We start from the raw sequence: 72,089 nt of genomic DNA, 5'->3' as shown, positions 1-72,089 counted from the left end.
TATAATCCATTCTCGTATTATCAATGATCCCTGTAAAGGGGAATGGTAGTTAACTTGCATGTATGACACTCCGTACAATCATGAAAAGGTATCTCAATGGTCTCTCATTAGAAACCTCAGTAGTTCTATTCATAGACCTTGGGTCCTTATTGGTGATTTGAACATCACTTTTTCTCCTAGTGACAGAATTTATAAAGCTAGTAATACTGCTTTTAGTGATGTCCTAGACCTTATCAAAGACTCTGATTTATCTGACTTGGGTTTTTGTGGAAACCCTTATACATGGACTATTAACAGACATGGTACTGGACATGTTAAGTTTAGGTTAGATAGAGCCCTAGGTAACAGTGAGTGGTACATAGCCTACCCAGACTCTATTCTTAGTCACCTCCATCAAAACGGTCTCATATATGTTAGATCTTACTAAACAGAATAAAGTATCTGGTAGAAGTTGGAAATTTTTTGAGCATTGGTTAAAACATGATAGTTACGCTGAACATATTAAATCTTCTTGGTCCTCTAACTATTCAGGTTCTAATGCTTTTATTCTATCCAATAAGTTATCTAATACTAGGCACATATTGTCACTATGGAGTAAAAATTCTTTTGGTGATATCAATAAACGCATATCTCAGCTTCAGACAGAACTAAATACTTTACAAGCTGCAGATATGAGTGGTTCTAATACAAAAGTTGTGGTTAATCTAGAAGGTGAGATCAGAATGCTCAATGAGATTCAAGCAAGTTCTAATATACAAAAAGCTAGAGATCATTTCTTTAATGATATAGATATGAATTCAAGATAATTTCACATCAGAATGAAGCGCAAGAGATCTCGAAATAGAATCGATTCATTGCTGGCGCCTGATGGTACATGGTGTAATGACAAAGACTCTCTTCCCGGACTTCTCAAAAAACACTTTCAAGATATCATGACTACCTCAGATCCTCCTAGCAATCAGTACTTTCTAAAGCATATACCACGGTGTATTTATATGAAACGCAATGAAGCCCTACAAGTCATTCCTACGGAGAATGAAATATACCAAGCTCTCATGACAATGGAGCCATGGACATCTCCAGGCCTGGATGGCTTCCCTCCTGGATTTTATCAGACTCAATGGTCTGTGGTAAAAGAAGACGTTTGTAACATGATCAGATCTTTCTTTCATTCTGGGTTCCTTCTCCAACAATTAAACAACACAAGAGTATCTCTGATACATAAAGTCCAGATATGCAATAAACCAGAAGATTTCCGTCCTATTGCCTTGTGTAATACGATATATAAAATTATTTCAAATCTCATTGCCTTGAGGATGAAGAAACATATAGGTAAAATCATATCTCATATGCAATTTGCATATGTAACAGGAAGATTAATCTCAGAAAATATATGCTTGGTTCGGGAAATTATTCAAGCAATGAAGAAAAAGAGGGAGTAAGTGGTCATATTACACTCCAGATGGATATGTCTAACGCGTTCAAACGATTAGAATAGAGTTTCTTGTTGGATATTATGAAACAATTTGGTTTTTCATAAAATTTTTGACAACTTATCTCGCAATGCATCTCTACAACTCATATTGAAATCAACTTAAACGGTTCTCCTACATCTGCATTCAAGCCCACGCGCGGTATTCGACAGGGTGATCCGTTATCACCTTACCTCTTCATTCTAGCTATGGAATCGTTTTCTAGATTTCTAGCTCATTGCGAAAAAACTGGTTAATTGACAGGTATGAAAACTTCACGCTCTGCAACGAAAATTAACCATCTTCTTTTTGTAGATGATTGCTTGTTTTGCAAAGCCAATGATACTCAAGTTCATAATCTACTTCAAGTGATTCATTAGTTCTCTCAATGCTCAGGACAACTGATTAACTTCAATAAATCAGCTGTTTATTTCAGTTCAAATCTAAATCCTGAGACTTGTCAAAATATCAGTGGATCCTTACAAGTCAGATCTCTCAAAATTTCAGATGAGAAGTACCTTGGTCTGCCATTCTTTTTGGGCAGGAAAAAGCGTATTCCCTTTTCTATTCTCTGCGAAAAATGGATCACAGATTCTCCAATTGGAATGGCAGTAATATGTCAGAAGCTACTAGATCAGTGATGATTAAGAATGTATCTAACGTAATTCCAATTCATCACATGACAAGTTTTAAACTGCCTGATGCTACTATCAAAAAGATGAGCTCTAAACAACAGTAATTATGGAGGAATAAAAAAACTTGCAAGGGAAACCATATTATCACATGGAGAAGAACTCAAAAGCCGAAAGAAGAAGGGAGGTTAGGTTTTCGGGATTTGTACATTTTTAATAAATCCATACTAGAGAAATCAGCTTGGAAGCTTTGTTCTGACACATATTCTATACTGATAAAATCTCTACAGTCAAAATATTTCGCAGATGGAGATCTCTTCAACCTTAAGAAGAAATCTAATTCCACTCGGTCACGGAGAAGCATGACTTCTGAGCTAGATTTTGTTCAAACAAATAGATTTTGGTGCCTAGGAAACGACAAGAAGATTCTAATATGGAAGCACAGATGGATACAGACTTTAATAAAACCTCTCATTCCAAAACAAGGTTGTATTGTGCATCTGCAATATAATTTCGTACGTCAACTCTTTAATCGGGATAATAATTCTTGGAATATCAATATTCTGCAGGAGTTATTTGATCCCAACACAGTCATAATTATTTCTGATATTCAGATACACTATACTCAAGAGGATAGGCTTGTCTGGCTACTTGAAAAAAATGGTGCTTTCTCCGTAAAATCAGCATATCGGAAGATGTATGAAGAGCAGAATACCTCAAAAATAGTGGGCCCAAGAATGATCAAAATTTACAAAATAATGTGGAAATTACCTTTACTTCCCAGGATCAAACATTTCTTATGGAAAGCAGTTTCAATCCTCCTGCCAACAAGAGACTTTCTGAGCACGAAAGTGCCTGGAGTTGTAGATGTCTGTCCTTTATGTGATCAAGAGACACCCAAGCTCATGTTCTAATGGAGTGTAATTTAGCAAGGGCAGTTTTGTTCTCTACCTTTGGTTGGTCTTCATCTGGATCTATCTCTTTCTCAGATTGGGTAAGAAGTTGGTTTGATGATCTACATGAAAGGAAGATTTCGATGGATGATATTTGTAAAAGATCTATCATTATGTGGTGTTTATGGACGAGAAGATGTGATAAATCCTTTCAAAATATTAACCCTTTCCCTGAAAGAATCATTCAATAATATCGTAGATTCATCAACGAACAATTAACTCAAAAAAAGAATGACTCATAATTCTTGTAGTAGAGTTAGTCGAAGTAACGTGCACTGGTCACCTCCACCTTTGGATACTGTTACTATCAATTTTGATGGTTCATTCTTAGATTCTAATAAGACTGGTGGTATTGGACTAATAATTCGAAATTTTGCAGGTGATCGACAAGCCGCAAGATGCATCTTCCTGACGGGAATAAGAGAGCTCAAGTGGAATATATGGGTCTGTGGGAAGCAGTTAATTGGGCTCAAAGCTTAAAGCTGGAGAGAGTGCATTTCGAACTTGACGCAAATACAGTTGTGGAAGCAGTAAATAACAATGCTTCAATTGATTGGAAACTTCTAAATATGATTAAGGATATTCAAGCTTTGATTCGTAGTTATAGCTCTTGGCAATGTTCTTATATTCCAAAAGAGGGTAATAAGGCAGCTGACATTCTCTCTAAGTTAGATAGTGAGAGTGCATTTTCTTTTTCTTGGTCTAGCTCTTCTCCAGTTGAGATTAGACCTCAGTTAAGTGAAGATAAAACTCATGTATTGGTTTAATTCTCTTCAATAAATTATTTCTTTTGCTTAAAAAAAAAACTACTTCAAAATACTAATTTTTCCTCTTTAAAAAGATAAAAATAAATTCCAAACTTTTTTTTTTTGCCTAAACTTAGATTTGTAATACCGCATTCTGATCGTTTTCAAATTATATGTGCATTTGATATCGTCTTGTATTTATATGATTGCCTACAGAGAACCGTTGCAACTGCAGTTGTCGTAAGTTATTATGTAGCAACAAGAAGTTATAACAATTGTTATAGGTTGACTGCAGGAGTTAGCATGTAAGCATGCTATCTCTAGACAAGGAGCCAAACTTGTGAGCATTTAAATGACTTTGCAATATGGTCTTAATTGTTGAAGTAACTGCTAGACTCAGCCGTATGAAAGGCTACAAAAAGGTTATATATAATTGAGCAGTTATAAGTTATTGTTTTTCCTTAAAGTGAGCTTTATCCCTTAGAGATGAATATCTGACTCAAATACTTCGTTTTTTTTGGATGATGTAAGTAAGTGAAACTAGGTGTTCAGTGTAGGATGTCAGTTAATGGTGTAAATGGTTAATTAAGTTAACTATTCTTTGGAACTATTTCTAGTCCATATTATAATCTCAGTAAAAGTATTTACTATTCTACGCAAGTTTCGTGTCGTCCCCTTTACTCTCATATATTGATATCGCTTTGACTTGTTTTGTTTTTTTTTTTTGGAGATGTTCAGGAAGATCATCTCAATTGGAGGATAAGCTTGTATACCCGTATATATGTTAAGGTTCATTAAAGAAACAATTCTTTACATTGAGAACATAATTTATTTGTTTTATTGGAAGGAAAAAACTATTTTTTGCATTGGGAAAAAAATTTGTTGTTTTTAATGCAAGAAAAACCAATTTCTAGTAGAATAAGACAAAAAAACACAATTTCCAATCAAATAAAATAATTTTTTATTGAACCTTAACATGTATACGGATATACAAGTTAGGAAAAGCCAAATAAAAGAGAGGATTACTAAAGCATTAAAGTTTTTGCAGTAAAATGATACAATATTTAGAGATCTAAAACCGGCTAACATTCTTCTTGGGGAAGGGTTGGAAGCTAGCAGATTTCGGCCTCGTGAAGTTTGGTTCTTCAATCGAGGGTTTTTAATATAATCCTAAACTCAGGGGAACGCCAGGTCATCTAGACATATGGTATTATGTTGTGTGCACTAAAGTTGATGTTTACCGTTTTAGGGTGCTCTTAATTTAGCTAATGATCAGGCATAAAGCACTTGCGACGACAATAAATATATTGTGAATTTGGTATTAATTTTCCATCGTAGATCCATCCTTACCATTTTTTTTCTTTAATTTCGAGTTAATATCGTGTTTTATTTGATATATCTCCCAAGTTTTTGCAGGTGAAACCATTAGTAGCAATCGTTATCGCGAGTTAGTTGACCCTCTTATCAGAGGAGCTCCAATTGGTGCAACAAAAAATGTTTTTTGTTTCGAACACAAATGTATATTTTTTCATGTCGATAGACCCTCTATCACATATTTCAATGTCTTTCTCGACGTTGTAAAGGGTGTAACATATTTCAATGTCTTTCGTGAAACTATCATGTTACTCAAACTTTATACAATGTGTCGACAGATTCGATACTAACTAGTAAATGATCATTGATTCTAGGTTTCATAGGCATACTCTTGGTGGTCTGGGTTTCATACCTACGCTTTAGATGTTTCCTAATTTTGAAAATATTGCACTAGTTAATGCTTATGATTTTCTTCCTCACGTTTATAATACATCTGATAATCTTTCAATCATTGTTAAGTATATTTGATGACTATCAAATATTATTATAAATATGCCTCAGGTACACTTTTTTGTTGTATGTTACTTTAGATTGCTGCTTGTGTTGGAAATAGTTCTAAAGGTGGTGTTGTGAGAATCGATCCATTTGAATAAACTTGATTGAGATTTATTACTAGATTAAATTTTTATTTTGATGGAAACTGTAGACCAGGTCATGAACAATATATTTAGGGCGTGTAAATTTGTTGTTTTAATGATAGAATGACAAATTATTAAGAAATTGTGGTGCTGGAGAGCATGTTACTAATCATGGTTAACATGAAAATACATGTTTAAAGGTTCGTAAAAATATCGGCCTTCTTGAGGTAACTCATGGTGCTAATCTGGTTAGCTCTTAAAACTAAAAAAAAAGAAGATTAGGAATATAGTTCTGCTAATTTTGAACAATGTTAAAATTATCGAAAAATGAGTCATTTGTCCAAATATTTTTAAAACGTGGTCCAAATGGACGAGTAAAAATTATTACGAGTGAAATGGACACCAAAAGAATAGTAAGGATGAAACTGGATTCATCCTGACTTAAACTTAAAAAATAATAAGGATGAAACTGGATGCATCCTGATGTAAATTAAAAATAAGAAAAAGTATTTGAAAATGGGTAGGATGAAACTGTTTACATCCTGATTATTTTTTCATTATGGTCCATTTAAACAGTATCAAAATTTAAGTATCCTTTTCACCAAGGAATTGTTGATTTTGGTCTTTTTAACCAATTTTGTGTAAAATTATTGGAAATGTGAAATGGAGAAATCTAGTTAGGTTTGAATTTTTAAAGTATTGAAGTATATGGCAAAAATGGTGTATCATTCTCAAGTCGTCGATGTGTCGATGGCAGTGGTACGTAGACAGCGAGGACTCGTATATGTACACCGTAAAAAATGGAGGATAAAGTGTAGCAATCAACACAAATACATGAGTTGTCAGATTCAGCCTCAATGAAAGTTCTATAAATTCTCATGACAACACTTACTGTGAAGTCGAAACTATTCTCAAAGTTTCAGAATTTTGTGTTCGCAAAAGAAATTTTGGCATCATGATTTTCACTGTCTGCGAATTTGATATTCGTCTAATTCAAATACAAATCCTGCAACTGGGAATGATCCTAAGAGTGTCCTTTCTAGCGCAACAAGAAGATAATTTCATCGAAATTTTAGATTCGGCCTCAATGGAGGTGCTGTAAATCCCCATGACGACACTTATTATGAAGTCGAAGCTATTCTCAAAGCTTCATAATTTTACGTCCGCAAAAGAATTTTTGGCATCATGATTTTCACTGACTGCAAGGTTGCTATTCGTATAATTTCAAATAAAATTCTTGCAACTGCCTTTTTAGAGCAACAAGAAGATAATTGCATCGACATTTTAGGTATGTTGGAGTTCGTTGGGTTGGTAGTGTAGCCTCTTCAAAGAATAACAAGTTTTTTATATCAAACATTATCCCCAAAAAGTAAATATCATAGTAGATCACTTGTCTAAAGTTATAAGGAATCCCGGACAAGAAGATTTTTTTTTGGTTTTATTGAGGCTCCAGATGGATTATCAACATTATCTCAAATATCTTTTCATTTTTCAGTGGAGAAGAGCGAATCATGGGATTGTGAATTAGGACGAAAGCAAAGATTTCTGATTTTTTAAGTATTGATTTATGAAACTATTTACTTTTATCAGATCAAAAAAACTATTTTCATTTGAATTAAATGCTAGGTTTTTCTTTATTTATGTAGTTCTTGTTAGCATACTTATTAGGTTTTTTTTCACCAATGAAATGCATTACGGTAGATTATCAGATTGTTTATTAGGTTATTTTTGTTTTTATATTAGTGTAATGCATAAAAAAAAAATTAAACTATCAACCATATGGTTGAGTTGTTTTGCTTGAGTTGATCTCTGGGTGGAAGGAAATTGGTACAAATCGAACTGGTTGTTAGGGAAATATGGTTCTATGGGTAATGTTTTTCTTTCTTTTGTCCATCGTTTATTTTGTTGTGTTAGAAAAAATGGCATAAGATAGCACAATCAATCAAGATATGAAATATAAATGAAGTCAAAGTAAATCAAGAACACACACAGGGATTTATAATAGTTCGATCTTAAGGAAGTAAGTTTATGAACTTGTTTCGTGAATCGAAAAGGAAATCGCCAGGCGTTATTGGTATTGTTATTCATTGCACATCTTTTGAACAACCAATATGTGTGACTAGTATAACCTCTCATGACTTGGTTGTGTTCTTGGTAGAACTATTCACAAAGGCCCGACTTATGTATTGGTATGACTTTTATTAGTGAAACTGATCTTAAGTAATCACCTGATGGTGTGATCGAGTTAGTGAGTTTGTAAGACCTACTCTGGGTAAAGGGGAACCGATCCTAGTAAGAGGTGCAACACATCACAAAGGGGAATCGATCCTTGTATGAGGTGCATCAAGGTTTATAGAAGAAAGGGGAACTGATCCTATGGACATGTGCAACACGTTTTTAGGCAAAGGGGAACCGATTCTATGGGAATGTGCAACACATATAAGTTAGATACCATATATATATGGGGAACCAATCCTAGTACCTAGTCAACTAATGTAGGAAAGATAGTGTGACTATGCACAATACTCACATGGAGGTAGAACCGAAACTTGTTTTGGTAGAACCGTTAAACCCATGATTTGTGATTGAGTGTTCTTGATAAATCACATAGTTCTTGAAAGTCGGATGAACCAATTCTAAACTTGTTTGGAAGTGTGGCAAATCGGTTTCAAGGTTTTAATTATGAAAGAGGACTTACAAAGTAAGGATGTTGACACACTTTTAACACATGCGGTAATGCTTATCTTTTATTGTTCAAAGTTATTCCTTAATAGCTAAAGAAATAAAATCCCAGGATTGAAATTAAATAAGTTAAGAATCTTTTATTTAAGGTTTTTGATTTTGGAAAATAAGAATTAATAATGTGCATTTACTAGTTAGAAATTTTCCAAAGAGATTTTCGATCAATATTTTGGATAGAGCATTTCCAGGAATTGTGAAAACCGAATTTGGACTTATTGCATATCTTGAGAATATTTTCGGTTTTGGAAATTCCTTTGTGTCCAAACTTCCTTGTCTATAAATACTTGAAGTTTGCATTTCTAGCAAACTAATCCTTCAAACTTCCTCAGTTGTGTTGTTACTGGTGAAGCCGCCTATTTGGAGGGGAGAGTAACCTAATTAGGCGAAATCTCTTAAGGACGCTCAGTTTAAAGTCTTCTTTGGGATTGAGAAGCTGTATTAGTATTGTTGGTGGGAAACTAGATAATTGTGATTTATCTTTTTTTTTCGATTGATTTGATTGACTAACGGTCGTTGAATCTTTGATTGCACCTAGTTTGTTTATTCTTGAGAACCTTCTCTTCTGATATAAGGTTCACTCAAACTAGATCAAAGATTTAACGTTTTTACGGATCTAAGTTTTTCTAGATCTGTAACATAGATTCATTAATTTTCCATTGTTAACAGACTCCATTTTGTGCGACAAATCAATAAGGAATCAAGTTTTTTTTTGCAGATTGTTACTTTGAAGATTAAATCGAAGATTGAAGATTTTGAAGATTTGAAGAAGAAGTTGTTGTGAACCATTAAGAAGATAAATTAGATCTAGTCCTAAAGAGAAGCATGTTCTTCTAGGACATATGGTATCAAATATCTATTGAGAACTTCGGTTCTGCTAGATATTATCAAATCAAGAATATTGCTGAAGCTGAGTAAATCGGACTTTAGTTTACTTAGTATTGTCTACACGAAGTTACAGGTTTACTTTTTGTAACATCTTAATTCAATTGAGTATTTAATACTTTACTAGCTCCCGGGATTTTTCTGCATTTGCAGTTTCCTCGTTAACAAAATTCTGGTATGTGTGCTTTACTTTATTTTCGCATTATAATTGTTTTTATATTATAATTAAAGTAAATACACTTGCACGTTAATTAGGCACTTGATATTTATCTTATAAGATTTCGGTTATCAAGTGAATAGTTTGTTGTTGTATTGTCTCGATTTCATATCCATAGACGATCACACAAAGTGTATTGGATTTCTCAACTTGACTTTGATATTATCACTTTGTTAGACCAGTCCGGACTAACCCTATTTCAAGTGGACACCGTGTTGAAATATTCCTTGAGTGATTGTTGCTCCAAGAGGTTTATACACAGTATAAATTGAACGGGTTGTTATCAAACAAAAAGATTATGGTGTATCTGGGTACCCTCCTCTTTTCAAAAACAGGTTTACATGAATAATCAGTCGAACTCTACTTAAGAACCCTATCCCATCTGTGATTCACACTCTCTCAAGAACAACATAAATCTATTTGTTACGAAGAAATTTTAATATCCTTTTCTCCTTATGCCTTTAGGTTACAAGTTAACTAAATGGATTGTTGGTCCAAAAAAAAAGGGAAAGACCAAATAGTACACAAGAATATATTCAAGGAATATTATAAAAAATCTTCACCTTAGACTTGATATTATCACCATTCACCACTTTCCATCATCGTCTTAGACTTGATTACAGTCACCATTTTCCCTTAAGATCTCTTAACACTTTCTATTTGCGTAAGGAACTCGAAATATGTACTTTTCCTCGTCTTCATTTTGAGGTGATAATTGCAAGAAGTCTAAAGTGTTCTTCCAAAGGAATACTTACAGGTTTTGCATATTTCATACCAAACATCTCCAAAAACCATCTCAACATAATCTTTCTAAGATAAGGACATCTTTTATCTCAAGCTTACTACTTAGCTGCAATTTGAACTTTTGTATATAACTTTGTAAGCTATCAACATATCATCATACAAGATTAAATACACAAATGTAGCGTCTTGGAATATCCTCTGATATACATTGTTAGAGCACTGCTCGGTCGAACTCGCAAGTGTTGTTATCTCAAGATTGTTTGTCAAGTTTAGTTGCCAAAACTATAAGTCTTGATTTCTAGTCTACTTATAGCTAAGTCTCGGATTAGGATAGTAAGTGTAGTTGAGCTTTAGACTCCATGATGTTTATCAAATGAAGACGAAGAACTACTCAAGGGAACTTGTGGAACTTCATCAACAAAAGGTATGTGAAGACTTGAACTTATCTATCACTCAAAAGTCTATCTACTCTATCTCCTATTTGAGACAAAAGTCGTATTGCTATAGACTTCAATTATACACTTTTTCTATTTCGAGCCGAGTTTAACTCGCTTATATATTTCTTGAAATATGTGTTGAAAAGCTTTTTCTTTAACCAAGTTCATCTTTAACTATTGACGAAAGTCATATTGATTATTTCAATAACTTGAAAATCGCTTTGATGCTAATAGTTTGCGGATAACAACGATTGTCATCTTATAAGAAAGTTTCAATGATTGAAATGAGAGTTTAGAACAAGTAACCATGTTTGGATATAAACATAGTGTGTATTCACACTTGTGTAAGATCCAAAACCGGGAACCTAAGTATGCGTACCCGTACGTATACTGGTTGGTTGTTGGAAGTCAGGAACCTAAGTATGTGTACCCGTACGTGTACTGGCGGAAGTTTGGGTTCCGTGAATTTCTGCTGGAGTTTGGAAGTGTAATGGTATGCGTACCAGTACGCGTACTGGAAAAACCAAACTCAGTCTGGCTACTTAGGTATGCGTACCCGTTTGGATACTTAAGTAGGTTATGTTCTAAAATCGGTTGTTCATAAACTGATACATTTATATATTAAGGAATGCAATCTTTGGCAAACCGTGGATATGATGTTCGTGAATTGATTCGATTGAATCAAAATCGATTTTTCTTAAATTGTGTCTTGTATACTTCTGTGAGATCTAAATAATTGAACAACTCTCTAACTAGTTTCATTTGAGTCATTTGAACTAGTTATGGTAAATAGGAATAAGGTTGGTATGTAAGTGCTCATATGGCTAACCATTGGTTAACTATTGTTGAACCGACTAAGTGTACACGTTTAGGTACGGTTACTCAAACCTAAATGAAGGTACATTTCATTTGTGTATAATAAGCTAAGTTCGATCTAACGGTTGAAAGATATTAGCTTGAATTTAATCAGGTTTTCATCTAAAGGTGAATATTGAATGCTTTGTTACCAAGGTAACTTAGATTGCAAACCCTGATTTGAAATATATATAAAGGACTAAATGAGAACTCTAGCAACTGGGAAACCTAATACCTACACCTCATGTATGATAGAAGTTGCGAGTAGAGTCGATTCTCCTTTAACCTTAGGTTTTTCACGAAACCCTGTAGGTTAAGCACTTAAAGACTTCATTGGGATTGTGAAGCCAGACCGAACTATTTTCTCTATAGTTGCATGTTCTGATCTTGTTTTTTTCTATTGTGATTGAGTGCTATCTTCTTTAAGATTTTCTCGAGATTTTATTTCCGATAGGCAAGATTGAAAAGTAGTCACAAACACCTTCGTCTCATCATTTGTGGTTCCACAATATCTTATTTCTTTAATAGATTAAGACTATTACGAGGTAATTGATAATACTAGGATGTTCTTTGGGAAAATAAGTCCGGTTTATCAGTTGGTTCATGTTCACCTTGATTTATCAAAATACGAAACAAAAACTCGTAGACATTTCTGTGGGAGACAGATTCATCTATTTAATAGACTTTTATGTGTGATACAAATTTGTTTATCAAGTCTTCTACTTTAGGTCGTAGCAACTCTTAATTGTGGGTGAGATCAGCTAAGGAAATCAAGTGCGCAGAATCCGGCGTGGTTCTTGAGGCGTAAGGAACGCGACCGTACCTTGATCAGTGTGAGATTGATTAGGGATCAACAACATTCCAGTCCGAAGTTGAATTGGAGTAGGCTAGTGTCTGTAGCGGCTTAATACAGTGTGGTGCTCAAATATGGACTAGGTCCCGGGGGTTTTCTGCATTTGCGGTTTCCTCGTTAACAAAACTTCTGGTGTCTGTGTTATTTCTTTCCCGCGTTATATTTTGTTATATAATTGAAATATCATGGGTTGTGCGTTGAATCGATCAATTGGTAAATCCAACCTTTGGTTGTTGATTGAAATTGATTGATCCTTGAACATTGGTCTTTTGTACTATTCAAGTTATATCTCTTATATTCAATCGGGCTCGCATATTTGTAAAATTATCAGAAACCACCTATTTGACAACAGAATGAGGATAATAATGATTCTTTGCATATTCCTCTGCATAATGTTACAATACGTTACGATAATATTAAAGAGGATAGTAATGATTCTCTGCATACTTTAGTTACAATACGTGTATTGTTTTTTCTCCGGGATGGCCATCACGGTCAGTGAATTGTTGTCTTTATCTAATTTCCTTCTCTTGGCGTACCTTCTCCCAGCGTGCAAATTGTGCTTCCGATCTGGATCGCTGGAAAATAAAAAAGTAGGCAACTTGCTTTACATAAACTAATGATCCTCTGCATAATGTTAACAATGATTCCATGTAAAGCTAATCTGTTGATATCTTTACTAATGATCCTCTTCATAGGGTTTTCCTATGAAGCACTCATATATGTATGTATCATGTCTTTCATCTTCTCATGATACATACACGTTTTGTAAAGTCAAAAGTTCTACTGAATTTTTGTGGTGTGCACAATGGATGGATGCAACAAGGAAGACAAAGTTGAGAAAGGAAAGGTTATGGAGTTTCACGAGAACCCTGTTTTCATAACTTGCTACCATGTTGTTCATCATGAATAGAAACTTCCAGTTCAGATGTCATCTCAACTGGTAGGAAATTTTCTTCGAGATTTTAATGTCATACGTGAACAACTTGGAATTGCAATAAAGAATCTTGAATTTCTGAAAAACGAACTAAAGAAAGCAACTGATGAGCTTGTCTATGTTCGATGTCTGGTTGCTGGTCATGTCTGATGATCTTCGGTTGCGTCTTTTCTAAGAGTTATTTTTATTTTTGTCTAGGAAACTTCTTATGAGAATTTATTCTTTTGTTTTAAGAAGGATAACTAGGTTTTGGAATAGAAATTATTGTGAGTATGAAAAAGCGGCGGTCTAACAGCCTCACCCAATATTTCGCTTAGCAATCTGTATGGACTAACTCCAATATACTTTCAAGAGAATCAACTAGACAGTTAGACTCAATCTTAAGAAACGTATATCAAAGAGTTAATATCTCTATCTCTCAATTCAATATGCAATCAGCAAATATAAATCTGCGAGCCCGATTGAATATAAGAGAAGAAGGACTTTGATTACAAATGATTATAAATAGAGTTATGGACACCAAAACCCTAGAAGAACTTTGAAAAAGTCTCTCAAGGTTTATTATCCATAATCTAAATTATTAGATGAATATTTTGTTAACAAAAAAGAGAAAAATGGAAAAATACACAACTTGAGCCACCTTGATGCAAACCTCATTTTCTCAAGTTAAAGATGAGGATGCGGACGTCACTGGTATTAGACAGTGACGGGGTGAGCTGAATGCTCACATCCTTTACCACATAGTGGATTATCAAGGTTTGTTGTATAAACAATTTTCTTACCTCGTCTGAGTCTGGAATTACTGGATTTTATAGGAAAACCTTGTTCATTATCCAAATCCAGATTCATCATTTGCATGTTCTCTTGAAGTTTGACAATTCTTTTTTTGTTCCTCTTGAATCTCCAACACGTACTTTGAACATGATTTTCATTTCCAAAAAACGAACAAATCAATAAGAATTTTTTGTTCTGTTGAAATGCCTCATGTTTATCACAACAATCAACACTCATTGTTCAACTCATTGTTCCACGATCAATCGGAACCATGGAGTTGTTTGTGCTTACAGTTTTTCTTTTAAACTCTAAACCAATAGAGTTCCCAAAGGACTTCTGACCGAATAACATTGCTGAGATTTTGTCAGAACTTCTAGATAACCTTTGAAGATCATCCTTGAGAGTATTAATCTCTTTTTCCTTTAGAGACATGGTTCTGGTGAATTCATCATTAAGACAATCTATCTCAAGATTCTTCACCTGGAGCGATGATTCAAGTTTCTTCAACGAAGCCTTTAGTTGAAGATTTTCTTGGAGAACCTCTTTATTCACGAATTCAAAAATCTTTATGTCAGACCCAAGTTCTTAATCAGAAATTGAGTAGGTAGAGGATTCTGCTGCAAGAGCTGCAAGTTCATTGCACCCATCAGAAGCATCCAAGGTGTTGACACCCAGATAAGATTTTTCTTGTATTGAATCATCTTAAGCATTAACTAGAGAGAGACGTTTATCGCATATATTGCTTCTTTTTTTACAAATTCATTGATCTTTTATGCTATCAGTGATTTTTCAAAATCAACATGATTGGAACAACATTCATCAGCCCAAGACAAGTTTGAGTATTTACTTGAGTTGGTCACAACAATCAACACTCATTGTTCCACGATCAATCGGAACCATGGATTTGTTTGTGTTTACAGTTTTGCTTTTAAACTCTAAACCATTTGTGTTCCCAAAGGACTTCTGACCGAATAACATTGCTGAGATTTTGTCAGAACTTCTAGATAACCTTTGCAGGTCATCCTTGAGAGTATTAATCTCTTTTTCCTTTAGAGACATGGTTCTGGTGAATTCATCATTAAGACAATCTATCTCAAGATTCTTCACCTGGAGCGATGATTCAAGTTTCTTCAACGAAGCCTTTAGTTGAAGATTTTCTTGGAGAACCTCTCTATTCACGAATTCAAAAATCTCTATGTCAGATCCAAGTTCTTAATCAGAAATTGAGTAGGTAGAGGATTCTGCTGCAAGAGCTGCAAGTTCATTGCACCCATCAGAAGCATCCAAGGTGTTGACACCCAGATAAGATTTTTCTTGTATCGAATCATCTTAAGCATTAACTAGAGAGAGACGTTTATCGCATATATTGCTTCTTTTTTTACAAATTCATTGATCTTTTATGATATCAGTGATTTTTCAAAATCAACATGATTGGAACAACATTCATTAGCCCAAGACAAGTTTGAGTATTTACTTGAGTTGGTCACAGAAATCAACACTCATTGTTCCACGATCAATCGGAACCATGGAGTTGTTTGTGTTTACAGTTTTGCTTTTAAACTCTAAACCATTTGTGTTCCCAAAGGACTTCTGACCGAATAACATTGCTGAGATTTTGTCAGAACTTCTAGATAACCTTTGCAGGTCATCCTTGAGAGTATTAATATCTTTTTCCTTTAGAGACATGGTCCTGGTAAATTCATCATTAAGACAATCTATCTCAAGATTCTTCACCTTGAGCGATGATTCAAGTTTCTTCAACGAAGCCTTTAGTTGAAGATTTTATTGGAGAACCTCTCTATTCACGAATTCAAAAATCTCTATGTCAGACCCAAGTTCTTAATCAGAAATTGAGTAGGTAGAGGATTCTGCTGCAAGAGCTGCAAGTTCATTGCACCCATCAGAAGCATCCAAGGTGTTGACACCCAGATAAGATTTTTCTTGTATTTAATCATCTTAAGCATTAACTAGAGAGAGACGTTTATCACATATATTTCTTCTTTTTTACAAATTCATTGTATGCTATCAGTGACTTTTCAAAATCAACATGATTGGAACAGCATTCATCAGCCCAAGACAAGTTTGAGGATTTACTTGAATTGGTCACAGCATTGAACGCAGATGTTCTGACTTTGTTCTGATCAAGATCAAGAATTTTTAACTTTCCAATTAGAATATTTCTGGAAAGCGTATCAAGGTTATTTCCTTCAAATATGGCATGCTACTTAGAATCGTATCTAGATGGTAGAGATTTGAGAATCTTCATCACAATATCCTTTTCAGGAATAGTCTTACCCAATGCAAAAGATGCATTAACAATTTCAGACACTGTGTGATTAAACTCATCAAATGAATCTTCATCTGCCATACGAAGGTTTTCCCAATCAGAATTTATGTTTTGAAGCCTAGCTTCTTTTTTACAGGTATTCACTTCAAATATGGTTTCTAAGATATCACATGCTTCTTTAGACTTTGTGCAAGTCGACATAAGATGCTGAAGATCTTGGGTAATGGCATGTATGAAAGAATTCAAACTGTCAGAATTTTGCTTCACATCAAGAATCTCGTCAGGTTCATATCTACCAATATCCCTTGGAACAGTTACATCGCCTTCTGTAACAAGCAAAGAATCATAGCTACTAACAACACGAACCCATGTTTGAAAATCACGAGCTTGTATAAAAGCACGCATAAAAATTTTCACCATGAGTAATTCGATCCATTGAAGACTGGCGGTACATTTATAGAGATAACACTTCTGTCCATAGAGTAAGATTGCTACAAACACAGACTTATGAGGTCTTAAAGGTGTTTGCCTACTATGATACCAATTGAAAAACCGGGGTCTAACAACCACACCCATATTTTGTTTAGTAAATCTGTATGGATAAAATCCAATATATTTCCAAGAGAATCAACTAGACATTCAGACTCAATCAAGGAAAATACATCCAAGAGTTATATCTCAATTTCTCAAATCAATCTGCAATCGAACAGATATAAATTTGTGAGCCGGATTAATATGAGAAATCACTTGGATGGTACCAAAGACCAATATCCAAGTATCAATCAATTTATATCAACAACCAAAGGTTGGATTATCTAACTGATTGAATTACGCACAACCTGTGATATTTCAATTATATAAAAATATTATGCGGAAAAGAAATAACACAGACACCAGAAATTTTGTTAACGACGATACCGCAAATGCAGAAGAACCCTGGGACCTAGTCCAGATTTGAACACCACGTTGTATTATGACGCTACAGACTCTATCCTACTACCAATTAACTTCAGACTGGATTGTAGTTGATCCCTAACCAATTCACAATGATTAAGGTACAGTCGCGTTATTTAATCCTCTTAAACCACGCCGGACTCTGCGCACTTGATTCCCTTAGTTGATCTCACCCGCAACTAAGAGTTTCTACGACCCAAAGTCGAAGACTTGATAAAAAAATCTGTCTCAGACAGATTCTATTAAATAGATAAATCCGTCTCCCCAAAAATACTTACGAGTTTTGTTCCGTATTTTGATAAATCAAGGTGAACAAGAACCAATCGATAACCGGACTTATATTCCCGAAGAACAGCCTAGTAGTATCAAACACCTCACAATAATCTTCATCGTATGGAAGCAAAACAAGATATTGTGGAATCACAAACGATGAGACAAAAATGTTTGTGACCACTTTTTATCTTACTTATGATTAAATCTCGAGCAAATGTTAGAGAAGATAGTACTCAACATGATAGAACAAAGTAAGATCAGAATACACAACTACATAGAAAATAGTTGGGTATGGCTTCAGAATCCCAATGAAGTCTTTAAGTCGTTAACCTATAATGGTTTTAGGAAAAACCTAGGTTAAAGGAGAATCGACTCTAGTCGCAACTATTATCACACAGGAGGAGTGGGGATTAGGTTTCCCAGTTGCTAGAGTTCTCCCTTATATAGTCTTCAAATCAGGGTCTGCAATCAATGATACCTTGGTCACAAAGCATTCAATATTCACGTTAGATGAAAACCTGATTAGAGTCAAGCTAATACATTTCAACCGTTATATCGAACTTAGATTGTTATATACAAATGAAATGTGACTTCATTTAGGTATGAGTAACCGCACCCAAACTTGCGCACATGGTTGAATCAACAATAGTTATAGAAGTTAGCCATATGAACAATTTCATATCAACCTTGTTCATCTTAATCACAACTAGTTCAAATAACTCAAATGAAACTACTTATGGAGTTGTTTAATTGTTTATATTCTCATAGAAGTATACAAGAGGCAATTGAAGCAAAATCGATTACGATTCACTTGAATTAATTCATGAGCATTATAGCCATCGTTTGAAAAATACTGCATTCCTTAATATATAAATGTATTAGTTCATGAACAAACCGATTTTAGAACTTAACCCACTCAAGTATGTAAACAGATACGCATACTTAGAGTTTCAGACTTGGTCTGGGTTCGGCAATATGCGAACGAATACGCATACTATCGTACGTGACCAAACTTAGTTGAATTCCCGGACTTAAACTTCTCAGTTGGTACGCATACAGGTATGCATACTAATTTCCCGAAGTTCAACTTCCAAACCAGTACGCATACGGGTATGCATACTATGGTTCACGGACTTTGAATAACTTGCAACAGTTAGCATATAAGTACCCATAATGTGTTATATTCAATCAACGGTTAATTATTAAGCTCCATCTTAATCATTGAAACATTCTTGGAAGACGGGAATAGTTGTCTCACACAACTATTAGCTTCAAAGCAATTTTCAAGTAATCAATAGATCAATATGAAACATTCTGAGTCTACTTCTGAAAAAGCGGGGTCTAACAACCACACCCAATATTTCGTTTGGCAATCTGAATAGACAAACCCCAATATACTTTCAAGAGAATCACTAGACAGTTAGACTCAATATAGAGAAAAGTATATCAAAGAGATTTATATCTCTATCTCTTAATTCAATCCGCAATCAGCAAATAAGAATTTGCGAGCCCGATTGAATATAAGAGAAATAAACTTGAACGGTACCAAAGACCAATGTTCAAGGATCAATCAATTTCAATCAATAACCAAAGGTTGGATTTCCCAATTGATCGATTCAGCGCACAACCTGTGATATTTCAGTTATATAACAAAACATAATGCGGAAAAGAAATAACACAGACACCGGAATTTTGTTAACGAGGAATACCGAAAATGCAGAAAAACCCCGGGAGCTAGTCCATATTTGAACACCATGCTGTATTAAGGCGCTACAGACACTAGCCTACTACCAATGAACTTCGGACTGGACTGTGGTTGAACCCTAATCAATCTCACGCTGATTCAAGGTACAGTTGCGCTCCTTACATCTCTGATCCCAGCAGGATACTACGCACTTGATTCCCTTAGATGATCTCACCCACAACTAAGAGTTGCTACGACCCAAAGTCAAAGACTTGATAAACAAATGTGTCTCACACAGAAAAGTCTATAGAATGAATAAATCTGTCTCCCACAGAAATACGCAAGAGTTTTTGTTCCGTCTTTTGATAAATCAAGGTGATAAGGAACCAATTGATAAACCGGACTTATATTGCCGAAGAACAGTCTGTATTATCAATCACCTCATAATAATCTTGATCATATGGAAACGAAACAAGATACGGTGGAATCACAAACGATGAGACGAAGATGTTTGTGACTTCTTTTTATCTTGCTTATCGGAGATTAAATCTCGAGTAAATATTATAGAAGATAGTACTCAATATGATAGAATCAGCAAGATCAGAACATGCAACTACAGAGAAAATAGTTGGGTCTGCCTTCACAATACTAAGGAAGTCTTCAAGTCATTAACCAACAAGGTTCGGTGAAAAACCTAAGGTTAAAGGAGAATCGACTCTAGCTTACGCAACTAGTATCACACAGGAGGTGTGGGGATTAGTTTTCCCAGTTGCTAGAGTTGTTTTTTATATAGTTTTAAAATCAAGGTTTGCAATCTAGGTTACCTTCGTAACCAAGCATTCAATATTCACTGTTAGATGAAAACCTAATTCAACTCAAGCTAATATCTTTCAACCGTAAGATCGAACTTAGCTTGTTATGCACAAATGAAATGCACTTTCATTTAGGTTTGATTAACAGTACCTAAACGTGTACACCCGGTTGGCTCAACAGTAGTTAACCAAACTTAGCTATATGAACACTTCCATATAAACCTTATTCATCTCAACCACAACTAGTTCAAATGAGTCAAATGAAACTAGTTATAAAGTTGTTCAATTGATATATTCTCATAGAAGTATACTAGAACACAATTGAAGCAAAATTGGTTTGATTTACACGAATCAATTCATGAACATTATAGCCACGCTTTGCAAATATTATACTCTTAATTATATAAATGTATTAGTTCATGAACATAACCGGTTTTAGAACTTCAACCTTCAAGTATGCAAACCGGTACGCATACTTGAAATACCCGTACTGAGTTTGGGTTACATTAATATGCAAACAGGTACGCATACTTCCAATCCCAGTAGAAAATCTCGGACATGAACTTCACGCCAGTATGCATACTTAGGTTCCCGGATTTCTCAAACCAACAGGTATGCATATCATGGTTCCCGTACATGGATTACTTATATGCAAGAATACACAACATGTCACAATCTAATACTGGTTAAGTGTTCTAAAACATATTTCAACCATTGAAACTTTTTTAGAGGATGACAATAGCCGTTTTTACACACTATTAGCATCAAAGAAATTTTCAAGTTATTGAAATAATCATAACGAAACATTCCAAGTCTACACCAAATGATTGTGTCACACAAACCATGTAAGATGTTACTCGACAATTTTCACATGATCATCTTTTGACTTTTGTCAAGAATATAAGATGAACATGGTTGAAGCGAAAGCTTACCGACACATATTTCGAGAAATATGTGAGCGAGTGAAACTCAGCTCGAAATCTCAAATGTGTATAATCTAAAACCATATCGTAATATGACTTATGTCTCAATATAGGAGATAGAGTATAAATAGACTTTCCAAGTGATAGATGAGTTTCAGCCTCCACGTATCGTTTGTTGATGAAGTTCCACAAGCTCTCCTTAGTAGTTCTTCGTCTTCAATGATGAATGTCGTGAAGTCTAAAGCTTAACTACACAATCTATCCTAGTCTGAGACATCACTATAAGTAGACTAGAAATCAAGACTTATAGTTTTGATCACTAACATTGAAAAACAAGCTTGAGATAGCAACGCTTGCGAGTTCGACTAAGCAGTGCTCTAACAATCTCCCCCTTTGTCAATTTTAGTGACAAAACTATCAATACATATGGATTACAAAATAAATAAGACTTTGTAGCTTATACAAATGCTTGATCTCCTTGGTTCTTCAACATTACTTGAAATCTTCGTCACTTCCAAGTACTCCCATGATTCCAAAGATGTTCAATTCAGCCTCATAGTTATTGAAGATCCGTAGCAATAACAATAAGAAAACAGTTTCTCTCAATCATTGTTATACAATGTCATAGTATCATTACACAACATCAAAGTTCAATTGTACCGCAAATTTGAAAACAATACTATGGGGATACGTATCACTCCCCCTTAGTCAATACTTCATCTCATATTAAAACTACTCCCCCTTACATAATGATCCGTAAACCATATGTATTTGTAGTATGAGCTACACATTAATTCTCTCCCTTTTTGTCAATATAAATTGGCAAAGGTATGAAAACTATTGGGATCCTAATGAAATTCCCATTGAGATACTTCATGACCAAAATAGAACAACATATCAACTTGTTTAGATGCAATCATATAGCCGAAGCTAAATGCATTCATCAAGGAGTTTATAAAGATACAAGAAAACTCCTACAATATTCCACAATCGTACTCCCCACAAAGATTTGGCAATTTAGCACAAGTTCAAAAAGAACTCTCACCCATAAAATGTCATTCCCGGAAGAACAACAAGAGCGACCTTAGTTTTAAAATAAAATAAGGATTTCGTTGGACACAATCAAATCACATGAGAACGTGAATTCGGATCCAAAAATCTCAATTGAATTAACCACAAGTAAAATGATCAATTCAATTGGCCATGATCGACATAAGAAAACTTACGGAGAAACAAAGTACATACACAAAGATGTGGATCAGGGAAAGACCAATACTGCGAAATAATCAAAGATTCATTCTATTTTTCATAACTATTTGCACAATGACATATAATAGACTTAATCTTTGTAAACTAAAGTTCATCCTTTCTTCCAACAATATTTGCATAATGACATAAAAGGCTTAACTTTTTTAATCAAAAGTTCATTCTATCTTTTATCAATACTTTCATACCGACATATAATAGAGATAACTTTTGAACAAGTTCATATGTACTTCTTATGATTTTTCACATTTAACAATTTAATTGAAGGATAGAATCATTCAAGGCTAAAATAACATAAAAGTTATTACAACTATTAATGTCAACACAAGAAGTTTAATAGATAAAGCAAGTAACAAAGTTACTAGAGCAGAGATCAATCACTTCTCCCATAAAAATATCTAGCAATTTCATAAAACTTCTCGATTATATCTTGATGTTCTGCTTCAGCATACTCCAATTCCTCTTTCATGTAATCAACTTCATCTTGAAGAAGAACAAGTTCAGAGTTTGCAGCTGCAGAAGTACTTGCTGGGGCACTGGTTGAAGATTATTTCATCTTTTTGATGCTTGCCATATTCAGAACCTTTGGACCACCAACCTCAGTTCCAAAAGGAGTAATGTTAAAGTGACTGCAAATCCTTGAGATGAGGCAAGGAAATCCTGGAGTTTTCTTTGAAGTCTGTTTTACACTTATCATCTGATTAACAATAAGTCCACAGAAATCAATGTCTCTCCCTTCAACAATATAACAGACCAATTTAGCAAGAGACCTGGTCCATAGATTGTTGTCAATAGTTCTTGGCATCATGTTGGCCACAATAAGTTTTGCAGCAACTTTGAGAAACCAACCAGCACCGCAAACATTAATCTTGCCATCTCTCTGAGAGACATATCTATTAAATAGACGATTTTACATCACTTGTGGAGTCAATCTTTCATTCTCAGGAGGAGGAAATCGAGCACTACTGATAGACACATTTTTGTGTCTAATTTTTCCTCAATGTCCGTATTATTAGTACTTGTTTTTGTCCTTATTATGGTGTTTTGTGTGTTTTTAGGTATTTTTTGGAAATAAACAATTTGGAAAAATCATCTCGAAAAGTTGCCCGGGGAAACCTTGAAGGACAATTGTTATTCGGACTCTCACTATTGGTTAAGGGGCACCTCAGTCGGACACCTTCTATTCGCACCCCAGTTCAGGATAGGGGGACACCCTTCCTTCTTCTCAAATTCAAATAAACTTTTTGGCGGGAAAATATTTTTACTCTCTGGAAGATTTTCAATCAACAAAATGAAGGTGTTATAGGGAGATTAAATCGCTGAAAATTTGTGGTATTGTTCCTGGGACATTTAGAAATCTATTGCGAGTGTTGTGGTCGATTAAATTTGTCTAGAATTGGCTAGGGAAGCCACGAACTGGAAACAGGGGAGAAAGTGCAGAGAAGAATTATTCACGGGATTTCTTGTGTTTGCGTATGGCTGAGATGATCTGGGAGAGTTATAACTATTGTTTGATGCGTATAAAGTCTAAAAAAGGGAAGAATCAGAGCTGGAAACGCGTGGAGAAAGAAAATATCTCAAAATATTCTCTCTTCACTGCCCGAGTAAAGAAGAATTATTTGGAGTTATTGTGAGGGATTTCAGCGTGCATGTGAGTATATAAAGGCTCCTTGGGTCGACTACCAGGGGTTTCGAGAGTTGGGAGGAGAAGAGAGGAAGCTGCAGAGGAAGAATCACGAATTCTCTCTGCTGCTGCTGCTGTTCGTGATGAAGATGAAGAACGGACCAGCAGAAGCAGTCGTTTATAAACATTGAAACGACTCGCGAACGTGGGTCGTAGGTGTGGGTCTTAGAGATACAGCAACAATAGGACTTCTTCTGTGTCGTTCATTTTGGACGCTTTCTGTGGGTCGCACATCCACTGTTTTATTATTTCATCTCCATTTTCATCCTTGTAAAAACCCTTTGAGCAATAAATAAATACTTTGAGCGTGTTTTTATCATGATGAGCTAAACCCAACACTGGGACGACGGAGGAGGTCGAGTTTCATCCATGTGGTAATTTCATTAATTCTTTTATTTACTTTTTGTACTAATTTTAATTGAATTAAGATTTTAAATTAATTACTTGTGATTTCATTTGATGGAGTATGCTTAGTCCTAGGGATTTTTGATATGCCATGCTTAAGAAATACAAGTAATATTTTATAAAATCTATCTTGGCAATAAACTAGAGTTAATATTTGTTTTGGTTTGAACTATAATCGCCTAGAATTAAATTCTGAACCACTTGAAAATGAAAAATGGCTGAGTCCTTAGTCCCAGTAACTCTCTACCAATTTGTCAATATATTTGTATATATATTTATTTTCTAAAAATATTATCCTTCACAAGTCCGAGAGTTTGAACCTCATTACTACAACCACGAAAAAATATTTAATCATTTTGGCGCCGCTGCCGGGGAGTCGATTCGGCCGTGTTTGTGGTTGTGTAGAATTCCCTTGCAATTAAGAATGTCGAACTGGTATGATAGAAGCCAATACAATGAGTATCGACCTGAATTTGAATATGGACATCACCCTTTTTATGACCATGTTGGGAATAGTGGTTGGGAACGCCATCCTTTGGAAGGATATGGGTCATACCCTGGTGAGCTCAATTACTATCCACACATGCATCAGTCTTACGAGCAAGAAAATTATAGTACTAGTTCTTCGTCTCTAGAGGATACAATCAAACTATTGAAAACTAGTCCCTATTATGATCCTTCTGAACCTGTTCTTTCTCTAGAAGAGTCTCTCAAACAATTAACTGAGAATACAAATAGGTTTGTGTTAGAAATGAATAAACAAAATGCACCCATGAGTGAACCTTCTATACACGATACCATAAGGAATTCATGTGAGTCGGCCCAAAATCTTTTGTTAGAGACCCAGAATAGAACTTCTCTAAAAGAACTAAATTTCCAAAATAGTGTTTCCAATTTTACCCTTGATGTAAATAGTGAATATTTGCCTAATTTAGAGGACGAGGTTAGAATAAAAGACACTACTTATTTAGATAAGGTTCAATCATCTTCATACTATGATGATGAGGATAGCAGTAATGAAGAATCTGAAATATGTAGGCATAGTGATCAGGAGTCTAGTAATCCAATTGAGCTGTATAGTGATTATATTATTTCTAGTTAAAATCCAAATAATTTTTATGATTATTCACCTATTCAAAAGGACGAGGATTTGATTAGGGATACCATCGTTTTAGACGATGTAGATTTTCCTTTTGATTACGAAGCCGATAGTGGTTTAGAGGAACGGGTTCATTTCGAAAATACTGTTTTAGAGTCTAACCACTTAGAAACAATAGTCTTGGAAGAAGAATATAGACCCGTAGAGATGAGTAAAGATGCACTACCTGATAATAACTTAGAAGAATCTCTTGAATATTTTAAGGACTCTGAAGATACGGAAATTCAAGAAATAATTAGAGGTCTATCTAGAGACACTGAAAACTCTAAGTTTGGGGGTGATTATCACTTCCCTAGTGCCTTACCTTTAACTCTCAGAAAGTCCCTACACTTAGGACTTGATATCTGTGCCTCGACCATTTTACAAGATTACCTTCATACTCGTTTTCCCGAGCCTAATGATGTCCATGAAGGAGTTCAGTCGTTAGAAACCCATCCTCTGGTTGATGTGGTTTTCCCAGGCTATGATCCCCAGATTGACTTTGTTTTCCCACCAAATAGTTTTCTTCCAACTGTGGGAACGTTTATATTCCAAATGTGTCAAATATTAAGTTGTGAGACTAGACCTAAATGCCTTAGGAAATTAGAATCGACACATTTGCTTAAGAATAACCACTACTCTCACTGTGGTCAATTATGTAAGTCAAACCTGATTGACTTAGAGGATCCTCAGTTATTTAGGTTTTTATTATTTTGTGATTCTAAGTTCTTATTTGAGTTTTTCCAGACTCTAGGACCTAATAATTTGGATCCAACCTATGAGGAAATGCATCCGAGGAAAATATTTTATTTAGACCCTTTCATAGAACCTGAACCTGAACCTGAACCACAATTAGATATAAATATCTTAATCAGGAAACTAGATAAGGGCATGCTATCCTTGTTCACTTTCTTGGGTTATTGTAGTTTCCTTCGGTCAGCTCTATTTCGTTTTGAAGACCCACAGTTATTTCGACTGTTACTTTATGGTTCGAGTTGACTAATCCTTTCCTAAGTCTGGATGAAGACTTTAAACTTAGCACTTCTTGGGAGGTAACCCAATCTCATGCAACATGGTAATATCTTTCCTTAACTCTTTTTCTTCAAGTAGTAACAGTTTCTCATTGTTCATGCTTTTAATTTTATCTTTAGAAAATCGAGGACAATGTTAGATTTAAGTTTGGGGGTGGGGAAGAACTTTTTAGTTGCACTTTTGAAACTTCTAGAGTCACATAGTACCCGGTTAGCTAAGTTTACATATTGTTTCTCACCGAAAAGATAGAAATTGGAATGCTAGAGATAACAACCTATTGAGACATTAGAGAAAAAGACATTGAGATCCTTGAAATTCAGGAGAGAACTTGTTCCTTATAGAGGGTAACCGTGATGGACCTAACCATCCATGATGGAAAGGCAAGTAGGTCAGAAGGAAATGCCAGAAAGACAGAGCAACCTCACAATGTAGTCTTAGTTACTGGATTGCGACTCTCTCTCAGTAGAAACTTATCATCATCAACAAGCGGAGTGACATCAAAATTTATGAAAAAGTTGAAGACGTTTAAGGTTTAGAAGCAACAACAGAAAAGAATAATTCAAAAATCAAAGTTGAAGACTTAGTTACAAGAAGTTACAAGAGAAAATGATATAAGTTGTTGAAGTTCATGATATCAAGACATCACAAGTTGTGAAGATCCAAGTTCTAAAGTCCTTCTCTCATGGCCATGTAATTTTTTGTCTTGTAAAAAAAAAAAAAACAAAACAAAACTAAAAAAAAATGAAAAAAAATAAAATAAAAACATCATTACGTTCTTTTTGTTCAATAAGGCCATAGGGAAGAAGAAATTTATAAGTCAAGCAAGAAATCGAAGAGAAGAGTTAATTGTCAAGGTTCTATGAGGTTCGAGAGTTTATCATCAACATTTGAAGACCGAAGAAGACGTTATTTCTACTGAGCACTGTGAGAGAGTCGAAGAAAGATGCATTTTGGTTGCTTTGTTAGTCTGCTTTCAATCTGGCACAAGATCTTTCTAGCACTGGTTTAACTCATCACACGTAATTAGTCCAGCTGTGTAGCAGATGTCCCTCTCATCTTTATCTCTCTCCTAATCTTATCCAGCTGTAAAGCAGCGTACGCATCTTACAATGTTTATCTAGCTGTGTAGCGGATATCTCTTTATCTAGCAGTCGTGCGGATGTGTCTCCCCTTTTCTTCAGTCATCTTTAGAGCTGACACCAATAATTTCTCTGGCATTCTAGTTACTTGGAGATAGGTTGAGAATATGTATGTCCTCATAGCTCTTTGGATACTTGTGACCAATTAGAAGTCATGGTTTTTGTGGGTACACCTCTGTTAAACCCACCCGAGATTAACTCGGTTTTATTTTTTAGTTTTGCTCGAGGACTGGCAAATAATAAGTTTGGGGGTATTTGATAGACACATTTTTGTGTCTAATTTGTCCTCAATGTCCGTATTATTAGTACTTGTTTTTGTCCTTATTATGGTGTTTTGTGTGTTTTTAGGTATTTTTTGGAAATAAACAATTTTGGAAAAATCAGCTCGAAAAGTTGCCCGGGGAAACCTTAAAGGACAATTGTTATTCGGACTCTCACTATTGGTTAAGGGGCACCTCAGTCGGACACCTTCTATTCGCACCCCAGTTCAGGATAGGGGGACACCCTTCCTTCTTCTCAAATTCAATAACTTTTTTGCGGGAAAATATTTTTACTCTCTGGAAGATTTTCAATCAACAAAATGAAGGTGTTATAGGGAGATTAAATCGCTGAAAATTTGTGGTATTGTTCCTGGGACATTTAGAAATCTATTGCGAGTGTTGTGGTCGATTAAATTTGTCTAGAATTGGCTAGGGAAGCCACGAACTGGAAACAGGGGAGAAAGTGCAGAGAAGAATTATTCACGGGATTTCTTGTGTTTGCGTATGGCTGAGATGATCTGGGAGAGTTATAACTATTGTTTGATGCGTATAAAGTCTAAAAAAGGGAAGAATCAGAGCTGGAAACGCGTGGAGAAAGAAAATATCTCAAAATATTCTCTCTTCACTGCCCGAGTAAAGAAGAATTATTTGGAGTTATTGTGAGGGATTTCAGCGTGCATGTGAGTATATAAAGGCTCCTTGGGTCGACTACCAGGGGTATCGAGAGTTGGGAGGAGAAGAGAGGAAGCTGCAGAGGAAGAATCACGAATTCTCTCTGCTGCTGCTGCTGTTCGTGATGAAGATGAAGAACATGAAGAACGGACCAGCAGAAGCAATCGTTTATAAACAGTGAAACGACTCGCGAACGTGGGTCGTAGGTGTGGGTCTTAGAGATACAACAACAATAGCACTTCTTCTGTGTCGTTCATTTTGGACGCTTTCTGTGGGTCGCACATCCACTGTTTTATTATTTCATCTCCATTTCTATCCTTGTAAAAACCCTTTGAGCAATAAATAAATACTTTGAGCGTGTTTTTATCATGATGAGCTAAACCCAACACTGGGACGACGGAGGAGGTCGAGTTTCATTCATCTGGTAATTTCATTAATTCTTTTATTTACTTTTTGCACTAATTTTAATTGAATTAAGATTTTAAATTAATTACTTGTGATTTCATTTGATGGAGTATGCTTAGTCCTAGGGATTTTTGATATGCCATGCTTAAGAAATACAAGTAATATTTTATAAAATCTATCTTGGCAATAAACTAGAGTTAATATTTGTTTTGTTTTGAACTATAATCGCCTAGAATTAAATTCTGAACCACTTGAAAATGAAAAACGGCCGAGTCCTTAGTCCCAGTAACTCTCTATCAATTTGTCAATACATTTGTATATATATTTATTTTCTAAAAAAATTATCCTTCACAAGTCCGAGAGTTTGAACCTCATTACTACAACCACGAAAAAATATTTAATCAACTACCAATATGAGTTAAATTCAACAGATAAGCAATAATATGACGATCCACAGTGCAAGTAATACCTCATACCATAGTCTTGAACATGCAATTGGAAGGGTCTGGATCATGAATATTAGCATAAAACTGAGAAATCATCTCGATACGAGCAGTTCCTAATGGTTTGTGAATGATGCCCCGGGAGTGAGTTTTGAAAAAAATCAGTTAAACCTTGTACCATAATTTCTGACTCATTATAGTATCTTTCAAAAATTGGCTGTTTGTTCTTATACTCCAAATAGAGGACACGAGCAGCAGGGCTGATAAACCTGGAACATATACTGGGGTCGTAGAAGGAATTATCCCCAACTTGACCACTTGAACTCCCAGTATGACCAGTTCTCCTATGTGCCATTGTTGAAAATGAAGTCTCAAGAAAGAGTTGAGGAACTTACTTGGTTCGTGAACAGTTGTTAATGGTGGAATTCCAAAACGTTGATAAAAGCAAAAACAGTACTTGACCCAACGTACACGAGCTTATCCTGAGTTCAATGGATAAAACCAACACAAAATGGTGATGAAAAGAGTCGAAGAAGAAGGAGTGTTTGGTTTTTCTTATTTGTACACGAACAGAAGAGATGAAGGAGAAGGAGAAGAAAACGAAAAGGTTCTGAAAAGGCGAGGGTACCTAAATATACCTCAAGCTAAAACTTTTCCTACCTATAAGTCCTTTCTCCGAAAGTGATTGTCTATGGACTGAGTCGAGACAATGAAACTAATCGGTTCACACTTCATGTGATCGTTTATGGATACGAGATCGATACAATAAAACAACGAAGTATGTTTACTTGATACAAAGGTTCGGACTTAACCAAACACAATAGGATTGCTTATCAAGTAAATAGGAATTAACGTTTGTGTAATTTAATTTAATTATAGTAAAACAATTAGAATGCGGATAATTAAATTAAATGACACACCAAGATTTTGTTAACGAGGAAACCGCAAATGCAGAAAAACCCCAGAACCTAGTCCTGAATTGGATACTCTCAGGATTAAGCCGCTACAAAAAATTACACTTAACTTCGTATAGTTGAGACCAAGTAACTAACCCTATAGTTCACCTAGTTCTGTATGTATTCCCACGCCTCCGACTTATGAATAATTCACGTACTTGGAAAAATCCCTTTGGTTCGTATTCCAAACAGTAAAGGAACAAGAAATCTGTTTGGTATCAACTCTATTCAACCAAGTGATATAAGTCGAACAAAGGCTCTTCCGTTTATCTTAACATAAACTCCTTCATCGGGTCTAGATCTATCTTATGTTCAATCACCCAAAGGTAATCGATTAAGATTAAGACAACAACACCTTTAATCCGAAGAACCGTGTTGATGCCGATCTACTCAATTAATCAATCCAATCTACCACAAGGATAAACCGATTATTAATTGGATCCTATTTTACCCAAACAATTATTGTGCACACCAAAGATTATAAAACCCAAGTCAGATCTTCAATATCTTCTCTGTATTCAAATCTTCTTAAATCTTCAATAAAAACCTGCACACAATCACTTGAATCTCTTGTAATCAATCACGCACAAAACGGAGTCTGTTAACAATGGATTATCACAAGATCGTCTTTAGAACTAACAACAGTCTAAAGATCCCTATCGAAAATCTGAACTAGTTTAAGTGAATCTTATATCAGAAGAGAAGATTCTCAATAATAAACAAACTAGGTGCAATCAGATTTCAACCACCGTTAGTCAATCAAATCAATGAAAACAAAGATAAACCAAAATTATCTAGTTTCCCACCATCGGGTCGTGCTAGAGCTTCTCAATCCTAAAGAAGACTTTAAAACGAGCGGCTGTAAGAGATTTCACCTAATTAGATTACTCTCCTCTCCGATAGGCGACTATACCAGTAACAAAGACAAAAGAGGAAGTCTGTTGTTACGAAGGATTAGTTTGATAGAAAGGAAAACTTCGTGTATTTATAGACAAAGAAGTTTGGACACCAAGGAATTTCCAAAACCGAAAATATTCTCAAGATATTCATTAAAGCACAAATTCGGTTTCCATAATTCCTGAAAATGCTCTCTCCAAAAATAACAATAGAAATCTCTCGGAAAATATAATTAGTAAATGCACATTACTAATTCTGTAATGTCCCTACAAAGTGAAATTAATAACCTTAATTAAAAGATTCTTAACTTACTTATGTTTCGATCCTGGGATTCTCTTCCCTTAGCCGTTAAGGAATATCTTTGAACAATTATAGAAATAAACATTCACAGCATGTGTTCAAAGTTTGTCGACATCTTTACTTTGTAAGTTCTCTTTCACATATACAACCTTGAAACCAATTTGCTACTCTTCCAGACAAGTTTAGAATTGGTTCATATGACTTTCAAGAACTATGTGATTGATCAAACCAACATTCAATCACAATCATGGGTTTATGGTTCTACCAAAACAAGTTTTGGTTCTACCTCCATGTGAGTACTACGCATAGTCACACTAGCTTCCCAAAGATTCGGTTGACTAGGTACTAGGATCGGTTCCCCACATATATATGGTATCTAACTTATATGTGTTGCACATGTCCATAGGATCGGTTCCCCTTTATGCTATAAACCTTGATGCACCCCATACAAGGATCAGTTCCTTTTGATGTACTGCACCCCTTACAAGGATCGGTTCCCTTTACCTTACTAGGATCGATTCCCTTTCCCCAAGGCAGACATAATCCGATCATACCAAAGGTGATTACTTAAGATTGGTTTTACTGGTAAAAGTTATACCAATACAAAAGTCAGGATTTTGTGAATAGTTCTACCAAGAATAAAACAAGTTGTGAGCGGTTATACTCTATCACACATATTGGTTGTTCATAAGATATGCAATGAATAACAAAACCAATAACTCCTGAAAATTTCCTTTTTGGTCCACAAACACGTTTATGAACTTACTTCCTTAGAACATATGTAAACATTGTTCCCTAGGATAAAATCCTCACCTCATACCCATACATAATCACAATAGCATTCAAATGATTATGGCGATGTCTTATCTACAAAGTTTAACGGTTAAACCATAAACCTCGTATTGTATTCCTTAATACTATGTCTATCTAGAGTTCATATATGCTTCGCAGTTATGTTTTCAATATGCACGACTTGAAAGATACGTTAGGGAATGAAACAGTTCAAGTCAAATATCACTAACCTCAAGTGGAAGGATGATTGTTGTCGTTGTAGATCCTTGCTTCTTCACATCTTCAAGACTTCGCAATACTTGTAATGTCTCATATCCTAATGCTTTCAAGCTAACCTATACGAAGTTTAACTCTAGTACATAATCAAGCGACTCTTAACATGAGTTTTGATTCACTAAAATATGACAACCAAACTTGACATACCAACGCTTGGTGGGTTCAACCGAGCAATGCTCTAACAATCTCCCGCTTTGTCAATTTTAGTGACAAAACTCTTACATCGTATGGATAAACAAATTACAAGAATTCATTACACTCCACTTGATTCCCAATTCAACAGCACAGTAAAACTGCTTACATTCAATCCTTGAAAATGCCGATGTTGACATTATAATAACAAAGCTAATACTCTCCCTAAGGAAGATAGGTAGATATTCAATCTGCACGTCTTTGTTATACCAATCAATATGACATGTTACTCCCCCTTAGTCTGTGCTTTCACTCTTTTGTTAGATAAAACATTCAAGTACAAATGTACTTTTCCTTAGTGATACCAATTAATATAAAATCAATGCCAGTATCACTTGTTTACTCCATATATTTCTCCCCCTTTTTGTCACAAAAATGACAAAGAAACTAAGAAATAAAGGACAACAGAAAAATAATATTACAAATCTCAGAATAGACTTTCAAACCTGTAGAGTTAGGCACGAGGGTTCCATACATCATGTTTTGATTACCAATATCAAAACCGAAACTACAAATAGTCTTATTTTGATATGTTACCAAGGAAACAATTTCCCGAAACAATTTTTCCCATTTAGTTTAGCAAACCAAAAACAACTAATCACATTAGTCCCTTTGCTAAACCGATTGTTCAAAAACAACCGCTTAATTCGATAAGACCAAACTAAAGATAGACTCTATTTTTCTCATCAGGTTCTAATTATCCATAAACTTAGACCTTTCAATTTTAAACAAACCAAATACTAGGTTAGTTAACTAGCATTTCCTTATTTAGGCATTCGATTAGACTTGAATAACCGAAACCTCACTTCGATAAGACAAACTAAGATCAGAATTAACTTAGTTTCTTATCCGGAATCGAATTGGACTAAACAACTCACCCCGTACACATATTATTTCGTTAAGCCATAAATAATTCATACAAACCAACATAAATCAACTTGCATAATTATTCAACTCAACTGGAAGCAATTGAAACAACATAGACATTAAAAGGACCGCAATTGCACCGTAATTTTGTAAGACTAAACTATTTAAACTATACAAAAGCAAGATAACAATATTTTTTCTTAATCGGAACCAATTGAATCACACAGACATCAATTTTACCGAAATTTTGTAAGCCTAAACGATTTATACCATACAATAAAGCAAGATAACAATAGTTTGTCTTAACAGGAACCAATTGAAACACACATCCACACACACATCATGGAATAAATATCAATTAAACCTAAATTTTCTTAAGCAAAAGCAACAAATATATATAATATAAACTCAGGCTTTTCTTAAACATGAAAACAATTAACTAACAAGATTGTTACCTCAAATTTCGCATCCACTTCTCCAATATGATAACATCTTCGTCCAGGGAGAATTGATATCTAAATATCACCATGTTGTTATCCTTATGCATAAACAAAAGAATAACAACACACCTCAACCTTTACCATAGAAAGGTTAAAAACCGGTTTTAACAATTGCGCAAAATTTGAAAACCGTCGAAACACATATGCTTTTATGCTAAACCAAAACCGATTCAACATATTATGACTTTTTCACATACTGTTTCTATTAGAACCCCTCATAATCCTTTGATAAAGCCTACCTACTAGGGATAGAACTTAATCCCGCTAAATCAAAAAGTCACCCAAACCATGAGGGTTCACCATATATGAGATTAGATATTAAGGTAGTAAAACCGAAATCAAATATCCCATAAACATACATAGCAATAAGGTAAAAGAAATTAAGCACAGGCTATGTAAACCTAAAACTATCACAAGAAAAATTAATCAAATAATTTTATTCATAATAGACCAATACAATTAATGAAAGAAATCAAAAAATTGATGTCTATTATACTAGATTAAGTAATACAGCTCATCACTTAATCTTTAGTGGTGCTCTTGTTGTTCACCGAGGTCTCTTCAGTGTTCAAACTCTTAAAGCATGTCTCAAGGGACTTGTCCGCAACCACTTCTTGTTTTTCAAGTCTTTCGACTTGAATCCTCATATCAGCTATATCAGCTTTTGTTTCATCAATCTTGTCCTTGAGCCAATCTTGATTTCGAACAGTTGTAATGAGATTGGTTCTCAGTTCCTCAAAACCTTGGATATAGTCAATCATACCATCAGAACGAATCCACTTGGTTTTGGTTGGATCTTGAAGGTTTTAAGCCAACAGAGATGACTCATCTTGTGATCCAACATAACTATCGGAGTCATAATCAGACATAATGCCTTTCTTCTTTCTCTCTATATTGATTCCTTGACAATCCTTAACCTTTTGAGCTTCCTCCTTATTAGTCTTTGAGACACTGCGAGTTACTGGAGGCATGATCGGTTATAATAGAATATAAAAGATTCCTCAGGGTTTCGAATACAGATAAGAAAAAGTTTCTCCTATTAAAAGAGATAATTTCAGACCAAAAGACCTTTGGAAAATCCGAAAATATGAGACAATATATTACCTTTCCTTAGTCCGAGATTTCTTAGTTGGAAGGTTTATTAAACACATCCGAAAATTCCAAATAATCACCTATTTTGGAAAATCATGTTAAAAATGAACATTTTCAACTACCATGGATTCGCAGCAACCCATATACTTTTACAAGAACCAATTGTGCTCTTGTTTTATTGTGCCTTTCCCATCAAAGATTATGAGCACGAAAAGATGAGAAAGCACAACATATGATACAACGGAGTAAGCTTTTTCCAGCTTACCGTGAATATCAGAAACATAGTTCATGTTTCTTTTAGGGAATTTCTGCCCAAGATATTTTCTCCTAAGATGATGATCTTTTCTAACTCTAGAGATGTGATCATGTGGAGAAAAGGTACTAATGTGAGGATTCTCGGAGATAGCTAGATCTCTCTTTATTCTTTCAATGATATTTTCATAAGATTTTCTCATTATAAGGACTTCCTTATTATTCACATTAGTGTGATCATCTGAAACAACTATCGAAAATTTCTGATTGTTTATTTTGGCAGAGATTCGCTCTTTCCCTTCCTTTTGAAGTCGTTCCTCATCAAAACCATAACCGTTTCTATATGGGTGCGGAGGAACCTTTTTCCAGAAGAGATTATCAACTCTTTCCTCTGACTCCTTTGAGTTGATCTTATTGGGATGTAGTATAATCTGTATTTCTACTGAGGAATAATTTTTCAGTTTTTTAATACAAGAAACTTCTTTCAAAAATTTTACCACCATATGTTGAAGAAGTATAAGTTTCCTGTCAAGTGACTGAAAGTTGTATTCCTTAGAGTCAACACGGAATCGATTCAAAGTTTCCTTTGGACAAGATTTCGTTTGATTATCAGTAGATCTAGAAGCTGGTTTCTCATCTTCTTCTAACTTGATGTAGTTAGGCAAACTTCCATCATCTTGATCTGTTTCAGATGTGATTGACCCAGTTTTGTCATAATCTGTAAAAGCCGAGAAAGGACTTTTAGTTTTCTCATCAGAAGAAATCACAACAGCATCATTAGTCAGAATCATAGGATGTGTCTCTTTATCTGTAAGAGATTTACCAAGAGCTTCTAGTTTGACAGCGAGATCCATTTTCTCTTTGGCTAGACAGTTCAGTTGAATGTCTTTTTCTCTTATCTCCTGCTTAAGAAGATTTGACTCTGTATTTAAAATAAACACTTTAGAAGACAGAGATTGTATTGGCTGTAGGAGTTTTACCAACTCTTTATCAACATCTTCTTTTTCCTCAAAAAAAGACATAGGTGTTTTTGTTACTCCTAAATCATGAGTCAACAAAGTATTAACATCTTCAACTTTTGAGCATTCATGCATAACGTTAACCGAATCGGACATAGATTCAATTCTTATAGGTTGGATCACACCAAACACAGATTGTTAGATCTTTTCGTGTTTGCCTGCTCTGATACCAATTGAAAAGGCGACGGTACCCAAATATACCTCAAGCTAAAACTTTTCCTACCTATAAGTCCTTTCTCCGAAAGTGATTGTCTATGGATTGAGTCGAGACAATGCAACTAATCGGTTCACACTTCGTGTGATCGTCTATGGATACGAGATCGAGACAATACAACAACGAAGTATGTTTACTTGATACAAAGGTTCGAACTTAACCAAACACAATAGGATTGCTTATCAAGTAAATAGGAATTAACGTTTGTGTAATGTACTTTAATTATAATAAAACGATTATAATGCGGAAGATAAAAGTAAATGACACAGCAAGATTTTGTTAACGGGGAAACCGCAAATGCAGAAAAACCCCGGGACCTAGTCCTGAATTGAATACTCTCAGGATTAAGCCGCTACACAAAATTACACTTAACTTCGTATAGTTGAGACCAAGTAACTAACCCTATAGTTCACCTAGTTCCGTATGTATTCCCACGCCTCCGAATTATGAATAATTCACGTACTTGGAACAATCCCTTTGGTTCATATTCCAAACAGTAAAGGAACAAGAAATCTGTTTGGTATCAAATCTATTCAACCAAGTGATATGAGTCGGATAAAGGATCTTCCGTTTATCTTAACATAAACTCCTTCGTCGGGTCTAGATCTATCTTATGTTCAATCACCCAAAGGTAATCGATTAAGATTAAGCCAACAACACCTTTAATCTGAAGAACCGTGTTGATGTCGTACTACTCAATTAATCAATCCAATCTACCACAAGGATAAACCGATTATTAATTGGATCCTCTTTTACCCAAACAAGTATTGTGCACACCAAAGATTATAAAACCCAAGTCAGATCTTCAATATCTTATTTGTCTTCAAATCTTCTTAAATCTTCAATAAAAACCTGCACACAATCACTTGAATCTCTTGTGATCAATAACGCACATAACGGAGTCTGTTAACAATGGATTATCACAAGATCGTCTTTAGAACTAACAACAGTCTAAATATCCCTGTCGAAACTCTGAACTAGTTTGAGTGAATCTTATATCATAAGAGAAGATTCTCAAGAATAAACAAACTAGGTGCAATCAGATTTCAACCACCGTTAGTCAATCAAATCAATCTAAAACAAAGATAAACCGCAATTATCTAGTTTCCCACAAACGGGTCGTGCTAGAGCTTCTCAATCCCAAAGATGACTATAAAACGAGCGTCCGTAAGAGGTTTCACCTAATTAGATTACTCTCCTCTCCGATAGGCGGCTACACCAGTAACAAAGACAAAAGAGGAAGTCTGTTGTTACGAAGGATTAGTTTGCTAGAAAGGCAAACTTTGTGTATTTATAGACAAGGAAGTTTGGACACCAAGGAATTTCCAAAACCGAAAATATTCGCAAGATATTCATTAAAGCACAAATTCGGTTTCCATAATTCCTAGAAATGCTCTGTCCAAAAATAACAATCGAAATCTCTCGGAAAATCTAATTAGTAAATGCACATTACTAATTCTGTAATTTCCCTAAAAATTGAAATTAATAACCTTAATTAAAAGATTCTTAACTTACTTATGTTTCGATCCTGGGATTGTCTTCCCTTATCCGTTAAGGAATATCTTTGAACAATTATAGAAAAAACATTCACAAACATCTTCGTCTCATCGAAATCTCTCGGAAAATCTAATTAGTAAATGCCAGACCGATACTACTTTATCATAGTTGTGTGATCTGATCTTGTTGTTTCTATCATACGAGTACAATTGTAATAATTGGATTGAGATTTCTATCTCCGATAGGCAAGATAAAAAGTCATCACAAACATCTTCGTCTCATCGTTTGTGATTCCACAATATCTTTTTTCGCTGCGTCGATTAAGACTATTGTGAGGTGATTGATAATACTAGGTTGTTCTTTGGGAATATAAGTCTGGATTATCAATTGGTTCCTGTTCACCTTGATTTATCAAAAGACGGAACAAAAATCGTAGGTATATTCGTGGGAGACGGATTTATCTATTACCATATACTTTTTGTGTGATACAAAATTTGTTTATTAAAGTCTTCGACTTTCGGTCGTAGCAACTCTTAGTTGTGGGTGAGATCAGCTAAGGGAATCAAGTACGTAGTATCCTGCTGGGATCAGAGACGTATGAGCATAACTGTACCTTGGATCAGTGTGAGAATCGTTGGGGTTCAACTACAATCCAGATCGAAGTTAGTTCGGAGTAGGCTAGTGTCTGTAGCGGCTTAATACAGTGTGTGTTCAATCTGGACTAGGTCCCGAGGTTTTTCTGCATTTGTGGTTTCCTCGTTAACAAAATTCTGGTGTTTGTGTTATTTCTTTTCCGCATTATATTTTGTTATATAATTGAAATATCACAAGTTGTGCGTTGTTCAATCAATTATAATATCCGATACCTTTTGGTTTTTGATTTAAATTGATTGACACTTGGATATTGGTCTTTGGTACCATCCAAGTTATCTAACTAGTATTTGATAAAGACTCGCAGATTTCTATTTGCTTGAGTATATATATTAAATCGAGAGATTCAGATATAAACTCTTTGATATACTTTTTGTCTAGATTGAGTCTGACTGTCTAGTTGATTCTCAAGAAAGTATATTGGAGTTTGTCCATACAGATTGCTAAGAGAAATATTGGGTGTGGTTGTTAGACCCCCGACTTTTCAATTGGTATCAGAGCAGGAAAACATGTTCAAGACCTTACAAGTATGTTTTTGTAGCGATCTGACTCTATGGACATATGTGCTATCTCAATAAACGTACCACCGGTCTTCGATGGCTCTAATTACTTATGGTGGAAAATTGCTATGCGATCTTTTCTCCAAGCATGTGATTTTCAATCATGGGTATATGTTGTTAATGGATATAATGCTCCCGTCGTGGCAGTTGGAGATGTAAACGTTTCCAAGGACATTGGTGAATACACCCCTGCCGAGATAAATGCTGCAAAGCAAAATTCTGACGGTTTGAATGCCATTATACATGTCATTACCCTAAATCTTCAGCACCATGTGTCAAACTGCACTAAGTCTAAAGAAGCTTGGGATATCTTAGAAACTGTATTTGAAGGAAATACCAGTGAAAAGGAAGCTAGGCTTCAAAACCTTAATTCCGATTGGGAAAACCTTCGTATGGCATAAGAAGAAACACTTGATGAGTTTAATCACAAAGTGTCTGAAATTATTAATGCATCTTTTGCATTAGGTAAGACTATTCCTGAAAAGGACATTGTGATGAAAATTCTCAGATCGCTGTCATGTAGATACGACTCTAAGAAGCATGCTATCGTTGAGGGAAATAATCTTGATAATCTCTCCAGAAATACGCTAGTTGGGAAGCTTAAGATCTTTGATCACGAACATTCATCCAAATCTAGGATGTTGCGTTCAAAGCACTAAAGGACACTGAATTACTTGATAAAAGTAAAAGTGTATATCTCTGAAGATGATCACTCTAAGACAGATTCATCAGATGAAGATCTTGACAAATCAGTCTCGATGATCACAAGAAAGTTTAGGGATCTTCTACTGAAGAGAAGTAAACGGTTTTCCAGAGATAGGCCTAAGGCATCAGTCAAACCTCATAATCATGTTTCTCCTAAAAACAGGGATATTGATGAAACTGATGATGAGGATATGCCTCAGTGCTTTAAGTGTAAAGGATTTGGGCATTTTGCAAACGAGTTTCCAAATCGGAAGAAATACACTGGGATAAAAGGTCTTGCTGCAACTTTTGATGAAATGTCTGATAACTTCTTTCTCTTTTGGTTTCATATCAAATTCTATCTCATAAGTTCCAAACTTATATGATCCACATGTTTATTGTCATACACAATAATTTTCAATATCTTGTTTCCCAAAATTTTATTCTAAGATTGAACAATCAATTTATTCAATTTAGAATGCCATTATTTGATCAGTATAATAACTACAAATAGTTCATCAACCATACCTCAATTGCTTATAAACCATTATCCACTCTTTGCACAACAACAAAGAAATCAGCAACCCCATTGCTCCACACATCGATTAATCTCCCGCAATTTTATTTCATTGGGAAATAAAAATTTGCTCAAGTAAGTGAGTTTTCACCTGTCACAATCATTTAGATGTGAGCATTTGTAATTGAAAATAAGTAAGGTATGCATTTACATAATTACTTGAAAATCAAATAAAATATAGTACTCCAAGTTTCTCTTGAGTGTCGAATAAAGATTCAAAATTATATAGTTATAACATCATATATTTATAACTCTCCATCAAGAATTTTATCAAACATATGTGGTGCACTAGTTTGATTGCTAACAATAATCTTCCTTTTCATTACCAAAACAAGAGTACGAATTACTAGAATAAAAACATGATTTTTAAAGTAATATGTCTTATATTTTGGAAAAACATACACAACGATTTAAAATCACTACATCTCTCAAACTAAAAATCCAAATGGAAAATTTCAAAATGGGTTTTGAAGATAAGTTCCTTATTTACAAGTTTCATATTATAAACAAATCCAAAATATCAACACAAAGATCATAAAAACGAATTCAACAAGGACTAAATTTCTGCTCGTCAGAAATTTTCAGCAACGTTGTGCAGTTCTCTAAAATACTTTAAAAATATTTTTAGGACTCCAAAAATTATGAAATTTGACATGGACGACCCTCATGATGTCTAATATATCAGGTTAAAATTTCTAGATCCAATTCATTTCCATATAGGAGATAAAAATACATCTCTACAACATGTTAAAAAAAATTCGTTTCACATCAACAATATTTTTCTATGTTAGATATTCATGATAAAAAAAGTATCCATGTTACAATCCTAATCCATCAAAACCAGACATAAAATTTAACTCTAGGTATCAGGTTACCTAAAATTCCAAGCATCATTATCAATTGGCAAAGAAAAATTATACAAATTATAATTCTATAAAACGGAATAAAACATGATACTTATCGCGTTTAAACACTTGTTTTCTTTTTGATATCCACGGCAGAATAAAACGTCTTAAAATTTATGTTTTAAAGATACATTCCCAACACTAACCTTGTGATTGCTCTAGATACTCATAAGCATGAAAAGTAGGTTTTGTTGATCACGAACACAAGGTGTAGTAGGATGGATCTCCTTCTTGCTGGGAAATACGATTTGTAGGACGAGTGTTTACTAGTCCACTGGAAAGCATGAAGGGTTTAAGAAGTTGATTTGTCAGGATACTTACATCAGGTAGATTACTTCTATCAGAGAATGAGTGAAGATTGATATTGATGAAGTCAATGGCTTGTTTTTGTTTTGCATCTGTTGGTTAGAGAACTCAGAAACATCAATGCTGTTTCTAGTCAGTGACTTGGGATATCATTTACAGCTCAGTCTGAGGGCATCTTAGCTTCACACAATTTTCTTTCTAGGTTGAAACCAGGGGATGGAATGGTCCATGGGGGCAAACTGTGGTATAGAGTAATTTGAGTCATCTAACACTATCAGGCTACATGACAATCGATCCATTCTCTTTGGTGGTTAAAGTGGTAGCTGAACTTTTCAACACTGGCTTAGATTTTATCCTGTGAATAACAGTAAGATGTCACACTATAAGATTGACAAAGACATCTTCATTTATGTCGATTAGGTGATCTTTTTTTACCGTATTTGAAACAAACCTTAGAGTCGAATTATATTAGACACATCAAATATGATTGTTGAATTTTGCAAATTACTTTAACTAAATTCTTGGTCGTGAGAATTCCACCTCAAAGTTATCTTGCTTGCCAAAGCTACATGAAGAGAAACATCTATGTGGGAACTCTAAAGTTGAAAGATAGGACAGTTAACTGCACCCTCTGACAAGAGTTCTTCTTTTAAGGTTGGCAGGCTCACTCTAATACCAAGTGCTTCACTACCTTGCCCTGTTTAATACTTATCCATGTTTCCAGCTTTCTATGTGCCTTAACTTAGATTTGTAGTACAGCATTCTGATTCAGATTATATCGCTTTGATTTGTTTTTCTTGTAGGTGTTCAAGAACAGCCTCTCAATTGGAGTAAAAGGTTAAAGATATTAGAGGGGATTGCTAAGGCCTTAGAGTTTTTGCATTCAGATGATATAATATTTAGAGATCTGAAACCCGCTAACATTCTTCTTGGGGAAGAGTTTCATCCGAAGTTAGCAGATTTTGGCCTCGTGAAGTTTGGTTCTTCTGTCGAGGGTGATCAATATAATTCTAAACCCAAAGGAACGGCAGGTTATCTAGACCATTGGTACTGTGCTGATGGCATGTGCAGCCCTAAAGTGGATGTTTACGCTTTTGGGGTGCTCTTGTTTGAGTTAATGACCGGGCGGAAAGCACTTGAGAACCATTATAGTAACATTGTGAATGTGGTATAAATTTGTTACCTAGTTTCCCTCCTTATCATTTGTTTTTGGTTTTCTCTAATTTGGAGTCGGTATTATGTTATACTTGATGAATCTCAATTTTTTGCAGGTCCAACCTTGGTTATCAGCAAATCGTCATCATAAGCTAGTTGACCCTCTTATGAGAGGAGCTCCAATGGGTGCAGCTCGAGATGTTCTACATTTGGCACACAGGTGTATATCTGCCCCTGATGATAGACCCTCCATGGCAGAAATTGTTGTTTTTCTTTCTCAACTTTCTACACGTCGTAAAGTCTTCCAATGCCTTTCTTGAAACTATCATGTCCCTCAAAGTTTATGCAGTGTGTCGATAGATTAGACACTAAGTAGTAGAAGATTATTAATTCCAGGTTTCATAAGCATGCTCTTGCTGGATATATACGTTATTAATTTCTTTGAGTTTCTCTTGATTTTATTTATTTTGTTTTAGTTTTATTCCTTTTTTAGGAGCTTTTTGAGTTATTTTTGTAATTCCTATAGTTACGTTTTTTTTGTTTTAATAAACTATTGCACCCAGCAAAAAAAAAACACCCCTCAAATGCACCTATCTGTAACTTATCGCATTATGCAAAACCTGGCTCCGCCGAGAGCCTCATAAGAGGAGAAATTAGGAAAACAAAGAGTCTCAGTATTATGTCTTAAAGTGTTGGAACCATAAGCCACAACAGAGAGCAGACAGTTCGAATTAGGCACACACTTTACGAACCGTGCGCTTGGGCGGTTTTGCAGGCGCTCTCACCTTTGACAACATAGCTGGTTACACCAAATCGTTATATATCAAACACATAATTGACTCAGGGAAAAAAAAGATCAGTATCATGTAATGTCAAGGTCACATCAAATTCAGGATCTGACAACATGGCTAGATACTAAAGTGCAGAAACCTGGCTTCCTTCCTCGCATGGTCACATGGTCAATTTCAATTATGTGTAGAAGGCACAAAGAAATCTGATGTCTATAGTTTTGGTATTGTTTTGCTTGAGTTGATCTCTGGGCGGAAGGCAATTGTTGCGTGGGTAATTTTTTTCTTCCTTATGCTCGCCGTGCATTTCCTTAACATATCACTAGTTTGACTTTGCAGGCACGGCCATTACCAGTGACAATAAGAAACTCCCACAAATTTTTGACCTTCCGATGAAGGACCATATTCGTATCGTGGACTTGTCCAAGCTCTCAATCTTGAGAGATGCTAACAAAAGACCTCGTTCAACAGAAGTTGCGACTACTCTTTCAAATTTAGTCTCCCAAGAAGAAACATGGTTACATGGGGTACATGAAGGCGACGTTTTGACTCGTCAATCATGGTGCATAGAGAATCTGAAACTTCGGGGAATTATGGGAGTTGAAATTGACAGCACAAATATATTAATTGCAATGCTTTGGAAATCATGCGACTGCAGCCGGTAAATCAACTGAACAGTAACACTCAGGACTTTAAAAGTCCTAATGTTAGGCCATGAGTCAAGTTATGGGTCATTATGCAAATTCAGAATTCATGAAAAATTTAGAACTAGCGTGCAATTTTTTTTTGGACCCTATGTAAACTTTTAGTTAAGGAACAATTTTTTTTTGTCATGTGAGCAGATTTAAATCCACAAACGTTTTTTTTGGTATCGAGGTAGATCATCACATTTTACAATTGGGAGTTGTATATTAACATATGTAGTCATCAATGCCTATAAAAACCGAATGAAACAAGTTTAACGCCATAAAACGTGACATCATATCAGAACGTGACTTTTTGGCCGCGTGACCAAAGTGACAGTTTAGATTGTTGAAACATTACCGAAATTTCGAAACCAAACACGATCTGAAATTCTGAATCTTCTTCTCTCCCACAATTTGTTTACATTAGTTTGTCTCTAGGTATGGCTAGGTTTCAGTTTTTCTCCTGCTGTAGATCTAGTAAGGTGCATATCCCATATTCGAAGAGAGATGGTTATGGTACATCATTAATCTTCTAAATCTTTAATTAATTAGTTTAATTGGTTTTTTTTGGTAGATTAACAATTTTATTGCTGGTAAATTTAATTTTTTGAGAATATGTTTTGGACATTTTGATTGTGAGAATCTTGAATTTGGATTTTACTGCTTGAATTTAGTGTTAGTAACACCCTGTTACAGCAGGCCGAGCTGAATCTCCACAACGTTTTGAAGCAGACGAAGCTGAATTTCAAAATAGTGTTGCCAATGTTCGTGTATTCGAATCAAGGGAGCTTATTGTCGCCACCGATAATTTCAACCCAGGACGTTTTCTAGGCGAAGGAAGATTGGGACGTGTGTATAAGGGGATTCTCGAAGACGGACAGGTGAGAGTTGTTGTTACCGCAAATTTACTTCTAAGTGATAGATGACTGTTTAGTTTTCCAATAAACTAAATTTTTCAGGAAGTCGCGGTGAAAAGGTTTTATGAGCAGCCAGATTTGTGGGCGGAGGTTCGAATGCTCAGCTGCCTTGTCAAGATGATTGGATACTGTGATAAAAGAAAATATCATATTATTGTTTGTGAATTTATGCCATTACGGTCATTGAACCTTCATTTACAAGGTAAAGATTTTGACCATCTTGTGATCATAACATGGTAAATCAATTATAGTATAAGGAGTAACTTGATCTTCTATGTTGTAGACCTTAAACTTGGGAAAAAGCCTCTAGACTGGAAGACTAGGATGAAGATAGCACAGGGTGTTGCCAAAGCTTTAGAGTATCTGCATGATCCTCCAATAATATATAGTGGCTTGAAAAGTACCGGCATTTTACTCGATGAAAATTATAATCCAAAGCTGTCAGATTTTTGCTGTGCAAAACATGGTCCTATATGGGTTTACACCACGAATGATAAAAGCCTGTCATATGGTTATATTCCTCCAGAGTATGCTCTGTGCGGAAAACTCACTTTGAAATCTGATATCTATAGTTTTGGCGTTGTTTTGCTGAAGTTGATCTCTTGGAGGAAGGCACTTGATGAAACCAAATTTTATACTGCTGAAAAATGGCATATTGTTGCATGGGTAATCTTTTTCTTCTCTTTGTCCACCGGTAATTTATAGTATCATTCATTAAACTCCAATATAGATAGAGAAAGTGGATCGCATGTTTGTTCTCGTACATTTCAACATATCACCATTTTGACTTTGCAGGCACGGCCATTACTTGGGGACAGTAAGAAGTTCCCAGAAATTGTTGACCCACTCATGAAAGGACAGTATCCGTACCGCGGGCTTGGACAAGCTCTCAATCTTGTGAAAATGTGTCTACAACAAGAAGAAGCTCACAAAAGACCACGTATAGCAGAAGTTGTGACTTGTGACTACTCTTTCAAGTATAATCTCCCAAATTTAAGAAGCACAGGGTACCCCTGGTGTTGGTTGCCTTTGTTTTTCAATACTAGCTTATTAGAGGAGCTAGCTTCCAAAGGCTCATTGTCGTAGAAACTCTGATATACAACATGTTTTTACCCTATAGTTTGACGTTTGATCAGAGGTCCTAGTGTCACATAATCCAACACTATTTTTGTACAGTGAAATTCAAAATCCCGTCCCCTAACGCTGACAAGGTACCTGGAAGTGTCTCATTTCAATTACTCAATACCAAACATGGTAATTCAAAAGAGGAGAAGAATATATATTTATTTCTTCTTTTTAGGGTTTGTTAGATCAGTGGGATGGTGTGTCCCACCCATCTTCTCATATGACAAAAGTAGTAGCATGAAGCTGATATCTAGCCACCAATGTAAGAATTACCGCGTGAGACATCAACCCATGGACCATATAAATAGTTTTGCCGAAGATGGAAATTTTTCATTAATGACCGCTTAAGAAATGGCTACTGGGTGTTTTGATCGTTGATATTTCGAAACACTTCTTAAACCCAACACACTCCAAAATCTTTTATCCCACAACTTGATTGAACTTTTATTTCTCTGGCCGGTGCCGATGTTTCGGTTTTTCTCACATTCCAAGAGAAGAGATGGCTATGGTACATAGCTAATCTTCTAAATCTTTAATTAATTTTACTTCTTAATTTCTTTGAATATGGGTGTTTTAAACTGGTTTCTTCTTCTTTTTTCCTTTTCCTGCTAGATTAACGTCTGCTTTTATTGTTGGTGGTCTTTTGCTATTTTTTTTTTTGAAAACAAAATTACTGACAAAACCCCTAGGTGAACAAACTAGTGATAAGAAAAAACAGGTCATATTATTTCTACCAAATAAAAACCGTTTCAAATAAAACTGGGACAAAAACCCCAAGTCAAATAATAATGAGTAAATTTAGTTTTTGTTACTTTAAAAAAAGTCAAACATGCCCTTTTGACCTTTTCTTCTTCTTCTTCTTCTTCTTCTTTTCTGATTTCTTTTTTCTTCTTTCTTCCGTCTCCTTCTCCCACCACCATCATCACCAGCAGCAACAATGGATCTCTACGAACAACAACAATAATTTTATTCTCCCCCGACACACCACTACACGTCTGTATCTCACCACTACCACCACCCTCCTCCGCCTCCTTCAATTCCTTCACCACCAACACCATTTCCACCACCGTAAACATCACCATCCCCAACTCCTCTTCACGTCACATCAACCATAATCAAAACCCTAACCATAGTTTCATTTTAAAAATCAGAAGGAAACACAGGTGGATCTGGTGATGTTTTGATGATTTTGTAAGATCGGATGAAGAAATTGGTAGGGTTGCAACTGTAATTACAATTGAAGAACAAGAAGAACATATATGGGTTGGTGACGAATTGATTCTGCTGTTGATGAGTACAATTGAAGCAGGAGAAAATTGAAGATGAAATTGAGTCCGATCTTGAGAGAGGATGGAAGGAACTATTGAGTTCTGAACCGAGAAATTCAAGGGATTGAGAAGATGTTTCTGTTGCTGTGGATATCAGAGAAGAAATCAGAAAATGAAAAGGAGAAAATGGGTTTGTTAAAGATGGGTATTCGATTCGAAGAGTTTGTGAATATTTAGAAGATAGGTTTAACTTGGATTTGATTTCCAGTTGAGCAACGGAAGTTTTGGTTCGATTCAGAGAAGATGGGGTCGTATTAGGGTTTCCTTGAACTGAGATTTGAAACTGGAAATGCTGCTATTGAGAATAATTGTAGATGGGTTTGATTTGTTTATGTTGTTGCTTTTGAGAACAATACATGGAGATAGCAGCGGCGAGTAAGCTGAAGATAATGTTTCTAATGATGGCGGAGACTGAAGCTAGAAACTGAGATGGAGTGATGGTTATGAGCTACAGGGAATAAAAGGTTTGCAAATTGTGTAACTGATGTTGAACTGAAGTAGCAGAATGAATGAAGTCACAGATGAACTGGAGTTACTGATAGAACTGCAAGAAGGAGGAGTTGTGCTTTGAAAGGCATGAACCTAGATGTATGTTAGGATATGTAAAAATTACAGGATCTAATGGGTTTTGAACTGCAAAGAGAACTCCAGCTGAAATGAACCAGTGATGTTACAGAGATGATGGATGGGCATATAACAAGAATTGGCATATGATGGTGGTGTTGAATCTGTGACTGAGGTGGGGCAGTTGTGAAGTTGCAGTTACATCTCAAGGAGGAGATGTTATGCTTGCATTTAACTGGATATGTTCGATGCTCAAGTGCAGGCAGTTGGAGTTGCTGCTACAGGTGGTTGAATTGAAACTGAAGTTGTTGCTGATGGAGTTTGAAATGGAGGTAGTGCTACATTAGACGAGCAGTCGAACTGAATTAAAGAAGTGTGGTTGCAGAATGGATGTAATGGAAGTTAGTATGTGCAGAATTTGGAGGCCGGGATAGTCTGTCATGTTGTTGTTGTTTAGAAGGGATTGCGAGATAGAAAGAAGTGCAGGCCTCAAGTTCAATTGCAGTTTCTGGTGGAGAGTTTAATGGAAGCATCGCAGGTGGTTTTGTTTGTGGCAGGAGATGTAAAGTTGCAAGAATTGAACTACAGGACCTGGCTACAGTTGCAATGGAACTGGAGTTGGTGACTGTTGCAGAAGCTACAACTATGGAGTAATGGTTTCAGTCAGTTGAGTTAATTGAAGCTATAATGAGTGGAACTTGTGTGTTTGCAGTGAAGCCAAGGATGAGATTGAAGTGAATCTGTAGTTGCAGGTGCAATGAAGTGATGCAATACAATGAGGAATTGCCTGTAAACCTAGATGGAAAGATGTACTAGGTGAAGCTGAGTAATGGGGCTTGAGACATAACTGGTGGTATTGCTGTTGAAGCACAGAAAAAGGTCTGAATTGCAGATGATAGACTGGAAGGGAAGTATGGTTTGAGCTTCAAGGGTTGGATGCAGTTAGCTGCAATACATAGTGGATGCAATGTATCGAGATGTAATAGATTCTTGAATTGAACAAGATGCAGATGGGAGATGCCGCTATTGCCGAGAGAAAAAGAAGTTGCAGGAAATGAAATGGTTTCATCTTATAATTTTGGATTGGATTATAGAGAAAAATGATGGCTAGAATTGAAATGGGAAGCAATTGCAGGTGGTGAATTGGATTGTGGAGCTGAGTAGAGTCAGCTAGGAGATGTTGCTGCCGCTGCTTTCAGATTGGCAGTGTGCAAGTGTAGCTGCTGGTATTGTTGATATGGTTATTGCAGTGATGGGTTTGATATGGTTATTGCAGTGACAGGGTCTTGTGACGAGTTTCATTTGATGCTGCTAGTAAGCTCCGGTTGCAGCTGAAGTTAATATTATAGAGAAGGTGGTACTGGTGTTGGCTTTGAGTTGGTTATCTATGAAGAATGGTTTGATCTGATGCTTGAGAATGGTTTTTAAGTACAGTTGCAGGTTGAGAGTATAGAGAAGAACTGAGATGCCTATGTTGGTGGTGATTATGAACTGCATCTGGTGATAATCAGAATCCATGGAGGAACCGGTGTTGCTCTGGTTGAATTAATATGGATATTGCAGGTCCAGTTGAAGTTCAAACTGAGCCTGAGATGGAGCATTTGTGGTGTTCAAGTATGAGCTTGAACTGAAATGGAAGGCAATAATGCAGTGGGTATGGGATTTGAAGTGAATTTGTAGTTGCAGGTGCAATGAAGTGCTGCAATACAATGAGGAATTTCCTGTAAACCTAGATGGAAAGATATACTAGGTGAAGCTGAGTAATGGGTCTTGAGACATAACTGGTGGTATTGTTGTTGAAGCGCAGAAACCAATTATGGTTTCATCTTATTTATGATGAAACCAAAATCGGTTTCATCGTATTTCAACAATGTATTTCTATCCATGAAGATGTATAATACCTCTTAAAAAATTTCTTGCAGGTGATTTCTCACGAAACCAAGATGAAACCAAAATCGGTTTCATCGTATTTATGATGAAACCAAAATCGGTTTCATCGTATTTTTGGGAGGTGGTGGTGGTGGGCGGTCGTGGTGCTGGTTTTGGTCGGCGGTGGTCGACAGTGGTGGTGCTGAATGGTAGGGTGGCTGGTATTGGTGGTGCAATTACGTAGTATCGTGGTGGTGGTGGTGGTGGTCAGAGGTGGTGGCGGTGGTGGTCGACAATGGTAGTGCTGGATGGTAGGGTGGCTGGCAGTGGTGGTGCAATTGCGTAGTATCGGTGGAGGCGGCGGGCGGCGGCGGCGACGGAGCGGTGGTGGTCGGTGCGGCGGCGTGGTCAATGGTGGCGGTGGTGGTCAGTGACGGGTGTGTGGTTGGTGGTGGCGGCGGTGGTGGTCGTGGTGGCGGTGGTGGTGGTGGTGTTCGGTGGTGGCGGCGGTGGTGGCAGCGGCGGGCGGCGGCGGGAGCGTGGCGGCGGCGGCAGTGGTCAGTGGCGACGGCGGAGGTGGTGGTCGGAGGTGGCGACGGTGGTCGGTGGCGGCGGTGGCGGAAGGTGGCATTGGCGGTGGTCGGAGGTGGTGGCGGTGGCGGCGGTGGTCGGAAGTGGTGGCGGTGGTTATCGGTGGCGGCGGTGCTTATTGGTGGTTGTTTATTTCTTGTTGGGGGTGACAATATAATAAGAATTAAAGTGTGGTTGATTTTTGTTTTTGTTGGGGTGATTTAAACTAGAAGGGTAATATAAACAGTTTATATTAAATGGGGTTTTTGTGAATAATTTGTTTTGTTGGAGTTTTTGTCTATGGATAGTGACACCTTTGGGGTTATAACTCGCGGACCGTTTTGAAAATTGGTTTTGGACCTTTTGGTTGTGAGGATCTTGAATTTAGATTAAATTGCTTCAAATTTGGCGTCAAGGCAGACTAAGCTGAATCTCAATATTGTGTTGAAGCAGAAAAGGTTGAGTATCAGTATGATGCAAGTGTTCGTGTCTTCAAACCGAGAGAGCTAATTGTCGCCACTGAAAAATTCAGTCCAGGACGTGTATTAGGTGAAGGAGGACGAGTGTATAAGGGTGTTCTCAAAGACGGACAGGTAAGAAATGTTGTTATTTACCTACACCTAGCATCAAAACGATTTCGATGACTGTTTACTGATGCGATAAACAAAACTTTTAGGAAGTTGCCGTGAAAAGATTTGAAGAACAGGCAGATTTGTGGGCGGAGGTTCAAATGCTCAACAGCGTAGAACATCCTAACATTGTCAAGATGATTGGTTACTGTGATAAAGAGAAAGATCATATCATAGTTTATGAATTCATGCCATTACGTTCGTTGGATCTTCATTTGCACGGTAAGGTTTCTCACCATCTTGTGGATCGTGACATTGTAAAATTTGTTACAAAAACTAACTTGATCTTCTATGTTGTAGACCTTAAACCCGGAAAAACGCCTCTTTACTGGAAGACTAGGATGAAGATAGCAATGGGTGTGGCCAAGGCTTTAGAGTATCTGCATGATCAAAAGGATCCTCCTATAATCTACAGTGGCTTGAAAAGATCCAGTATTTTACTCGATGAAAATTATGATCCAAAGCTGTCAGATCTCGGGTGTGCAGAACATGGTCCTACACTGAATCACACCGCGGCCAATAGAAAGTTTTCATTGTGCTATCTTGGTCCAGAGTATCCTATGACTGGCAGCCTCAGTTTGAAATCCGATGTCTATAGTTTTGGTGTTGTTTTGCTTGAGTTGATCTCTGGGAAGAAGGCAATCAATGGATACAATAACGTTGTTTATGGGTAATATTTTCCTCCCTTTGCCCACCATTTACTGCTTACTCCAATACAGAGACAACGGAACACATGTTTTTTTCTAATGCATTTCCTTGACATATCACCATTTTGGCTTTGGCAGGCACGGCCATTACTTAATGACAAGAAGAAGTTCCACGAAATTGCTGACCCACTCATGCAAGGACAGTATCCACATCGTGGACTTGTCCAAGCTCTCAATCTTGCGAAATGGTGTTTACAAGAAGACTACCGCAACAGACCTCTCACAGCAGAAGTTGTGATGTATCTATCAAATTTAGTCCTCCTCTCCCAAATACGCGAAGGAGCATAGGGTACAACAGTAGCTGATCCATTTACTCCGCCAACGACCATGGTGCATAGAGCAAAAGCGGTTGCATAAGTAAAATTATAGGTGAGAGGTCTAGTAAAAGTTATAGTTCTTCTGAAATTTGTATGTAGGTGTGACTAATGTGAAGGGCGTTAGACATTATGAGTAGCCATCTCTTAAATGAATATCAAGATTGAAAATCTTCAAATTATGAAATTCATCCTTAGAAAACACAACAATGAAACATTAAAATGCCAGGAACGGCAATAGAAGTATATGTTTTCATGTTCCATTATGAAAAACCTATGTTATCAAAGACGAGCGCCTTAGGCACACGAGTCGTCGCTTAGCAATAAAACGGCCCAAGGCAAAAAACCGTAAGCAATTTTTTTTTCTATTCTTTCTTCCTGGGTGCCTTGGGCTCGCCTAGTGCCTAAGCAGATTTTTTTCTTTTTCTTTTTGGTGCCTCGGGCTCGCCTAGTGCCTAGCATCATCAAGATCCCCGGACACAAATGATAATTTTCCAAAATGTATCAGTACTCAATTCTGCAGTAAGTGCATTGTGTGCGATTGTTGAGACACCACAAGAGCCATTTCTTAAGACTGTTCGGTAAACCAACTAGATAGCAGAAAAGAAGTTCAAAAAGAAAAACTTTAGAGAATTGATGAAAAAGAAAATTAAGGGCGAGTGTGAGAGTTACTGCAAAATTAAAGGAGAGTGTTAAATGCAGAGTTACCAACATACATGTGCAGTAAGTACCACTGCATTACAATTATTACCTAGAGAAAGAATAAAATGTGAAGCTAGTGGGTTAAATTATTACCTAGAGATTCCCTAAAAGCTGAAAAAGAATAAAAAGGCCAGCAGAAAAGATACAAAATGTCTTAGTTCATATGAAAAAATTACTTAAAAGCTTGTTTTTCTTTTGTTTTTTTAAGAATCACAGAGTGAGAGCACCAGAACAGATTACAAATCATCCCATTGCCAAAAATGGAAATTTTCTAACTAGCCATTTGAAACAATAAGTTAATTTCTCACCAATGACCGTAGAGAATTTGTCAACAAAAAAAAAAGGAAAATTTTACTTTATTAAAAGTCAGGACCTATTAGAAAAGTAACAGGTAGGAGTAGGTCTAGGGGTGCACATATCCTACCCATACCCGCCAATCTACCCTACCCACCATTATTTTAACCGTATCATATCCTACCCATTATTTGGCGGGTAAAGTAACGGTTAGAGATTTCTTACCCGCTGTTAAACGGGTAGGGTGACGGGTAAAGCTCGAAATTATCCTACCCTATCCGCCTACCCGCCTTATATTGAAAAGACAAAATAACCCTTCCATTATATTTTTTCTCCTACCCATTTTTTCGTTATTTTTATGTTTACCAAGGGCAAACTAGAAACTTGTATTTCCATTACTTATCTTTTTTTTCCCTTTACTTATCTCTTTTGTTCTCCTCAAACAAACAGAAACAAAACCCCATCTCCACTCCTCAGTCCTCCCCTCGAATCGATTTCTTAGTTTTTACCCAAAGAATACAAATCCGCGGCTGAGTTTTACAGATCGAGATTTCTTTTTTCAATAATCTGAATGGGTTTTTCTTTTTATACCTGAAGTATGTTGTATTGCTTGGTGTTTCATTTGTATTTGAAGAAATTATTTGAGAAATTAACATGCATGTTAACTGATTGATGAAATTTCTCATAGGAATTTGTTCCACATGGAGGACGAGTTTTAATGGGATTTTTAATTGGACATTTGTTGATTTTGGGCTAAGGATTCTTTACCAAAAAATTAAAGTTAGAGTCTTGATTTCCTTCTTATTATTGTAACTGATTTTGAAATTCTTGTGAATTCCTTACCACCCACCAATTCCAGTTTTGCCTGCACTCTCACCAAACAAGATGGTAATTAGAATTTTTAAGCTTGTAGCCTGCACTCTCCTTTGTTGATGCTGGCAGAGCTTAAACTTGTTGCAGGGTAAATGACACTACCACTTCACAAAACGGGATTCTATTGATTCTGTCAGTGATAAAAAAAAATGTGTGCCGAGAAAAATCCAGCATGTCATGGAAAACCCATATGAGGATTGCAGATTATAATTTATGCATGTATCTTCTGTATAACATGGAAGAGTACATGTACTTACTGGATGCTGAATAGCATGCCTGGACTGTAGCATTGCTGCATAAGGTCCCAAATCTACTAAAATCAGTCATACCTACAAGGTCATATCCGGCTGATTCCTTCATATCAGTCGGTAGCTGAGCCTGCAAATTCTGGATTTTACTACTCCACCAAGAACATTACTATAATGCAAAATTTAGAAGCTTGTCTTGTCTTCTAGTCTAAATTTTGGGTTTCATTCTTTTGTATTCCACCAAATTCTATTGATGACAACTAGAATTTATGTTTCGTAATATATCCCGAGGACAATCATATGAATGTTTGTATTTTAGGTATTACTATGAATTTCAAAACACAGTCCTAGTCTCTCCACATATATCTTGTTTAGGTATTACTATGAATTCCACAGATATTATATGTTAGGCTCCATTGTGTTTTGTTATTCGTTTAAAACATGATACTGATATTATCTCCTAATTCATTCGGGTTTGGTTCTTTTTTCTCTGGAACCACGTGTTAAACGTGTGGGGTTTTGAGATATTAGTCCAAATACACCCCTGGTATCTCCTCATTTATCCTTCATTGTGCCCAGCCAGTCAGACCTGGTTGCTGTTGATTATTAATTTGATTCTGGTTTTGAACAATTTAGGTTCTTATTCTTTTCTGCCCTTAATTTTGTGCAGGCTTAGTGTGGGAAACATGGTTGAGATTACAGAAGTGGTGTCAACGAGACCTCCTATTCCCTCTCAAGCTGCATCTCAATCTGTGCAACGAAGGGCCAGTGCGGTTGCATAAAAGATACATATGCATCAAGTAGACTCGTACATTTTTTCTCAACTGCTCAATTCATCCATTCAAACCATCTGTTTCACATTGTAAATCAGATTGAAAACTCAAATGGGTTTACTAGGGTGTGCACAGTCCTTGTCCCTTCTTGGAGCAAATAATCATTTGTTGCTATAGAGTTTCTCGTGGAATGTTGTTATGAACTGAGTTCGCCTAATATTGATCATTGTAGCAATATAACAGGTATTGGCTTTCTAGGGTGTGCACAGTCCTTGACCCTTCTTGAAGCACGCGGGTGCGAACTTACACCAGAAGGGTTTCATTTTATACATCTAATGAATAGTTTTTTTTCTGGATTTTAATGAATTGTCACAGGGGCTTTACCACGTACATTTAGTTAAACTTTTCCCCCTATGCTAGTTTAGTGTACAACAGGCACCAGGCACATAGTATAATTTCAAATAGAACATTGGTAAACATTAGTCTGCAATTCCTGTACCTCCTTGAGAAGTTTTCAGGTCTACCTACCTTGTCAAAATTACTGTCTCAATTTTTTTTTTGCAATTTGTACAATTAATCACTTCCACATTGTGTTTCATGCTCCCTTGCTTCAGCCTCTTGTTGTTGATGGTCTTTGGATAAGCTGCAGTGTATACAATGCAAAAAATTAGAATCTCTCTTAACTATGAATACTTAGCCTTAACTACTCATGTTTCAACTGTTGTTATGCAGATTTATTTGGTGATCTTAGTATGTATTCCATCCTCGTAGATGATGATTGAAGAAGAAGGTCATATGAAGAGCTTTTGGTGATGATACTGCTATATGAAGAACAAGGTTACGTGAAGAACATGAAAGTATGCTGGGATTCATCGTCGATTTTGAAAAGAATGGAACTCTTGTTTCTTGAGACTACAAATGGATTTGTGTCTGGCAGGATGTTTTTGTCTGTTCATTTTTCTTCAATTTTACAAGATTTTTTCTTTTGGTTTCTTTTGGTCTAAAAAACCATGTCCTTGATATGCCCCAATTAAATTTGGCACTTTCGGAAGTTTTAGCAAGACCCACTAGTACTAAACTTGCATCTGAAGATGGAGAAGAATCACCATATACCCGCTATCCTATCCTACCCGATCCGCCAAATAATGAGTCGGGTAGGATCTTATCCGTTTAATGGCAGGTAGGATGACGGGTAAAAAAATTCTTACCCGCCATTTAGCGGGTAGGGTGGCGAAATAGGCCATATCCTCCCCACCCTACCCGTTGTGCAGCCCTAAGTAGGTCGACGGAATGATGACAGGGCAATTAATAAGGCGTTTCACTTAACAGGTGAAAGTTAATATTTTGAAGCACATCCGTTCTAAAATTTTCTTTCCTCCCACAATTTGTTAATTTCGTCTACGCTTGTTTTTCTCTGGCTTCTGGGTATGCCTAGGTTTAGGTTTTTCTCCTGTCTTATTCCTAGTAAGGTGCAGCGCTCACATTCAGAGAGAAGAGATGGTAATCTTCTAAATCTTTAACCAACTACTTGATTATTTACTTGATTATTGATTTTCTTTTTACTAGATTAACAGAGAGAGATTGGATATTATTGCTAGGTGTTAAAGCAGATCGTGATGAAGCTGAATTTCGGTATGATCTCAACAATATTCGTGTCTTCGAATCCAGAGAGCTAATTGTCGCCACTGATAATTTCAATCCAAGACGTGTTTTGGGTGAAGGAAGTTTGGGACGAGTGTACAAAGGTATTCTCAAAGACGGACAGGTAAGAGTTGTTGTACGGCCTATATTTAGCAAATTTAGTCTCGAGTTGTTGTTAATTACATATATTCAGAAAGTTTAGTCCTAAGTGATACTATGATAGATAGATGACTGGTTGGTGATCCAATAAACAAAATTTCAGGAAGTTGCCGTGAAAAGGTTTGATCGGCAGGAAAATTTGTGCACGGAAGTTAAAATACTCAGCTGCTTAGAGCATTCTAACCTCGTTAAGATGATTGGCTATTGTGATAAAGGGAAAGATCATATGATTGTTTATGAATTTGTTCCATTAAGATCGTTGAGTCTTTACTTACATGGTAAGGTTTCTCTGTTCTCACCATTTCATGGATCATGACATGCTAAATCCATGATGGCTCAATTATAAGAAGTAATCAACTTGATATTCTTCTATGTTGTAGACCTAAAACCCGGGGACAAGCCTTTAGACTGGAAAACTAGGATGAAGATAGCAGAGGGTGTTGCCAAGGCTATAGAGTATTTGCATGGCCGGAAGGAGACTCCTGTGATCTACTGTGATTTGAAAGGATCCGGTATTTTACTCGATGAGAATTATAACCCAAAGCTGTCAGATTTCATTTGTGCAGAATATGATGTTACATGGGATAACACCATGATCAACTTGACATGTGGTTATCTTGATCCAGGGTATACGATGACTGGCAGAATTACTAATAAGTCTGATGTCTACAGTTTTGGTGTTGTTTTGCTTGAATTGATCTCTGGGAAGAAGGCATTTGATCCAACCATAAGGCGCAGTATTGTTTCATGGGTAATATGTTTTTCCCCTTTGCCTACCATTTTTATTTTATTAGTTGCTTACACAAATGTTTTTTCTTTACTCATGCATTTCCTTGACATATCTCCATTTTGACTTTGCAGGCACGGCCATTACTTGAAGACAGTAACAAGTTCACTGAAATCGCTGACCCACTCATGAAAGGAAAGTATCTACATCGCACACTCGTCCAAGCTCTCGATCTTGCGAAATTGAGTTTACAAGAAGACGCTAACAAAAGACCTCTTGTAGCAGAAGTTGTGACTACACTTACAAATATACGAAAGAGCATAGGGTTCAACCGAAGCTGATCCATTTACTCCGTTAACGACCATGGTGTGTAGAGGACAAGGCATAAGTAAATAAAAGTCATGGGGCGAGATGTAAGGCTGTTATGATTTCAAGCAGTAAACCTAACCTATTTGTAATGGAGTTGCTCTTTTATTTGTCTTGACACAGTAAGTTCGGATTTGATGGAAATCCATACTTCTTTTAGTTTTTAACATATCGAAAGCAGTCCCGCATGGAGTTTGACCGTTAACTGGTAATGGTTGCCTTTGGTTTTTATGGAAGGAGTTCGCATAATCCTATGATATAAATACTCGTATACACTGAGCAGTATCATTGCTTATTTCAAGAGTGCTATTGGAGTTGGGCATGGTTTGACGACAGTCTTTTAATATGTTGATTTTTCCCTTTCCCTTTCCCTTTCCCTTTCATTTTTTTTTTTTTCAACAAAGCAAAATGGAATTTGCCTGGCCTGGAGGTTGATCACCGGTAAAGGTTCTTGTAGAATATCTGAACTACAACATGTTTTACCCTGTAGTTTGATAATAGGTCGTAATGTCATACTTACCAACAAGATTTTGGTAGAGTGAAATTCTTGTTGAGCCACAGAAGAAGAATATATATTTTTTGAGAAAATGGCCAGAAGAAATGATACAATAAGTCTTACTGTATCTATCTATATTATAAGGGACTTTTGGATATCTAATGAACGGTCTCGATTCATCTATCAAAATACTCACTTTTTTCCCCCACACATTTATCAGCGCGTATTTTCAGACTCCGTATTCCGTAACGCATTTCTCAAACCAAACCCTTCCCTTTTGTTTAGCATTTCTCAAACCAAACCCACCCTTCCCTTTTCTTTAGCCCTCGATTTGGCTACAATGAATGTATGCAAAATTAACATAACTCATTCGAAAAGGATTTCTTCATTCTACCTGTTAGTAATTGAATCACATTTGCATAACAGAGATGAGATTTCGAGTTTCGACAACTCCATACCTAGGTTATCCAAACCAGATTGTAGGTTTGATTTGCAATATCTCATCACTTCTCATTCTTGCCTAATCAATGGGTTTTATCTGGATCTTTCTCTTTGATCAATCTTCTTCTTTCAGTTTCCACGTTGGTTTACTCTCTCTAGATTTTCACTTACATTGGTTGTCTTTTCTGTTTAACATCATCTCTCCGTTTTAATCATCTGGGAGATAAAATCGCTTTTATACGAAGGTTATTATTTTTTTCAGGTAATTATTTGAGTTGAAGTACGTTTCTCCGTTTAGTGACTCAATTACTAACAGGTATACATGTGATTTTTGATAAGGATTTTAATTAATGGTTTGTCTTTGATATACTCATTTTTGTGCTTATATGTTTTCATTTCTAGAATTAGGGTATTTTTGTATGATGATTTTGTGATTAAGTTTGGACTTGATTGACGAAATTACAGGTATTGATTCATCTGCTATTGATGCACATAATAAGGTATGGTTTTGATAATTTATTTAAAGAGTAACTCAAGAGAGCTGTTGTTGTGGTTCCACCCAAGATAGGCGATAGCAAAGGAAAAGATGGTGTTAGAAAGAAATAGAAGGGCAGCAGGAGCTGGTGAGCCAAAAAAAGGTCACTTTTGATGTAAGTACTAAGAAGGAACACTAGACCATGCTGTCAGGATATGAAGGTACTTATTTCCTCCCTGAAAGTTCTGCTTACTTAGGGCTGTTGTAACGTGCATCCCCTTTCTTTATTTTAAATTTTGTATTTTGGCTTTCATTATACGGCTTTGTGTGCATCATTCATGTAAATCTGTAAACATTGGATTATGGGTTTTGGTATGTTGCTTGAGACATCCTATACCTACCCAACAATTTTCTTTTGTTATAATCATTCCATTGATCGTCGTGCTAAAATTTCATTTCCCCTCAGCTGAAGAATTTTTGGGTAATTTAAAAAAAAAAAACTGAACCAAAAAACATCCTAACTGACCAAGTGTGAAAAGTAAGTAATACAGGAAGAACATACTATTTGAGCAAGAACATACTAATGAGACGAATCAAAGTGAAGAAATGTAAGTTGATATCCGTCTCAAGTTCAGTTTCCTATACATCGCAAAGGACTGTGTAGCTATGAGATACAAACCACTATTCAAGTGGGACTAAAAAAAGGGAATTGGGTACCGAAAAGCATGCATTTATGTTTTGCTAATTAGACACCAATGTTCCCTGTCCTCTTTTTCCACGTTTATTTTCTAACTTGATTTTTTCCTTTCCCTTTCCCACTATTGTAGACTTTTCATCTATGTTTCAAGGAGCAGAGAGTGTGAGAAGTTTTGAGTCTACTAACGGTTCCTTAAAGAAATCAACTCTTGGTTGGATGCTGATCACCATTTTTAACTCCTTTATAGTAGGATTTGTGTAGTGGTTTTGGGTTCTTATTTTACTACACACATTATTGTTTTAAAGCTAATTCTGCGTGTTTATTTGGATCCAACTCTTGAGGAAGCATGTTCGAGAAGTGAAGTAGTGACTTGCATGCATATTGGGTTAAAGAAGTGAAGCAGCAAGACATATCTCAATTAATCATCCATTTTTTAGCAATTTTTTTTATTCCAGGATGAGGTTAACATAATGCTAAACTGTAAGCCTATGTTTCCACTGTCATAATACTTAGGTAATAGATAAGCTTTTCTGAAATCTCTTTTAAGCTTTTTTGCAATCTCTTTCTCATTTTCCATTTTACATGACGGAAGAGCTAAAAGTCAATCTTTTGCAATGCTACCATTTAATGGGCCTCATTTTTTATGGTTACCATCCCAATGCTAAGGTCATTACCAGACTACCATCGAATTTCCACAATGGAGGAACCCAGGTAAAATTACACATTTATAATGCGCACAAAGTTCTTAGGGACTATATTGTTCGAGATCCCATTCGAAAGTAATAAAATCAGATCAAAGCCCGTGCCGTAATGGCACGGGTAATATCCTAGTATATATATAGACACACAATATTTTATAATTCATAATTTAAAATCTCATGTATTTATATTATTTAATTTTACATTATTGCATTAAAGTGACATTTTTCCTCTTAAGCTCCTAGGTTTTCTATTCCAAAAATTATACAAATCATACACTTTAATACTCTTTATTACATGCACGACTTAATGCACGTTAATTTATTTTTAATGCACGTTAATTTACTTCACATGCAACCACATGCAATATATTATTATAACTAGTTTGTGACCCGTACTCCATATCTCCTAGTTCACATATAAAACCCTAAAGAACTTTTTTGAGAAAAAGGCCAGAAGAAATGATACAATAAGTCTTGTTGTATTTAAAAACTTTTTCTTTTTAAGGTTTGCTGGATCAGTGGGATGGTGTGTCCCACCCATCTTCTCATGGGACAAAAGCAGTAGTGTGAAGCTGATATCTACGATTCTACCCACCAGTGTAAGAATTACCGCGTGGGACCAATAAATAGACAGAACCAATGTCCATATTTAATAGGATTGCCGAAAATGGAAAGTTTTCAACTTAATAATGGAATCAATTCTAAGCCGTTACAGTAAGTTAAATCCTGATTATAAGAAAGAAACATGTAGGAAGGGGTGAAAACGCGGCATCATTTAAGCTGGTATTTTTGGTCACTTGAACAAGGTGATCACAGTTTATATTCTGAAACCAAACGACTTCTAGTCTCTAACTCTTCTTTCCACAATTTGTTTTTCTCGAGTATGGCTTGGTTTCGATTTTTATCCTGCGTTAGATCGAGTAATGGGGATAGCTAACATTCAAAGAGAAGAGATGGTTATGGTACATACCTAATCTTCTAAAATCTTTAATTAATTAGTTTAATACTTGATTTTTTGTGCTAGGTTAATCAATTATAAGAAGTACTAATTAACTTGGGTCTTCTATGTTACAGACCTTAAACCAGGCAAAAAGCCTCTAGACTGGAAGACCAGGATGAAGATAACATAGGTGTTGCTAAAGCTTTAGAGTACTTGCATCATCAAAAGGATCCTCCTGTAATCTATTATTGTCTAGAAGTATCAAAAATTTTACTCAGATGAAAATTATAATCCAAAGCTGTCAGATTTTGGTTGTGCAGAAAATGCTATTCCATTGAATCACTGCAGGGTCAATACTAAGCCAGCATATGGTTATGTTAGTCCAGAGTTTGCTATGACTGGCATCATCACTTCGAAATCTGATGTCTATTGTTTTGGTGTAGTTTTGCTTGAGTTGATCTCTCGGAAGAAAGCATTTGATGCAAATGTAGTTGCAAGTTTCCTCACAACCACATTTCACTATAACTATAATCAATATTAGGTAATCATCATTAAACTCTTCATTGATGATCAAGACTTAATTCGGTTTACAAGATGAATACAAGTATTACAACAATCTTACTTGCTCCTAGATTTACTTTCTCTCTCCTAATTTCTTGTCTAACACTCACTAAAAGAACCCCCACCCACCCCCCACAAGTAATAACCTCTCCTCTTTATATAAGATCTTACATAGTGGATGACAGCTAAGAGATCTTTTATTTTCGGAATCTCTATGTGATACACTCGCTCATATACAATCACTCGTTCTCGCACAGACTATACTTCGCACAGATATTCACACTTTACTCGTGACTTTGATGAAATCATCCGGTGCGTCATCTCAACCTTGTTGTGTGCGATCTCCCTCGTTTAAGTTATATAGTCTTCACTTCGCATACTTACTAACATGTGCGATATCTCACTCATACATTCTGCCTCTTCTCATTTCGCTTATTCTACAGGGTTAGCGATATGAGAAACTCCCACCCTATATTATCGCATATGCTTGTCTTTTCACATTTTGCTTTGCCGACAATTTTCCAGAATTCCGTCTTCCCTTGTTTACGCGTGACTTTTTAACCATTCATTTTTTGACACGTCTTTTTAACCGCTTGTTTATACTTCAAGAATAACACCTTACGTCGTTTTAACTTGCTTGCTCATACTTCGCAGTAAAGGAGAAGGATTATCTTGAGAGAATTAGAGATTTAGAAACCCGCTTAACTGCTAAAGAAGAAGAATCCTCTACTCGCAACTTCAGGTACCAGCAATTGAAGGAAAACTGGACCCGTATGGTTTCAAACAACAACAATGACGCTAATCGCGCTCGTATAACTGTTGTTAAACGAGTCTGTCTAGAGAATAATATCCTTGTCTCGAAGTATAAGTTTCCAGAGATTCCTGAAAATGTACCTATTCCTAATATTATAATCAGTGACGGAGAAGATGAAGATTCTGAAGAAGAAGTTAGTGATTTTGATGCTGAGCGAGAAGATGAAGGAAATGAAGATTAATCCTTCATTTTTTTTCTTGTTACAAATTCCTTTGTTGTAAATTCTTCTTTGTTTTTGTATATCTTAAAGATATTGACTTTCATCCTTTTAATGCAAATCTTATTTTCTTCGTGTTCATGCTAAAAATATTATTTCTCGCATGTATATAAGACTATTAAATGGGGAAATTAACATTTCATTTGCATTCCCATTCTTGCCTCTTCTTAATTGATGCATCTTGATAGGCCAGGTATGATTTATATCATTTATCATAAACTTCTTCTTGTGCGAACATTATCACATTTGCTTCAATAAATTTTTATCTTAGGTCTTATTTTTCCTTCCTATGTAAAGGTCTTATGTTGCGTGTTTCTGAGCGACGAGATTGCAGGATGTCTTTATACCATAGTGTATCGACCCATTAATCTCGTCTTATCTTTTTCTTTTATTATTTCCTCTTCAGGTTTTATCGCATAAATATGACAAGTCTTATTACTCGCATGAGTAAAAAGTCTCATGACATTTACGTCTTTTGACACAATTCAGCTCCCTAACGGAGAGTGCCGTCCTTATCTTCCCCATGGTTTCCACTTCAAGGAAGCTTACCTCTACCGGGTTAAGGTTATGGCTCTTCCCATCCGGTAATTCAACAACCAGTTGATTTCGCAGTCTTGTAACTATTAAGTTACAAGACTGCACCCTAAGTGGGGTATCTTCGGACCGAGTGCATCATAGTCAAGACTTGTCAAGAGTGGCAAGGTACGCTCCAGATGCCCCGTGCACTCTTGACTCAACCGTGTACCTCGGCGCCCTGATCGAGTTTCTGCACTCCTTGGGAAAGACTTTCTCACCTTAGGCTCTCAATCCAAGATTATTACCTTAGACTGAAAATTTAAGGTACCTCTCTTGGATGGGCATTTTCGTTTATTCTCACCCCGAATCTCCATAACTCAAGTTCCAGGGTCGGTGTTGCTTTCCCTTGAGTCATGCTTTCTAGGTTTCTCCGACTATGACGTGCGATAGATCTTACTTTTCTGCCTCTTGTATTTATGAGAACTAGGTTGCACGCCATATTCAGATTCCTAGTCTATCTGATAATAAATATCATTTATGTTGCCTTATTTTAAGGTCTTATTTTCTTGATGTAATATCACTTTATGAAATTTGAATTTTTCATTCTATTTCCAATATTTGAGTTTTCACAACTCTAGTACAAAGATTTTTATTTTTTTTTGTTTCGCATAAAGAATAGCATGTGCATTCCTCATACTACTCATTTTTTCTCTTGAATTGTTGAATCTCCTTAAGCTTGAAAATGTTTTGCAGAATATTAGTTCGCATAATCTTTCATTCTCCTCTATGCGAGGTTCTTAATATCCTTTGTTTTTGTCTTAAAAATAGAACTTATTCCCCTGTATGCTTCTTTCTTTTGTAGAAGCAATATTTCTGATTCGCTTAGCACTATTATTCGCAGAAAATTCTGCTTCAGTATTCTGCTCATTTGTTTTTCCAACTTGATATATAGCATCTACCATTAACTTCTCAGCTCTTTGACTCTTTGTGATACGTTGTTTTCCAATTCCTTCGTTTACTTTCTCTTTCTTCGCACTTATCAATGTCAATTTCTTGACAGTTTCTGCTTTCAATTGTATCCCTTCTTATTATACCAACACCTTTAGGTAAAGGAAATTTTATACACTGATGAAATGACGAAGCCACCCCCAAGATATTGTACAACCATGGCCTTTCAATCAGAGCATTGTAAGGTGATTCGACATCCACAACACAGAATACAATCTCCGTTGGCAAGTTATGAAGAAGAATTCTCATTGTAACCTCTCCTTTTGGCATGTTCGCAGTTTTATTTAACCCATAAATTTTATATGTTGAAGGAATTAATTTATCATCTCTTCCACCCATAACTTTGTATGTAGAATAAAAGAGGATGTCAACAGAGCTTCCAGGGTCTATAAGTATTTTATTTATCGCCCAAGTGTTTGCTTCATCCTCTTCATCATCCTCTACTTTCGGCTTTGGATTAATTCCTAATCTTACCACTAATGGACATTCATGTGATTCTCCTCCGCCTGGTGTTTCTTCCGCACTGAACGAAATAACTTGTTTTTGCCACTCTTTTAATGGTGATACTTTCACAAGATTTAGGATCTCTTTGATTTCAACATCTCTCGCATATACCCGACTTAAGATGTTATCATGGAAATCTTATATATTCTTGAATGAATGGATAATCGAATTACAATACCAATTCTTCGCTTTCACACCTACTTAAATTATATGTACATTCTTTTCATTATCCTTTTTATATGCATTTCCCCTTGGTGGTGGTGGCGGCAAATTCTTTGGTTGTGCTAAGAAATGGTTCAACTTTCCCTGTTCAATCATCCTTAATATGATTTTCCTTACATGTCTGCAGTTACTTGTTGTGTGACCGTGAAATCTATGATATACACAAAATTATTTACTCCTCCTCCCTGGTGGTGGTTCGTCTCCTGCATTATGTGGTTCTGGAATATCTTCCATTAGGATGGCAGCTTCCCATATCTTATCCACCTGTGGTATTCAACTTTGAAAAATTAATCTGCTCCCACACTATTCTTCCAGTTATTTTATTATAATGTGTTTGTGTACCTTCAGAAATTCCTGGTTGAATCGTATCAGTACCTCCGCGATTTTGATGTTGCTTTTCAAACTCTGTTTGATCTGCACTACCCATGGCTACCAATTTTTGTTCAATTTCTGCAACATTTCTTCCTTGATTCCATTGCGATGTACTCGCAACAGTATTTGTCAATCTTGGAAGTAAACTTGCATTTCCACCCTTCGCATCTAGTATTGCAATTGGGTATGACTCCATTTCTCTTTGTTTCTCTTCAAGTGCTATGTACTCTTCTTGAAATTCGCGCAATTCTGACATTGTTATCGTATCCTTTATCCGAAAGATTTGTGTATACAATAAATCTGTAGCAAAAAGAGAATTGATAAATGCAAGAATAAGGTGTCTCTCATCTACTCGTCTTCCCATTTCGTTACACATGGTTCTCCAGCGTGTTGTTAGATGACGCAAAGTCTCATTTGTTCTTCTGCGAAGTCCGAATGTTGTCTGAATCCCTGGTCTTGACATATTATTGCTGATGTATTGTCCTAAAAAGACGTTCTGTAAATGGTGAAATGACCTAATTGATTCTATTGGTAGCCCTTCAAACCATTTCAAAGCTTCTCCCGCCAAGCTCGCAGCAAAATATTTACACATGACTGCATCATTATTTCCCATTGCAATAGAGATCGAGTGTAGGCTTTCACATGTTGTATTGCACAATCACTTCCATCAAATATACTAGTAAACACTGGTAAGCTGCACTTGGACGGTATTGCTTCCCTTTGGATTTGTCTTGTAAAAGGAGTTTTTCCAGCTTCTTCTATTGCTTCTTCTAATTGTCTCCTTCCACCATTTCTTCGTGTAGTCATCATTTCTCTTAATTCTGTCATTTCTCTCAAAATTTCTTCACTTAAGGTTTGATCTAAATCTTCTCGCATTGGTATTTTTAATCTTGCTTGCCTCAGTCTATTCTCATGATTATTCTGACGTACTGCCTCTTATATTTCGCATTCTTTAGCTTCTTCTCTTCTTCGCCTACGCCTTTTTCTCTCAATGTTCATATCATTATGCACTCTATCATGGCTCTCTTCTTCATCTCTTCTTTGTTCTGTATCATCCACGCGATAACGTTCGCGTCGTCTTAATCTATTGTCATGATTGTTTTGACGTAACGCTTCCTGCAATTCTCTCTCTTCAATTTCTTCTATTCTTCTTTGTTTATTTCTTTCATCTCTCGCACGTGTAATCTCCTCTTCGCGCTCATACTGATTCATCACCATTTATCTTCCATGTAACATCATCTTCTACTGTCTTGGATCATCTTCCTCTCTTTCAAGATTATGATGTGTGTGACGAAGAAGCTCACGAGGATGTTCATATCGTTTAGTTCCTCGATCTTGAATTGTACGTCTTCTCTCCTGTTGATCATGTGAACTGTTATTTTCTTGCGAATTTTATTCAATAACTTCCATGCGATGTGTTTGCCTATCATTTTTACAGTTAGATTGACTTTGTTTTGATGAACTTCTGATTGACCTTGATCTTGACCTTGTAGCACTTCTTGATCTCTGTTCGTGTAACCTAAGATTTTCTTCTCTCAGATCATCATTTTGACGAATCAAATTCACACGCTCTTCATCATCTCTTCTCCGTTCTTCAATCAATATTTGTCTAAGTTCTGCAATTTTCATATCTTCTTCATTTCCATCAATCCTTCCTGGTATTCTAGTCTTTTGTGTTTCTTCTCCCGTAGAACTTGTTTGCGAAGTATGAACACTCACTCTATCATAATTAATATCACTGTTCCGCTCTTGTTCGGGCTGAGGTTCATGTTGGAGTTCATTTTCTTGAGTTTCTTATATTCTTTCCTCTTGGTGATCAAGATTTGTAATTCTTCTTCTTTCTGTGATTCTATTGCTCCTTCTAGCCGATGTTCCTTGCTCAACAGTAGACCCGATTCTCACCATCTTTAATTTCAAAGAATTAAAAGTTTTCTCCACAATTTTCAGATCTTACTTTTTCCAAGATTCAATGGATTTACTAACCGGATTTATCATCCAAAACTGTTTCTGGCGCCAAAAATGTGGTTGCAAGTTTCCTCACAACCACATTCCACTATAACTATAATCAATATTAGGTAATCATCATTAAACTCTTCATTGATTATCAAGACTTAAGTCGGTTTACAAGATGGATACAAGTATTACAACAATCTTACTTGATCCTAGATTTACTTTCTCTCTCCTGATTTCTTATCTAACACTCACTATAAGAACCCCCCACAAGTAATAACTCTCCTCTTTATATAAGATCTTACATAGTGGATGACAGCTAAGAGATCATTTATTTTCGGAATCTCTATGTGATACACTCGCTCATATACAATCACTTGTTCTCGCACAGACTATATGGCAGGCCAGGAGATGTGTATAAAATGATGCGATGAAAACGGGCCTACAGTAATACCGCAAGTGCACGGTCGTCAGTTGTAGCTCGTGCAAGTACGGGTCGATCCACAGAGATCGGGTGTGTTTCGGAAGTGTTTTAGCTAATTGGGTTCCTAGTTTTGCTTTGGGCTTAGAAGCCTTTTGGCTTAAATTGGGCTTTGAGTGCTAATGGGTTTGAATGCCCTTTGAATGAATTGGACTTAGTGGGTTTGTTAAAAATAAAATGAACTGAGCTTGGGCTCAGTTATCTTTAAAGTGCAAATGGGCTTTGGCCTTAGGCTTTTGATTAAGCCCACAGTTAATTGGATTGGGCTTTTAATGAATTTGGGCTTTGGTCTTAAACAACTGGGCTTTGGTTAAGCCCACAGTTGACTGAATTGGGCTTCAGTTTGAAGTGTGACTTGGGCTTGGTAATGAACTAGGCTTTGGGCTTAACTGGGCTTCAAAGGCTCTTGGGAGTGAACTGAGCTTTTGGGCTCAGTTGGTTGGATCTTTAGTTAGGCCTTTGGGGAGGAAGCAGCAGGAGAAGAAGTGGCAGGGCAGCAGCAGCCTGGCAAGACTGCACAGCAGAAGGGCAGCAGCAGCAGAAGTGGCAGCAGCAGCTGCAGGAGAAAGAGGTGCAGGGCAAGTGCAACAGCAACAGCAGCAGCAGCTTGGCAAGACTGCACAAGTGCTGCACAGCAGCTGCAGAGAGAGGTGGTAAACAGTGGCTGCAGCAGAAGCAGGAGCTGCACAGCAAGGCCAACAGCAACAGCAACTGCTTGGCAGCAGCAACAACACAAGTGATGGCAAGAAAACAGCAAACAAAAGCAATACATGGCAAAAACAATGGAAAAACTAAACAGCAACAAAACAGAATGGATTGAACCAAAGAGAAAATGACACAAAGGAAATTAGCCTAAGGCAGGGGAGATGGTTAAGCTAACATGGAGCTAAACTAAGGCACTCTTTTAGAGTGGGAAGAGAACTAGCTTGCTCATTGTCACTAGTGAGCACTAGTTTCTCCCCACTACTCAATTAACACTATGCAGCAAAGGTTTAGTCTAACACTCCATTATTTCACAGTTATCACAAACTTGACACTAAGCTAAACATGACATTAACAGTGACAAAACAGTGAGTCTATCATATAAACAAGAACAACACAACTGTGAACAGAGCACATGTAACAGGCAATGATTTAAAACATGGAACAATGAACATCAAACAAAGCAACAAATTGAACTAAAAACATTAAGCATAACAAGTGAACTGAAATTGAGCTTGTAAATTGAAACATGAACATTTAACAATTTAACAGGACATGAGAGTCCTGGATGTTGGCTACTCCAAGCATGCTTTCTACAACACACCCACACCCATATATATAGTCCACAACACAATTTCCCTAAATACAAAATTAGGGTTCTTCCCCAAAAATCAGTTAAATTAGGTTTACCTAATTTCTTTGAAATTGATGCTTGAAATCGTCGACCCATGCTTTGTAATTGCTCCTACTCCATTCCCATGCTCTAATTGCAACTCTAGGTTACCTAATTTATCAATTTTTTCACGCCTAGGGTTTCAGGAAGAGAAGCGTGAAAAAAAGAGAAATTAGGGAACTAGAGGGCTAGGGGTGAGATGGGTTTTGTTGTTGGGTGATAGGGTGATGATGGTGGAGGTGTGGTGGTGGCAGTGAGTTGGTGGCAGAGGTGGAGAAGGTGGTGGTCATGGCTGCAGGGAGATGGTTCTGCAGAGGAGTAAGGTGGAGAAGAAAGTGGCTCGACTGGTTGGGAGAGAAGGGTGTTTGGTTAGGTGGATGGGTTCGGTCGCTAGGGTGTGAGGCGGCTTCATCCAATCTTGATGTTCTGTGACGCTGAGTCATTGGATGCGAAGCTGGTAGGTAGATCGGACGGTGATGTGAAGTGAAGCTTGTAGAGACCGTCAGATTTTTTGATACAACGAAGTTAACGGCTCTAGATGAGGTTAGGTGTTGTAGTGTAAGGCGGATATATCAAACGTTGATGCACAGCAAGGGAGCGACCGTTGGATTCAACTACCATCTAATCTGAAGGCTTGGAATTTCAGCGCTGTGGTGCTCGGCAGAGACATCAGATTTTGATGCTCTATGAAGGAGCGACCGTTGGATGCTTCTGAGAACTGATCTGATGGCTGAGAACGGAGGCGCCTTTGTGTGTAGAAAATGAGGTTGTGCGCACCATTCTTCGCGGCTTCCTTGCGTAATTTCTCCCGGCTTTTCACTACTTTTCTGCTCTTTTCGCTCCGCGACTCATCCGGACTTTATTTATTACCTAAAAATGCAAAATTAATTAATAAAAATATTTATTCTTGAAAACACTGAAAATACAGAATATGGGATAAAATGTAGAATTAATGCATAAAAGATGAGTTAAATTGCCAACAAAAAGGGATAAATATATACAATATTTGGCACTCATCACTATACTTCCCACAGATCTTCACACTTACTCGTGACTTTGCTGACATCATCCGGTGCGTGATCTCAACCTTGCTGTGTGCGATCTCCCTCGTTTAAGTTATATAGTCTTCACTTTGCATACTTACTAACATGTGCAATATGTCACTCCTACAACAACCAGAAAAGGCACTATTGTTGCATGGGTAATTTTTTTCTTCCCTTTACGCACCATTTATTTTATTGCTTACTCTAATCCAGAGACAATGGAATGTTTTTTCTCATTCATTTGCTTAACGTAGCACCATATTGGCTTTGCAGGCACGACCGTTACTTGAAGACAGTAAGAAATTCCAGAAATTGCTGACCCACTCATGGAAGGAGAGTATCCAGATTGCGCATTTGTCCAAGATCTCGAACTTGCGAAATTGTGTTTACAAGAAGACGCTAACGAAAGACCTCTTGCAGCAGAAGTTGTGGTTACTCTTACAAATATAAGAAAGAGCATCGGATGTGACGGAAATCAGTATTTCTCTTTTAATTTTTAGTTTGACAGTTAACTGGTAATTGTAGCCTTTGGTTTCTATAGCTTTGAAAGGAGTTTGCATAATCCTACTATGATTTCAAGAGTGCTATTCGTGATGGGCATGGTTGGACAAAGGACAGTCTTTTAATATGTTTGGTTTTTTCCTCTTATTTTTTCTTTTTGCTGAATCAAACAAAATTCAGTGCTTCTATTAATGAACTTTGTTTAATATGTTTGGTTTTTTCCACCTTCT

General features: G+C 36.3%; 4 protein-coding genes across 4 annotated transcripts; all 4 read left to right on the top strand.

Annotated features, from left to right (window-relative positions):
- Positions 1-42,338: 42,338 nt before the first annotated feature.
- On the top strand, positions 42,339-44,718 carry LOC113324609 (probable serine/threonine-protein kinase PBL5). Its single transcript, XM_026572914.1, has 4 exons — positions 42,339-42,354; positions 42,914-43,278; positions 43,382-43,559; positions 44,393-44,718. The coding sequence occupies exons 1-4, from the start codon at positions 42,339-42,341 to the stop codon at positions 44,716-44,718; spliced, it is 885 nt and encodes a 294-aa protein (XP_026428699.1).
- A 443-nt stretch (positions 44,719-45,161) lies between these two features.
- LOC113324608 (receptor-like cytoplasmic kinase 185) lies at positions 45,162-46,742 on the top strand. The gene is made up of 5 exons (XM_026572913.1): positions 45,162-45,255; positions 45,436-45,620; positions 45,699-45,858; positions 45,940-46,322; positions 46,452-46,742. Exons 1-5 carry the CDS (start codon positions 45,180-45,182, stop codon positions 46,740-46,742), a joined length of 1,095 nt encoding a protein of 364 aa, XP_026428698.1. The 5' UTR covers positions 45,162-45,179.
- Positions 46,743-47,239: 497 nt separating this feature from the next.
- LOC113324607 (serine/threonine-protein kinase PBS1-like) lies at positions 47,240-57,768 on the top strand. Its single transcript, XM_026572912.1, has 6 exons — positions 47,240-47,289; positions 51,566-51,705; positions 51,789-51,963; positions 52,042-52,411; positions 57,219-57,417; positions 57,556-57,768. Exons 1-6 carry the CDS (start codon positions 47,247-47,249, stop codon positions 57,766-57,768), a joined length of 1,140 nt encoding a protein of 379 aa, XP_026428697.1. The 5' UTR covers positions 47,240-47,246.
- Positions 57,769-58,027: 259 nt separating this feature from the next.
- Positions 58,028-58,725, top strand: LOC113321816 (probable serine/threonine-protein kinase PBL7). The gene is made up of 2 exons (XM_026569738.1): positions 58,028-58,203; positions 58,314-58,725. The coding sequence occupies exons 1-2, from the start codon at positions 58,045-58,047 to the stop codon at positions 58,518-58,520; spliced, it is 366 nt and encodes a 121-aa protein (XP_026425523.1). The 5' UTR covers positions 58,028-58,044; the 3' UTR covers positions 58,521-58,725.
- The last annotated feature ends 13,364 nt before the right edge of the window (positions 58,726-72,089 follow it).

Source organism: Papaver somniferum, chromosome 11 (assembly GCF_003573695.1).
Source record: "Papaver somniferum cultivar HN1 chromosome 11, ASM357369v1, whole genome shotgun sequence".
NCBI classification, from domain to species: domain Eukaryota; kingdom Viridiplantae; phylum Streptophyta; class Magnoliopsida; order Ranunculales; family Papaveraceae; genus Papaver; species Papaver somniferum.
The sequence above is the reverse complement of the archived record's forward strand: the minus strand, read 5'-3'. Positions and strand labels throughout refer to the sequence as shown.

What these genes read in the sequence shown, in the direction of transcription:
- LOC113324608 (XM_026572913.1), top strand. Translation starts at nt 45,180, where the DNA reads ATGGCTAGGTTTCAGTTTTTCTCCTGCTGTAGATCTAGTAAGGTGCAT. An exon ending in TTCGAAGAGAGATGGTTATG is followed by an intron (nt 45,256 to 45,435) that starts GTACATCATTAA and finishes ACCCTGTTACAG; the next exon opens with CAGGCCGAGCTGAATCTCCA. An exon ending in ATTGAACCTTCATTTACAAG is followed by an intron (nt 45,859 to 45,939) that starts GTAAAGATTTTG and finishes TCTATGTTGTAG; the next exon opens with ACCTTAAACTTGGGAAAAAG.
- LOC113324607 (XM_026572912.1), top strand. Translation starts at nt 47,247, where the DNA reads ATGTTTCGGTTTTTCTCACATTCCAAGAGAAGAGATGGCTATG. An exon ending in CAAGAGAAGAGATGGCTATG is followed by an intron (nt 47,290 to 51,565) that starts GTACATAGCTAA and finishes GTGTTGAAGCAG; the next exon opens with AAAAGGTTGAGTATCAGTAT. An exon ending in GTATTCTCAAAGACGGACAG is followed by an intron (nt 57,418 to 57,555) that starts GTAAGAGTTGTT and finishes ACAAAATTTCAG; the next exon opens with GAAGTTGCCGTGAAAAGGTT.
- LOC113321816 (XM_026569738.1), top strand. Translation starts at nt 58,045, where the DNA reads ATGATCAACTTGACATGTGGTTATCTTGATCCAGGGTATACGATGACT. An exon ending in GGCGCAGTATTGTTTCATGG is followed by an intron (nt 58,204 to 58,313) that starts GTAATATGTTTT and finishes TTGACTTTGCAG; the next exon opens with GCACGGCCATTACTTGAAGA.
- LOC113324609 (XM_026572914.1), top strand. An exon ending in ATAGTAACATTGTGAATGTG is followed by an intron (nt 43,279 to 43,381) that starts GTATAAATTTGT and finishes AATTTTTTGCAG; the next exon opens with GTCCAACCTTGGTTATCAGC. An exon ending in TTCTCAACTTTCTACACGTC is followed by an intron (nt 43,560 to 44,392) that starts GTAAAGTCTTCC and finishes TTGACTTTGCAG; the next exon opens with GCACGGCCATTACCAGTGAC.